This window comes from Spermophilus citellus, assembly GCF_964194105.1.
Source record: "Spermophilus citellus genome assembly, chromosome: 2".
NCBI classification, from domain to species: domain Eukaryota; kingdom Metazoa; phylum Chordata; class Mammalia; order Rodentia; family Sciuridae; genus Spermophilus; species Spermophilus citellus.
The window spans coordinates 257,355,281-257,410,887 of record NC_138183.1 but is presented as its reverse complement, the minus strand read 5'-3'; the positions used below and the strand labels follow the sequence as shown (position 1 = coordinate 257,410,887).

Genomic DNA, 55,607 nt, shown 5'->3' with positions numbered 1-55,607 from the left:
CTGGAGTGAGATGGTATCTTAGGGTGGTTTTGATTTGCATTTCTCTGACTGCTAGAGATGGAGAGCATTTTTTCATGTACTTGTTGATTGATTGTATATCCTCCTCTGAGAAGTGTCTGTTCAGGTCCTTGGCCCATTTGTTGATTGGGTTATTTGTTATCTTATTGTCTAATTTTTTGAGTTCTTTGTATACTCTGGATATTAGGGCTCTATCTGAAGTGTGAGGAGTAAAAATTTGTTCCCAGGATGTAGGCTCCCTATTTATCTCTCTTATTGTTTCTCTTGCTGAGAAAAAACTTTTTAGTTTAAGTAAGTCCCATTTGTTGATTCTTATTAACTCTTGTGCTATGGGTGTCCTATTAAGGAATTTGGAGCCCGACCCCACAATATGTAGATCGGAGCCAACTTTTTCTTCTATCAAACGCAGAGTCTCTGATTTGATATCAAGCTCCTTGATCCATTTTGAGTTAAGTTTTGTGCATGGCGAGAGAAAGAGATTCAGTTTCATTTTGTTGCATATGGATTTCCAGTTTTCCCAACACCATTTGTTGAAGATGCTATCCTTCCTCCATTGCATGCTTTTAGCCCCTTTATCAAATATAAGATAGTTGTAACTTTGTGGATTAGTCTCTGTGTCCTCTATTCTATACCATTGGTCCACCCTGTTTGGTACCAGTACCATGCTGGTTTTGTCACTATTGCTCTGTAATATAGTTTGAAATCTGGTATCGCTATACTGCCTGATTCACACTTCCTGCTTAGAATTGCTTTTGCTATTCTGGGTCTTTTATTTTTCCATATGAATTTCATGATTGCTTTATCAATTTCTACAAGATATGCCGTTGGGATTTTGATTGGCATTGCATTAAACCTATAGAGAACTTTTGGTAATATCGCCATTTTGATAATGTTAGTTCTGCCTATCCATGAACAGGGTATATTTTTCCATCTTCTAAGATCTTCTTCTACTTCTCTCTTTAGGGTTCTGTAGTTTTCATTGTATAAATCTTTCACCTCTTTTGTTAGGTTGATTCCCAAGTATTTTATTTTTTTTGAGGATATTGTGAATGGAGTGTTTTTCCTCATTTCCGTTTCAGAAGTTTTGTCGCTGATATACAGAAATGCCTTTGATTTATGTGTGTTGATTTTATATCCTGCCACTTTGCTGAATTTATTTATTAGTTCTAGTAGTTTCTTTGTAGACCCCTTTGGGTCTTCTAGGAATAGAATCATGTCGTCCGCAAATAGTGATAATTTAAGTTCTTCTTTTCCTATTTTTATGCCTTTAATTTCTTTCGTCTGTCTAATTGCTCTGGCCAGTGTTTCGAGAACTATATTGAATAGAAGTGGAGATAGAGGGCATCCCTGTCTTGTTCCAGATTTTAGAGGGAATGCCTTCAACTTTTGTCCATTCAGAATGATGCTAACCTGAGGCTTAGCATAGATAGCTTTTACAATGTCAAGGTAAGTTCCTGTTATCCCTAGTTTTTCTAATGTTTTGAACATAAAGGGATGCTGTACTTTGTCGAATGCTTTCTCTGCGTCTATCGAGATGATCATATGGTTCTTATCTTTAAGTCTATTGATGTGGTGAATAGCATTTATTGATTTCCGTATATTGAACCATCCTTGCATCCCAGGGATGAATCCTACTTGATCATGGTGCACAATTTTTTTGATGTGTTTTTGTATTCGATTCGCCAGAATTTTATTGAGGATTTTTGCATCTAGGTTCATTAGAGATATTGGTCTGTAGTTTTCTTTCTTTGAGGTGTCTTTGTCTGGTTTCGAATCAGGGTGATGTTGGCCTCATAGAATGAATTTGGAAGAGCTCCATCTTTTTCTATTTCCTGAAATAACTTGAAAAGTATTGGTATTAATTCTTCTTTAAAGGTTTTGTAAAACTCCGCTGTATACCCATCCGGTCCTGGGCTTTTCTTGGTTGGTAGTCTGTGGAGAGCCATTCTGACACGTGATTGGGTGACTCCCGTTAAGGGCCTGAGGCGCTCTGGCTGTGTCGGAGCTTTCCCGACCCTTTCCTGATGAGAGAGCCCATCCGTGTGGGGGTGTGCGTGACCACTGACCCCGGAGACCCAATCACTGACCCTGACCTTGGAGTGCAGCCCCCCCTCAACCTTCATTGGATGGAATTCTCCCCTGAATCTCTTGTTCCCCAAATAAAAGGCTACTTCCAGGCGTGTTCTCTCTCTCTCTCCTGCTAGCCCAGAGTAATCCTCGCTGCCCTGCTGGGCGGCTAGAGGCGGGATCCAGGGAGGCGAGCCGTCTCGGACCTAGCAATATAAATAAGGTAGCTGGTCTGTGTGTTTTATTTCGATCTCTTCTAACTAACTTAATGCCTAGAACCTCATTAATGAAACCACTGCACAGGCCGCGTGGTAGAATTGGCGCCCAACGTGGGGCATTCTGAATTAGTTAGATTGAGTGGGAGCACGCGCTAAAAAGATAAGGAAAAGAATAAAGATAAAGGAAAATAAGGAATAAAGATAAAAATAGAGGAAGAGGTAACATTTGGGTCACAAAAGTACCTGGAGATATTGAAGGAAAGAGATGTTAAATTACTTAAAATGGGAAATTCTACTTCTTCGGATAAGGAAATGTATCTGACTATTTTAGACAGTATAATTAATCAGAAAGGAAAACAGATAAAGAAAACTCAGTTATTACAATTCTTAAAGATTGTAGGTGAATATTGTCCTTGGTTTTGTGACCAAGAGTCTCCAAATTTACTTACTTGGGAGAAATTAGGAAGGAAAAAAGTTTGTCTTTTTAAATACATGGGCCAGAGTTCACGGCCCCCTGAAGACCTTTTAAAAGGCATTCAAGGAGCTATTAGGTCTATTCAAATGGAAAGTCAGCCTGAGGCTAAGTTAATTTCCTTTCCCTTGAGCCGTTTAAGAACAAAAGCACTAGGGACCAAAGTTAGAAATGTGAACTTAGACTCGCAGCCCCATGCGGATCAGCCTGCCTTCTCGCCGCCGCCGGCATTCCCTCCTAGTGGGAGCCCGGGAATTCCAGGAACTGTCACACAGTGTGACGTCACTGGCAGCGCCGACCAAGACAGTCCGCGATTTTTACCGGGACAGGGACAGGGATCACAGACAGTTTTCTTAGGACCTTCAAAGACAGTTGAATTAGATCCTGAAACGGGGCCAAAACAAATTCCTACTGGGATTTTCGGGCCACTTCCTGAAAATACTGTAGGTTTGATTTTGGGGCGTGATAATTTGAAGGGAGCCATTGAGGTCATACCTGGTGTGATAGATTCAGAATTTAAAGGGCAGTTATATGTTACTGTAAGATCCAATTATGCCCTAAGGCTCACCCCAAAGGATATTTTTGCTCAATTAATATTATTGCCTTGTGTCTCAGAAAGGCACCTGCCGGTAGATTCAGTTTCTAAACCGCTGGACAGACTATATTGGTCCCAGTTGGTACAGCAAGAACGCCCTTTATTAAAACTTAGAATTAATAATAAAAATTTCCTAGGCATCATAGACACAGGAGCTGATAGCTCGGTATTGTCCAGTCGGTTTTGGCCTAGGAACTGGCCTTTACATGTAGCACCAGCTAACCTAGAAGGAATAGGACAGGTTTCACAGCCTGCTCAAAGTGCCAACTATCTCCGTTGGGAAGATTCTGATGGGAACAGTGGAGTATTTAAGCCTTATGTGTTAGAGTCTTTACCAGCTAACCTGTGGGGAAGAGATATATTAGCCAAAATGGGATTGTTATTAGTTACTCCAAATTCTATAAGGTCAGTTGAGGAAGTTAATCAGAGGTATTTTCCTGGAGATGATAAGGAGACCCTTCACAAAGAGTATCTGTTTATAAGCCAGTCTCCACGACAAAGATTAGTAAATACTCCAAACCAAAATTTTTACTAGGGGCCCTAAGTACTTCCCCGATCCCTAAGACAGCTGAAAAAATCACGTGGCTCACAGAGGAGCCTATATGGATTTCTCAGTGGCCCATCTCCGGGGAAAAACTTAAAATAATTCATAGATTAGTTGAGGAACAACTTCAGGCTGGTCATATTGAACCAACACTTAGTCCTTGGAATACAACTATTTTTGTTATTAAGAAAAAGTCAGGAAATTAGAGATTACTACCGGATTTAAAGGCAATAAATCAGGCAATTCAGCCTATGGGATCATTGCAGCCAGGGCTTCCCTCCCCCACAGCTATTCCTTTAGATTATAGCTTGATGGTAATAGATTTAAAAGACTGTTTTTTCTCTATAAGGTTACATCCTGAAGATTGTGAAAGATTTGCTTTCACTGTCCCAGCAATTAATTTTAAGGAACCTGTTAAAAGATATTGTTGGAAGGTACTTCCTCAGGGGATGCGTAATAGTCCTACACTGTGCCAAAAATATGTTGACCAGGCAATAGATCCCATTAGAAATAGCTTCCCTGATGCATATATTATTCATTTTATGGATGATATATTATTGGCTCATGCTAATCCAGAAGTACTTTCAGAAATTTTTACTCAGTTAGAGACTTCGCTTACAGCAATGGGTTTATGTACAGCTCCTCAAAAAATTCAAAAGGTATCTCCTTTTCAATATCTAGGTCAAATAATTCAGGGACGTACAATCCGTCCTCAAAATCTTCAGATAAGAGTTAAGGAGTTACATACCCTTAATGATTTTCAAAAACTATTAGGAGATATTAACTGGCTAAGACCATCCTTAAAGTTAACTACTTCTGAGTTAAGTCCTTTATTTCAGATATTACAAGGAAATCCTTCTCCAACCTCTCCACGTCAACTAACTTTAGAAGCCAAGGCAACCTTAAGGAAAGTGGAAATTACAATTAAAAATGCACAGCTTACTAGAATAGATCCTAAAGAAATAGTGTATTTATTAATATTTCCAACTGAGCATACCCCAACAGGAGCCATATGGCAAAGATTAGGAGTTATTAAATGGATTTATTTAGCCCATTCCCCTCAAAAAACATTAATTCCTTTTCATGATTCTATAGCTCAATTAGTAATTAAAGGTAGGACTAGGATTTTACAATTAATTGGATCTGAGCCTGATATCATAATTATTCCATTTTCTGTTCAACAGACTAATTGGCTTTTTCAAACTTCTAGCTCCTAGCAAATAGCTTTTGCAGATTTCCCTGGCCAGATAAATAGCCATTATCCTCGTGATAAGATTGTACAATTTGCATCATTAACATCACTTATTTTTCCAAAGATTGTACGTTCTCATCCAATAGAGGAAGCTTTATCGGTGTTCATGGATAGTTCCAACTCTGGTAAGGCAGGTTTCTTCAGCCATGTTCACACAGAGGTAATACAAACTTCTTATACTTCTGCCCAAAGAGCAGAACTTCAAGCTCTGATTTGTGCCTTAGATTATTTTTCGAATGAGCCTATTAATATCTATTCTGACAGCTTATATGCAGTCAGAGTTACCAAAAATATTGAAACCTCAGTTATTGGATTTACTTCATCACAGGAGTTATTTGAATTATTTCATAATTTACAAAAGACAGTGCTAATGCGAAAGTACCCATGTTTCATAGGACACATCCGTGCCCATACTAACCTTCCTGGACCTCTAGTTGCAGGTAATGACAAAATTGATAAATTAGTAGCTTTTTGTCAACAGATGTCTTCGTATGATTGTGCACTAGCTTCCCATTCCTTGCATCATCAAAATGCTTCTAGCTTACGTAAAAAATTTAGTATTACCAGAGAACAAGCTCATCAGATTGTAAGCCAATGCCCTAAGTGTGTTATTCACACTCCATCTCTGCCATCAGAGGTAAATCCCTGTGGATTAAAACCAAATCAAATATGGCAAATGGATGTAACTCATATTCCTCAATTTGGTAAACAATGTTATGTGCATGTCATAATGGACACTTATTCTAGATTTATTTTTGCCACAGCACGTACTAAGGAAAATACTCAACATGTAATTTCTCATTGCTTAGCAGCTTTTTCCGTTTTAGGGTGCCCTATACAGATTAAAACAGATAATGCTCCAGCTTATGTAAGCTCTTCTTTTCAACAATTTTGCCAAGAGTTTCAAATTAATCATAAAACAGGAATTCCTTATAACCCCCAAGATCAAGCCATTGTAGAACGAGCTCATTTATCTATTAAGCTTCAATTACAAAAATTAAAAGGGGAGAATAAGATAGTGACTCCCCAAAATAGCCTTAATCATGCCTTATTTGTTTTAAATTTTTTAAACTGTGACACACGTCACACTGCTGCTGAGAGGCAAATGTCTCACTCAGTGACAGGCCCCTTAGGCAGAGTTCTATGGAAAGATTTACAGACTGGTCAGTGGAAGGGTCCGGACCCCGTAATAACATGGGGCCAAAATCATGCCTGTATCTTCCCAGAAGGTGCTTTCCGTCCCATTTGGGTGCCTGAACTTGCTATCAGACATGGAGGAAATAGAACCCAGACTCAAGCGACTGAGGATCGACCCAGAGGAGCCACAACCCAGAAGGAGGAGATATCGGAAAAAGATGAAGAAAGACCAGATTGAACCAGGCGAGAAGCTGATTTCGTGGAAAGATGTGAAGAAATTGACAACCCAGGCCTCCCAAATACTTTGACGCCTAGGAAAGAACAGGACCCCAGTCTTGATGGTAGCAACAGTAATTGCCCTACTGGGCTGTCAGGTAAAAGGGAATCAAGTAGACACTTATTGGACTTATTTCCCAGATCCACCCCTGGTACACCCAGCTGTGTGGACTGGAGAATCTATTCCAGTATTTACTAATGACTCATTCATGATGGGAGGATTTACAGTTACTCATATTACTCCCAATCATGTGGCTAGATTTAATTATTCTGGCTACAGTGCCCAATTACCTTTATGTTGGTCACATGATAAACATGCTGGCTGTCTGAGAGTATCATTTGAAGAAAAGACAGTGATTGGTAAACCTAGACTGACAAATAATTCTATTTATGGGGACTTAAAACCTAATACTAGATCAGTAATTAAGATGGGACTTTCCCATAACAAGCCAGTCATTTCTGCAAAACCTCCACCGGTACCCCACTGTCCAAATAGTTCTACAATTGAAATTGGCACCTTTCCTAAATGGATGGATTATGTAAATACCTTTCCTGTACAACATAAGGTGTCTAAAGCTAGTGGGTATATTTTAGACTGGTCTCCAAAAATTGATAAGAGACAATTACGAAGAAATTCTGCTATGACACCTGCAGGATTTGTTAGTAATATTTTGACTTATAGTGAAGGAGGTATTCAAAAAGATGTTTGGCGTTTAATTGCTGCCTCAGAATATTTACATTTTACAGATAAACCTTTACCAAAATTTGTCAGCAAGAACTGTAAAGAGGGATCTTGCTATGGCTTAAGAGCCTGTGTCCAATCTCCTTATGTTTTAATTATTGGAAATGTAAAAGTTAAATGGATAGAAGACAGAAATGTTGTTACTTGTAATAAGTGCAACCTAACTAATTGTATTTCTAGGTATAATGGAGGAAAAGGAGTGCTGATACTTCATCAGCCCTCTTTTGTTTTATTACCTGCTAATATTTCAGAGCCATGGTATGCTGATGCTGGTTTACAAGTCTTGCAGCAAATTCATGCCCAGCTAACAAGACCTAAGTGTGCTATTGGAGTCATAATTGTTGGTGTTTTAGCACTGGTCTCATTTATTGCCTCAACTGTCTCTGCATCTCTGACATTGTCTCAGAATATTCAGCATGCAAAATTTCTTAATAATTTAGCTCAAAACACTTCCAAGGCTCTGCGTAATCAAGTAAATATTGATGAAAGGATTGAGACTAAGTTAAACGCCTTAGAGGCGACTGTTATAAACATTGGTAATGAACTTTCAGCCTTAAAATTTAAGGAAAGGCTTAAATGCCATGCTAATTATAAGTATGTATGTGTTACAGCTGCCAAGTACAATGCTTCTCTCTGGGATTGGGAGAAAATTAAAAACCATTTATTAGGTATTTGGCAAAATAGTAATAATAACTTGGATATTCTGGAAATTCATCACCATATCCAAGACATTCAAAATAATAGAGCTGATTTTTCAGATCCTTCTTCTTTGGCTAACCAAATATTGAAGGAGTTAAATGGATTCAACCCTGGAAATATTCTTAAGCACTCCGCTTGGTACATTATTGGATTATTCTCTTTGCTGTTAATTCTCTTTTGTATTGTAACTATAGAATGGCGAGTCTTCCAATCAAGAATCCAGGGACTCCAGAGAGTGAACCGCCGCCTCATTGTTAAGAAAAGAAAGGGGAAATATGTGGAAAGCCATTCTGACACGTGATTGGGTGACTCCCGTTAAGGGCCTGAGGCACTCTGGCTGTGTCGGAGCTTTCCCGACCCTTTCCTGATGAGAGAGCCCATCCGTGTGGGGGTGTGCGTGACCACTGACCCCGGAGACGCAATCACTGACCCTGACCTTGGAGTGCAGCCCCCCTCAACCTTCATTGGATGGAATTCTCCCCTGAATCTCTTGTCCCCCAAATAAAAGGCTACTCCCCGGCGTGTTCACTCTCTCTCTCTCCTGCTAGCCCAGAGTAATCCTCGCTGCCCTGCTGGGCGGCTAGAGGCGGGAACCAGGGAGGCGAGCCGTCTCGGACCTATCAATATAAATAAAGTAACTGGTTTGTGTGTTTTATTTCGATCTCTTCTAACTAACTTAATGCCTAGAACCTCATTAATGAAACCACTGCACAGGCCGCGTGGTAGAGTAGTCTTTTGATGGCTTCTTCAATTTCATCCATTGATATTGGTCTGTTCAAATTGTGTGTATCCTCCTGACTCAGTCTGGGCAAATCATATGACTTAAGAAATTTATCGATGTCTTCACTATCTTCTATTTTATTGGAATATAGGTTTTCCAAATAATTTCTAATTGTCTTCTGTATTTCTGTAGCATCTGTTGTGATATTGCCTTTTTCATCCCGTATGTTAGTAATTTGAGTTCTCTCTCTTCTTCTCTTCATTAGCATGGCTAAAGGTCTGTCGATCTTATTTATTTTTTCGAAGAACCAACTTTTAGTTTTGTTAATTTTTTCAATAGTTTCTTTTGTTTCAATTTCGTTGATTTCTGCTCTGATTTTAATTATTTCTAGCCTTCTGCTACATTTGCTTTTGTTTTGCTCTTCCTTTTCTAGGGCTTTGAGATGAAGTGTGAGCTCATTTATTTGTTGGTTTTTTCTTTTTTTGAGGAATGACCACCAGGTGATGAATTTCCCTCTTAAAACTGCTTTCATTGTGTCCCATAGATTCCGATATGTTGTGTCTGTATTTTCATTTATCTCTAAGAATTTTTTGATTTCCTCCTTTATGTCTTCTGTAACCCATTGATCATTCAGTAACATATTGTTCATTTTCCATGTGATGTAGGATTTTTCCTTCCTTCTTTTATCATTTATTTCCAGTTTCATTCCATTATGATCAGATAAAATGCATGGTATTATCTCCACCCCTTTATATTTACTGAGGGTTGCCCTATGGCATAATATATGGTCTATTTTTGAGAAGGATCCATGTGCTGCTGAGAAAAAAGTATATCCATTTGATGATGGTTGATATATTCTATATATGTCAGTTAAGTCTAGGTTATTGATTGTGATATTGAGTTCTATAGTTTCTTTATTCAACTTTTGTTTGGAGGGTCTGTCCAATGTTGAGAGAGGTGTGTTGAAGTCACCCATAATTATTATGTTGTGGTCTATTTGATTCTTGAACTTGAGGAGAATTTGTTTTATGAATGTCGCAGCACCATTATTTGGTGCATAAATATTGATAATTGTTATGTCTTGTTGGTGAATGGTTCCTTTTAACAGTATATAATGCCCTTCTTTATCCCTTTTGATTAACTTAGTCTTGAAGTCGATTTTATTCGATATGAGGATGGCCACCCCTGCTTGCTTACGAGGACCGTGTGCGTGGTATATTTTTTCCCATCCTTTCACCTTCAGCCTGTGCATGTCTTTTCCAATCAGATGTGTCTCCTGGAGGCAGCATATTGTTGGATTTGTTTTTTTAATCCATGATACCAGCCTATGTCGCTTTATTGGAGAGTTTAAGCCATTAACATTCAGAGTTACTATTGATATATGGTTTATACTTCCAGCCATGTTTGATTATTTATCCTTTTTTAAAAAATATTAGTTTGTTTCTCCATGATTATCTTTCCCCTCGCCCTCTGTCTTTACCGAGGCACTTCCCACTGATGGTTTTGGTTATTGTTTTTCATTTCTTCCTCGTGTAGTGTTTTGCTCAAAATGCTTTGCAATGCTGGTTTTCTGGCTGCAAATTCTTTTAACTTTTGTTTATCATGAAAGATTTTTATTTCGTTGTCATACCTGAAGCTTAATTTTGCTGGATACAGAATTCTTGGTTGGCATCCATTGTCTTTCAGTGTTTGAAATACGTTGTTCCAGGATCTTCTCGCTTTCAGCGTCTGTGATTAAAAATCCGTTGTTAACCTTATTGGTTTACCCCTGAATGTAATCTGCCTCCTTTCTCTTGTAGCTTTTAATATTTTCTCTTTGTTCTGTATATTGGATATCTTCATAACAATGTGTCTTGGCGTTGGTCTACTGTGATTTTGTGTGCTCGGTGTCCTGTATGCATCTTTAATTTGTATATCTGTTTCCTTTTTTATTTCTGGAAAGTTTTCTGTAATTATTTCATTCAGTAGGTTACTCATTCCCTTGGTTTGAATCTCTGTACCTTCTTCTATCCCGATGACTCGTAAGTTTGGTTTTTTTATGTTATCCCATAACTCTTGGATGTTTTTCTCGTGATTTTTTACCAGCCTTTCTGAGTTGGCTAGACTCTTTTCAAGATGATATATTTTGTCTTCATTATCTGATGCTCTGGCTTCTACTTGCTCCACTCTGTTAATGATACTCTCAATTGAGTTTTTAATTTGGTTTATCATTTCCTTCATTTCTAGAATTATTGTTTGATTATTTTTATAGTCTCTATCTCCTGATAAAGATGCTTAACTTCTTCTTTTATCTGTTTATGTAATTCATTCTCAATGTGTTCTTTCGCTGCTTGAATTTGCTGTCTTGTATCCTCTTTAAGGTTCCATTCCATCTGTCTAAGGTGTTCCTTGAGTTCTTTATATGACCATTTTTCTGATGACTCTAGGTCCTCCTGAATATTTAGGCTGTCCTGCATTGTTTGTACTCCTTTTCTTCCTTGCTTTTTGAAGCTGCTCATGTTACTTCTTGTTCTGTTTGACTGCTGAGTTACTGTTTACTCCTATAAATTTATTTGATGCTTGGGAGGAAAGGTATTAGAAGGGAAGGGAAGAAGTCACTAAAGAGAATGAGAGTAAGCAGGTAGAATTCAAGGAAGGGGAATAAGAAAATTGAAAAGAAATGAAAAGACAAAAAAAGAAAAAAATAGGAAATAAAAAAAGAAAAAAAAAATTAAAAAAAATAATAATAAAAAAATTAACATTAAAATTAGAAGAAAAAAATTTAAAAAAATTGTAAAAAAATTTAAAAAACAACAAGAAAGAAAAATGAAAATGAAAGAAAAACCCAAATCAAAAAAAAGAGAAAAAAAAACTGATAAATGCCGTTTTAGAGTTTGATTAACTTCTCTTCCAGTAGGTGGCGCTGTGCCCACCAGGCCAAGTTTCTCCTGTCAATACGCGGGAACCAATCACTGTGCAGCAGCTCCTCCCAGACTGGGCGAGTCTCCAATCCTGAGTGCCTAGGGCCTCCTCTTGTGTCTAGTCACTTCCCACTTTTCCTCTAGCCAGGCCCCTCTCACGGGTGCCGCTCACCACAATACTGGCTACACGCCAGGTCTGTTGCTCCTGGGAGCCCTGTTTTCATGAACGACTGGGCACACTCTTCCAGTTTGCCATTCCCTCAAACCCTAAGTTTGTAGAGCTTGGGGCTGAGAATCCTCAGCGAATTTTACTTGCCCTCCGGTAGCCACTCCCCCGGTAGCTGGTGCAAGAGACCTCAGCTGTCAGCCCTGGTGGGAGCGGTAGCCGGGAGTTCTGCGCCACAGGTCCCGCGCCACTCCTGATTCCCTCGGTCTGGCTATCGTGCTCACGGGAGAGCTGGGAGGGGCCCTTACGGGAGAGCTGGGAGGGGCCCTTAAGGTTTCCCCAATGTGTGGAGAGGGAAGGCTAGGGGATTACACACCTGTAGCCGCAGGATTCAATGAAGTTATCTCCTCCGCCACAGTCTGGTGACGTCAGTTCTCTGCCATGGTGGTGTCTCTTGCAAATGGCGACAGTTTGTTTCCCTTTGCCGGACGACCAGTGCAACGGGTGGGTCCTTACTGTCTCTCCCAAGCCCCGTTTCAAACCTGTGGCCACTACCTATGAAGGCTCGGTGGGCATTTACCTCCGTAGGATGAGAAGGGCTGACCAGTTGTTTCAGCCGGATGGATTAGTGCTGAGTCATAGCTGTTTGTCTGCGGGAAGCAGGTGAACGGGAGCTTGAATTCAGCTGATCCGGGCTCAGTGTGTGTTCTGAGAGGCCCAGACTGATCGCCCCAGATCCACGTCAGCTCAGCATTGCCTAGTGATCCTGAGCAAACAGAATTTAGATTGTTTACGACTCCCTATGCCCACACAGCTGAAGAGGTCAGAGACTTGATCTCTCTGCGCCTGCCGCCATGTTGGAATCCTAAAAGGAAAATTCTTAATCTACATGGCTGAAGGCCTTGAACAGGTCTCTGGGATGGAACATCTTACAAAAATGAATAAGAAAAAACTGACATTTTCACAGACATTTGTTGCCGTCGAGTCGCTTCACGCACCCTCTGGTAATGAAAAGTATTCAGTAATAGCCTTTTGCTGCAACTTTCTTCCTGATAATCCTTTCTTCTGAACTTTCTTTTTCTTTCTGACTAGAGTTCCTGGGCTTCAATCAACACATGTCCTAACTGCTCTTGGTTCCACTGGGGTGCCTCCTTCCCTTAGTAATTTACATAACACCCCTTCCATATTTTCATCACAAAGACAATACAATACACCAAGACAAAACAAGACACAAACATACTGCATCAGTCTTCTCCATTTTCTCAAAATGGCCATATTTCCTCTCGCCCTATCTAGGGACGAGCAGATTTGCTCCCGTCCTATCTAGGGACGGGCAGCTTTTCCTCGTCACTTATCCCCAAGTGTCCCAAGGTTCCCCGGATGGGCCACCATCTGCTGCAGTCTGGCTGCAGCAAAATAGCCGGGGTGGGGTGGGTGTGGGGTGACGAGCAACTTGTGAAGATTGATACAGTGGGAGCCGCTTTATTGTAGGACAGGAGGGGTATATATATACATAACTGAATACACAGCTTAACTTAATTAACATAAACTAGATACAGCAGTCAACCAATAAGGAATCCTCATCATCTTAATGATTACACACAGTTTAACTTAATTGACATACTCTAGACACAGCAGTCATTCATTAAGGAATCTCTATCATCTTAATGGCTCGCTGGCGTTACTTCTGAAACCACTCCCTCCAGCAAAGTGCCAGGCGCCATCTTGACTTGTCTGTGGTCCTCATCAATTTGTTACACTTCAGGAGGGAGTAGGCAGACTCCTAGGAGAGCTGCTTCCATACCAATAGGTAGGGACCCATGGTTAACCAGGCTTCCTGGAAAAATCAGAGAGGGAGGGGAATCTGACTCTTTCCATAAGTCAAATATTAATGTACTGATGTATACCAAAGTTTGATCCTCTATATGTTAAAGTAATAAGAATTTCTGAAAATATTAATTTGCTCTTACTTATCAAGATAATTTCTTATGTCTGTTAAATTTTATTAATCAGAAAAAAATAGTCTTATTTTTTTCTAATTAATAAAATTTGTCCAACTCTGGTTAAACAACCACTGTTATTTTGGAGGATTATACCACATTGCTAAGCCAAAATTCTTCTTCAAAAGCTAAACCTAGTTAATATAAAAACATCAGTGTAATTGTGGTACTGTTACCAGCTTCTTTGTATTCTAAAAGTATTCCTATACAAGTTTTCAAAATATAAGGTTTAAGAGAACACTTTACCAAGCTGGTGCTCTCCAAACTGAAGTTCTCTGTAACAGTGGTCTCTTACAGACTTATATAAAAATATCAAATTTAGTCGGAAATTTATGTCATTTAACATTTTGAAATTAGATAAGAATAATGTAAGTTATAAAATTTTGTGTTACTCTCTACACTAAGATGGGAATTTGAGTGCATTTTTAAAAGGCAATAAGGAGAGCCTTATTGGTTCATTTAAAATTTTATTATTTATTTAAAAGTTAACAGTATGGGATGTAAAGATATTTTGCCACTTTCCAAAAAAAAAAAAAAGAGGTCAAAACCTCTCTTGTTTGATTCATGTAATGCTAAATTATGTTAAGTGATTCAGATAGACTCAAAAAATCATATTTAAAAAAAATTATAAAATGATATTTGAGAAAGAGATTAAGGTCAGTTTCATAAGTAAAACACCTAAGATGTATCAAGAGGTCACTTCACCTGAGTTAAGACTCTGCCTCTCACCTTGTTCCCTGTTAAGATAACCACTCAAGTTCACTTAAAGTCAAGTTCAGAAGAGAGTACAAAGATAACTGCGATCTTAAAATAAACAGAAATTATAATAAGTAGCTAAATAAGGGTTTTGATTACAAGTCCTCTTCTTCTTAATATTGGAGCAGCCTAATTATAAGACTGTGATTTGTCCACAAAACTTTAAAACTAAAACTGATGTTTTACATATTCTCAGTGAATTTCAAGTCATTGGGAGACATCACCTAGAGATTGAAGACCTTTATTCGCCACCGTGTGTGGCGTTCCCGCTCTGGCCTCTCCTGGACGGCTCACTACAGGAGCAAGGCTACATTCACAAAGGTTGAAACTGCCCTCAAGGCTGCAAGACTTACTAGAATCAATTCACAGGAGCCGATACGCCTGTTGATGCTTCCTACGTCTCCTCTCCTCCAGGGGCTGTACGGCCATCTTCAGGAGTTCTTGAATAGCCTTGCTCACGCTCCTCCAAAATCTTTAACCCCCTTTCAGAACTTGGTTGCTCAACTTACTATAAAAGACAGAAGCCGAGCCTTCCTTCATTGTGGTGCCCTTTTCTGTTGAACTACAACGTTGACTTTGACAATCCCTACAGGGAGGTGAATTTGCTAATTTTTCTGATCAGTAAAATGTACACATTAAGCCATTGCTCTCTTGGTTTTAAAGTGTGATGCCAAGGGTCGCAGTGCAGCTCAGCGACACACGGCTCTGACTTCAGTAGGCCCGCAGGTCTGGCCTGGGGAGAGACTCACAGGCACAATAGTGGGACAGGCCGGATCCAGCCATCGTGTGGGGTAGAAGTCAGAAACAGCAGCTGACCCTATTTGGGTACCTGAACATGCTGTTAGTCATCGTCATGAAGGTTCTTGAGCCACAGTTCAAATGACTGAAGCTCCTTCAGGACATGTTGATCCCAACATCCATGGGGAACACGAGGTTGAAGAAGAAGAAGTGGAAGAGGACTCACCAGACCCGGAATCCCACACTGCCAGCCTGGGAGTAGAGAAGAACCCGTGCATCAGGCTGAACAGTGGTCAACCAGCGGGGAGGCCCCAGTCCCCAGCTATGCTGGCTTTTCAAACTCTCAGGTAAGTAGGGTTCATGGGGAAACCTATTGGATTTATGTCCCAATCCATCTTTAGTACATCCAGCTGTGTGGCCCATATTTACTAATGATACACACACGATGGGAGGCCTTTTAGATAAACATATTACCCCTGTTCATTCAGCTGGATTTAATGATACTGGATGCCGTGGGAGTCTACCTATATGTTGGTCCCACAGTCACATACTGGATGTTTAAAAGTGGTCCCAAGGGCTGGGGCTGGGGCTCAGTGGTAGAGCGCTTGCCTAGTGTGTACAAGGCCCCGAGTTCAATCCTCAGCACCCCATAAAAATGAATAAATAAAACAAAGTATTTAAAAGAAGTGTCCACAAATGATGAGACAGTATATGGGGGAGCCAAGTAGCCAGTCACTGGCCCTTGGAATGTAACTAAATATTTCCAAAGTTATAAAAAATGGGACACCCCAATGACCATGTTTCCTACAGAGCACCCACCAATACCTTACTGTCCTAAACATACTACTACAGTGGTATGTTTCCTAAATGGGTGGAGTGTGCCAACATGTGGCCAGGATGACATAGTGTCTCTTGTTTTGTTGTATTTGGAATAGTCACTTTGATGTCTGTTTTAGTCTCTCTCATGACCTCTACTACAGCTTATCCAAAATGATTCAAGATGCTCACTTTCTTTATGATTTAGCTCAGAATACTTCCAAAGCTTTACAAAACCAGGCAGATATTGAAGACAAGTTAGGGATTAAATTAAATGCCTTGGAAGCTACAGTCATTAATATAGGTAATGAACTGGCTGCTCTAAAATTTAAACAGAAGCTTCACTGCAATGATAACTACAAATATGTCTGTGTCACAGCAGCAAAATATAACACTTCTTAATGGGATTGGGAGAAAGTTAAGAATCATCTTATGGGCATTTGGCAGAAGAATGAAAGTCTGGACCTTATGGAGTCACATCATCATATCCAAGATAGTCAAGAAAGTCAAATTGATTGTGTAAGTCCCACATGGCTTGCTGATCAAATACTTAACTACTTCAATGATTTTAATCCCTGAAATATGTTAAAAAGACATCTAAGAACTTCAAAAAATAGCCCATTGCTTACACTTAAATAATAAAAAGGGGAGAGATGTCGGGGGCAGTGAGTGACACCTTGAACTGATCCCTGGACAGAGCTGAGGCCACTCCTGGGAATTCCCCAGTGGAGCTCACCGACTGAAGACTGCCCACTTGATGGTGGGCTCTGTCAGGAGGGAGGGGTGTGTGCCTGCCGTGGAATTCTGTAGTTCATGGCTTTGAGTTCAACGCCAGCTCCCGGGACAGAGGCAGGGACGGAGGAGGCTGGCAGAGCAAGCTGACGGCAGGCTCCCCCAGTGCGATCCTGAAGCCTGCCCGCTCAGCAGATGCTCTTAGCAAGGGCTGCCTGGGTGCCACAGGAAGCCCCACACACCGCAGCTGTGAAGTGGCAGCACGTGTGTCTCTAGCCCTGAACTTTCTGGTGCAGAAAGAACCACGCCGCCATAGCCTTTGACCCTCTGATTATGAGCCCCTACATCAGTAGACTTGCTGGCCAGCTCCTGAGTCCCTGTGTCTCCACCAGCGTGCACGTTCCCCATCCCAGCTTCTCTCTGTACCTGTGTGTGGTTTTCTTATCTCCCGTCAACTCTCGCTGGTTTCTCAGGATCAGCTGTACAAGTTGCAGCAAAAAGGGACACGACTGCCACTCTACAGAGATAAAACTATCCCAAGAGGGCACCGTGAACAGCACAGGCCACGATGCCCACTCCCAGGACACCACCTGACAGTCAGTTCTGAGGAGTGACCAATAGCAAAAGCACAATCCTCAGGGGGCAGAGCCAGAACGTTCCAGGAGAGGTCCCAGGACCCCACAGTCTTCCCAGGAGTGCCTTCAAATATTTACGAAAGAGGGACACCAGTGCTTCTCAAATCCTTCCAAAATACTGGAGAGGAAGGGTGCTCATCTGTGAAGCCATCCTAGGGCACTGCAGGAAAGAAGGAGAGAGACCAACACCCCCTGCACATTTATGTAAAGACCCCAGAAAAATGCTAGTGGACTAATGCAATGGGATTTTAAAGCATTAACCCCCACCCCCGGCCAAGGGCGTTCTATCCCTGGGAGGCAAGGATGGCTTGAGATCTGGAGATCAACCCATGAAGTGCACCACATTAACATCCTCACATGGCAACCACACACAGAGAACGTGACCTGGGAGGGAAGCACTGAATATGACAGAGACTCTTCCCCCAGGGTCAAGTGAGATGCAGGTTCCCCATTGATCATTGTTCAAGGCAGAAGTGGGAGCTTTAGCCAGAGCAACAAGGCAGGAGGAAGGCATGAGCCACCCAAATTGGGAAGGGAGAAGTGAAACTACCGTCACAGGCGAGGTCAGCCTCAGGCAGAACACCCTGAAACCTCCACAGAGGATCGTGCTGCTAATAGAAGCCCTACAAGCCACCAGGCATTGGCAAGGGACACAGAAGGAAATGGCTCCACTCACAGAGCACCAACAAGGGAAGACTCGTGTGTCTAACCAAGCAGGCAAAAGGTCTGCACTCCAAAAACTACCGAATGTGGTTGGAGAAGCATTTTGAAGACAAAAAAAAGTGGGAAACAACCTGTATTCATGGATCTCGAGACTTGGTATGGATGAGATGGTGATGTTACCCAAAGAATCTACAGAGTCCAGGCATCTGGAAAGAAATTCCGGTGGTGCACTTAATAGGACCAGAAAAATCCATCCAAAAATTCATATGCAATCTCATAGGACTCTGAGTAGCCAAAATATTCTCAAGGAAGAAGAAGGAATTTGGAGGACTCCAACCTGCTGATTTCAAAGCTTAATTGATACAAAACTTCAACAAAGGAAACCGGTGCGGTGCTGGCATACAGCAGCTGGGAATGAACCCACATGGCCAACTGGGTCCAGACTTGTGTGCAAGAGGGCAGCTAGACCCTCGCCTCACACCCACGAGCTCAGGAGTGCACCAAACAGCCTAGAGGCAGACACAAGAGCTGAACCATGAAACTCCTAGTTAAGAACCGAGGGTGCTCGTGTCATTGAACCTGGCAGTGGCTCATCAGACATGACAACAGAACACAAGCCACACAAGACAATCGGTTAGTGGGACATCAGCACTAAAAACACAAAAAGGTGAGGACCAAAGAAAATGCCTTTAGATCACTTACCTGAGAAGGACCGGCACCGGAGACACAGAAAGAACTAAACAACTAATGCCCAAACAGCAGAAAACCCACTCATCAGTGGACAGAGGACCTGGCAGACACTATCCCAAAGAAGACATGTGGATGGGCAGTGGGCTCATGGAAAGAGCACCACATGGAGAGGCTTAGGGAATGCACACCCAAACCAGAGGTTGCCTCTCGCCCCAGACAGAAGACAGCCAGCTGGGGACTCGAACGGCATCCCTGTGGTGTGACTGTAAAATGGAGCAGCTGCCGTGGCAGAGGGACAGCTCTCAAAGCCACCACATGGCCCTGCCAGCCCACTCCTGGCACGGCCAGGGACGGAGAGCTGGGGACTCCTGCAGGTTGTCACCACAGCATTGGCCACAGCACAAGGGCCATGGGCCATGTGGACAATCCTATGTCGGGGCTGAGCCCTCAGGGCCGTCCACCAGGGCTGAGGGTGAGCAGGGCTGGGCAGTTGGTGACAGTGGGCGGTGGCTTGGGCTGGTGGCAGCTGTGGCAAGAGGTGGCTTATGTGGAGACGGCCTCTGGAGGGGACTGGGGAAGGTGTCATGGCCCACAGGGTCAAGGCAGGCCCTCACTCCTCATGGGATGAGTCCAGGGCGATGTGCCCTCCCGAGGCTCTGTGCAGTCCCCTTTGTCTGGGCTCAGAGGCTAGAATGATGGACAGGGACTTGCCCCAGGCTGGGCCAGGTTCCACCGTCAGAGCCACAGGGCAGGTTCCTGGCACAGCCCGGGGGGCCGCTGGCCAGCTCCCCCTTCCCAGCAGGAACAGCCGTGTCCCTTCCTCCTTATCCCTGCTCCCTGCTCCTTCAACTGTGAAGAGGTAAACTGGCCCCGGAGGCTGAGCAAACAGGCTGGGTGGCTGGCCACATCCGGGTGTCTCAATAGCCGTGACCCTGACCGGCCACTCTGGGCCTGTCCTGCCCTGTCCATGGGAGGGTGCCCAGGCAGTACGAGGGCAGGACCTGGGTTGGGGCTGCAGCTGCCCCCCTTACCACCAGGCTTTGTTGAGCGCTGAGTGAACACAGGGCTGAGCCCACCCCTGAGGAGCTCCGTCTAGGAGAAGGTGAGCAAGGACAGGCAGGACACCCTGACGCAACCAAGGGCTGGAGTACGCCGGACCCCAGGTCAGCAAGGACAGAGGCCTCAGGGCTGCTGGAGCAGAGGAGAGGTGGCCACCCAGGCAGTGGACCCACACCTAGCAACATCCAGGGTGGTGCCCAGGTGTTCTTGCCACCAGCTTTTTGCCCAACCTGTGGGAAGACCGAGGAGAATGGGGTCCAGCGAGTGAGCAGCCCATGAGCACAGAGGGTCCAGGCCAGGGTACCAGCCCACCCCACGCCAGGGTGGGGGTCCTTCCAGCCCTGCAGCCGTGGGCTGGATAGGAAAGAAAACTTTGGAGACCATGAAAACCTTATCCCTGGGAACCTGCAACTTGGGAATGACGGGGTGGGGACGAGCCAGTGGGAACACTAGCCTGGGATCCTGAGGTCAGAGCCCATGCTCACTAGGGACAGCCCAGGACCAGGCTGTCTGCCTTGTGGGATCCTGAGGCCTCCCCACAGCAGGCCTTCATTAAAGGAACAGTGGACAAAGGGGAAGACAGGTCCCGGCCTGGCCAGCAGCCCTCTTGAGCCCAGGGGCAGTCTGTGGGGCCACTGGTCAAGCAAGGGGTGATAGTCAGCAAAGTGTGTCAAAAACTTTTGAAATCATTATTATGGTACAATGTCCAAGACACAGAAGTCCCCATCCTGACCACATTTAGTGCCCGGGGCCTTAGGCACTCACGCTGCGCGGCTGTCGGCGCTTCCTCACCTCCCAGCTGGAGCGCTGCCCCGCTGAGCACCACTCCCTCTCCCAGTCCCTCTCCTCCTCCTCCGTGTCTGTGATGGACCACAGAAGGGACCTCATGTGAGTGTCCTTCTGTGATCCTCTTAGCTCACCCAGCTCGGCCCTCAGGTTTGTAGGATGCATCAGAGTGCCCTCTGGAACCTCGTACTCCCCTGTGCAGCTGGACCACATTTTGTTTGTCACTCATCCACCGTGGGCTGCTCCACCTCTCAGGAGCTGGGGAGGGTGCTGTGAGGACTACAGGGTGCCAGGATCTGAGTCCCTGCTTTTGATTCTTTTGGGCAAGTACCTAGGAGTGGAATACTGGATCACACAGAGATTTTAGTTTCATCTTTTTGAGGAACCCAGGGAGTACCCCTTTTTGAGGGCTGTTCTTCACGCGGCCACGCCCTTCTCCAGCCCACCCTCAGCATGCAGGATTCTGCTTTCTCCAAGTCATTGCCAGCCCTCGCTGTCCTCTCTCTCTCTCTCTCATCACAGCCAGCCTAGTGGGCATGGAGTGGTTCCGTTTTTAAGATGGGTTACCATTTTCCCAGTAATTCCACCTCTACAAATTCATCCTCAGAGATACACAGGGGAGCAGGGTGCGGCTACGGAGATGCTGATCTTGCAGCAAACAAAACAAGCAGACCTAGAAAACTCCCGAGTGCTCCAGCAGCTGGCTGAGCCACAGGCCCTGGTGCTCCCTAACCTGGGGTCCACTCCAGGGCAGATTCTCAGACTGCAAGACAGGGAACGGAAAGCCCAGTGTCTGTCAAACAGGGAAGAAGCGCTAAGCCAGGGCATCCGCGTATGCATCCTGTAGAGGGTGCTGGTAGAGGCTGTTCACGGTCCAGCAGTGGCCACCCTGTGCCTGGGAAGCTTGACCAGCACATTTAAAGGCTGGGGCCAGGAAACCCCAGCGGCCCTCATTGCCACCACTCCCCAGCCTGTGTGCAGCACCCTGGCATGTCCAGGATCCCGGGAGTGCACACTCCTTCACCCCCACACAGGTGTGACAAGCTGGCTCTGGAGGAGGTACGGGATGCAGGCACTTGTGGCCTGCCTTGGCCAGCCAGCCTTGAGCCTCTCTCCCCAGTAGAGTGAAGCCTCGTGCCTTCCCAGAGGGCTCTCCCAGCTGCACATGGATCCTCCACCCAGGAAGCCCGTGAGTCACAAAGATCAGGTACAGATGACCAAGGGGCATTCCTGAGCTGAGCAGGAGCCATGGGGCCAAGCCAGGCAATGACCCTAGAGAAGTCAGTCTGCCCACAGTGCCTTGTCACTCATCAGGGATCTTGAGCTGACGCAGGCTAGGCCCTCCACCCCTCCAGCCCACTCCTCCGTGGGCCAAGTTCCAGGAGGAGCTGACGTTGGGCAGGTCTGTGACTGCCCTCCCCACAGGTTCAGGAGCTCTGTATCCAGAGCAGCCCGGGCCAGTGGCCCTGCCCTCTCCCTCCCAATCATCAGAAGCTGCAGGGGGTGGAGAGGGTGACCCCTGTCTGGTGGCACAGAGCTGCAAATCCTTCCTCCTCCAGGCCTCTTTCCTGCCCCGGCCCCTCCCCAAGAACAAACACCCTGGCTGCCTGGAACAGACAGGGCCCTACCTGGCCTTGAAGCTGGGCCAATGTGCTCCACTACATAAGCCCAGGCCCCCAGAGACGGAGCACCTTGCCCCACTCCCTCCTCGACTGCGGCCCGCCGTGCCAGCCCCAGGATGGGCACCAGCAGCAGGAGCTGGGCACTGGTGTGGGCCCTCGAAGCCCTGCTCATGGTGTGGCCGGCAGGTAAGGCCAAAGCCCCTCGCTCTCTCGATGCTGTTTTCCCGTAGGGTAGCCTCTACCTGGGCATTTTCCTGACCAGCTGGACACAATGCCCTCTCCACATGTCTGACACCATGCCTCCTGGCCTCATGGGACTCCTGGGTCCTCAGCCCACGTCCCACTCGGGCCAACATAGTGCCAGGAACCAGAGACCAGCTGGGCTGAGGGTGTTGGGGAGAAGATCCTCAGCCTCGGGGCAGGGCCCTGGGAGGAACCCCTGAGGATCTTGGCTTCAGGTTGGAGCAGGAGAGGCCATGGGCAAGAGGCCTGGCTGGGGTCTCCCCGGGGCTCTGAGAGGCCCAGCTTCACAGTGAGGAGGGGCAGCCCCGACATGGTCCTCTGCCCAGGACCAGCCTGTCCCCCACAGCTGGGATAACAGCTGGCAGAGCACCCCCAGTGGGGCTGGGCCTCCTGGTAAGGGGGGAACTATGTCTGGGTAATAGGGCTAGAGCCAGGTGGACAAGGAAGGCCCAGAGCTGCCACCTGAGCCCAGGGCTGACCTGGGTTCCTAACATCCTGCCTGCCTGCCATGCATCTTAGGCCACACAGGCTGCATGGCCCTTGTCACCCAGCTGTTTCTCTTAGCTGTCTATTCTTGGGAAAGCCACGGTGCTAATACTTACTGTCATCAGGGAAAGACATGGCCCCAGTGAGCTGGGCATGGCTGCCTGGGGCCCAGCCTCCCCAGCTCTGCTCCCACTGGAGCTCAGGGCCTGGGCAGACACGAGATCACCTCCTGTGACCAGGAGGCATGGGGGTTCTTAGAGGACTGGGGCTGGGGTGATTCCTTCTCCAGGGCCGGGGAAAGCTGTGGAGGCCATGCCCGCTGCCAGGTTTGGATGCTAGCCTGCTCTGCTCAGACATGTGCCCTTCTATCCAGGCTCTTGGGGGCCTGAGCAGGGTGGGCCTGCCTCATGAGTGGCTTCCTCCTCTCTGGTTTGGTGGGGGCAAGTAAAGCCAGAAGTGGACTTGATTTTTGTCACAGCTGTGGCTGATGGGGTAAGCTGGACCCTGCAGAGGGATTCAGGTCTCTCCTAGACACGTCAGCTCATGGGAGTGTGTATCCAGACCAGGTGCTCCCAGTGGCTGACAGCTGGCATTTCTCTGCCAGTGACAGAGATGGAGACGCAGGCTGCCTGGCCTGAGGAGGGCCTGCACAGGGCAGATGCACACAGGTTGGGGGTGGTTTGATCCGGGTGTGACACCTGGCATTGTTGAGACTGAAACAGTAGGTGGCAGGGGCCAGGCTGGGCCATCTGTGCTGGGGAGGGGCTGTGGGTCTGGGGCTAGGGGTGCTGAGAGGGAGTGGCCGTGCTTCTGGGAAAAGCAGTCAAGCAGGGTCCTTGAATGGGATTCATGCACGGCCAGTCCCTGCGGTTTCCGGTCTCCAGCAGGACATGGCTGGGAAAATCAAACAGGAGGCTGAGCTGCTGTGGCATCGAGTGAGTGTGGCTGTGTCCAGGCCTGAGTGCCAGAGGGGGGACCTGGCCCCTTGTAGAGCAGCTGGCCTCACCTGAGCCACCAGGGCCCTGGGAGCCTGTGAGGTTGAAGCTGCCCCCTCCAGGCTCCCCAGAAGTCAGGCTGGTGGACGCAGCTTTGCCGAGAGGCAGCGGGCAGTTCAGGTCACCTTGGACAACCATCCCCATACCGGGAGCCGGATACCTGATCTGACTCATGGTTCCAACTGGGACCTGGTTCTGGTCTTGGGTTTCTGCTAGGTCACACCTGGAAATCTTCAACTGTGGTCCACCCTCACAAAGCTGGTCTTTGTCCCCTGGGACAGGAGGGATGGGGCAGAACCCCCTAGATGGTAGCCATGGTTCAGGGACCAGGACCATTTCCCGATTCCATTCTCTTCCTTGAGCTGGTGGGGGCACCTGCCCTGTCACTCGAGAGACGAGTGTCACTGGCAGGGCTCACTTTGCCTGGGGGCAGCACGGAGCTCCCAGGCAGCCAGCCAGCTTCTGTGTGTTGAGTGGCAGGGTTGGGGCACACAGTAGGCAGGGCTGCCGGTGCTGGGCCGAGTCCTGTCCAGTTCCCAGAGCTGCTGTGCAGAGATGGGCCTCAGGCCAGAGCCTGTCATGGTCAAGGCTGCTGATAGGTCTGGCTTCTCTTTGGTTTCCATCCCCTTTCCTGCAGAGACGCAGGGCCATGAGGAGCTGAGCTTGGGGAACCCAGAACCCACCCAGGACCATCACAGGACAAATAGTGGTATGTGTCCTAGGCTCTGGTATGAGGGCTCCTGACCAGGCAGAGGGTTCCAGCCAGGCAAGGTGACACCTTTTCACATAGCCATGTGTCCCACCAAGACCCTCCTGGATGGTGCCAGGCATAAGGAGTTCCAGAGAAGACAGAGTGTGGAGCACAGGATCAGATGCTCCCATGTGTGTGAGCGAGCACGTGTGCACACACATACACACACAACTCATGCAGACAGAGACACACAGGGTAGGAGTGCTTCCAGGGTCTGGGAGTGTCCAGAGGTGAGCAATGAAGAACAGGACAGCCCTGCCACCTGGACCAATGCATTAGTCCTGGGCTCCCCAATGTCCCCGGGGTGGGTATCACAGAGGGCAGGGGCCTGGGAAGGGCACTCCAAGTGACCTGGCCCTCCCTTGTAGTCTACCTCCCGTCTTCGTCTGCCTGGCCTGTGGTCGTTCCACCTACCACCATCATGCCCAGCACAAGCTGTAAGTAGGCGGCACCCCCACCAGCTGGGGTGGGGGTCACGGACCCGGGGGTCAGGGTGGTACAGTGTGGGGCAGCCAGGCAGCTCTGGGCAGGGCCCGAGGCTTCCCTGTGGACAGCTGCTGAGCACCCTGGGGCAGAGCGCCCTGTCGCAGGTGGGAGGACTGGTGTGTCAGCGCAGCTCCAAGAGCAGCGTGGCCGCCAGCTTTCCTGCTCCAACACAGGTGCCTGGTCTCTGTGGGGTTGGCACAGAGTGGGCAGAGGGCGTGGGGTGGGGACATGCAGAGGTGGCTCCATCACACGGCTCCCTGCAGCCCTGAACCGGGCCCACAACGGGCGGGTGTGCAGCACCTGGGGCGACTCCCACTACAAGACCTTCGACGGCGACATCTTCCGCTTCCCCGGCCTGTGCAACTACGTGTTCTCTGCCCACTGTGGAGCCGCCTACGAGGACTTCAACCTGCAGCTGCGCCGCAGCTTGGCAGGCTCCAGTTCCACCATCAGCCGCATTGTCCTCAAGACCCAGGGGCTGGTGCTAGAGCTGTCCCACAGCTCTGTGCTTGTCAATGGACAGCGGTGAGCAGGGCCCTGGGGAGCCACCACCAGTCTTCTGGGCCCCAATCCCTCGCCACTACCACGACTCCCAGGTGGGGCCAGGACCAGAGCTGGCAGGGCACTGGGACCCACTCATGCCCTGCTGAGGGAGGATTGGAACTTTCTTCCCAGGGAGGAGCTGCCCTACAGCCGTGCTGGCTTCCTGGTAGAGCAGAGTGGTGACTATGTGAAGGTCAGCGTCCAGCTGCTGCTGACCTTTCTGTGGAATGGGAGGGACAGTGCCCTGGTAAGCATCATCATCATAGGGACATACAGGGGGTTGGAGGGGACCTTTCTGACCCCCAGGGCAGGTGGAATGGGGGGACATACCAGGCAGGCCCTGGAGCCAGGGGCCATGTGACCAAATGGAGCTGCCCCTGTTCTGCCCTCAGCTGGAACTGGACCCTAAGTATGCCAACCAGACATGTGGGCTGTGCGGAGACTTCAACGGGTTCCCAGCCAGCAATGAATTCTTTGTCCACAGTGAGTGCTGCCTGGAGGCCAGGGACCAGGGACCAGTGTGCCCAGCCAGCCAAGGGCCAACAGTCCCAGGGAGCCCAGGAAGGCAGATTTGGGCAGGGGCACCGGCATGGAGGGAAGTGGGGCGGGTATGCCATTTTGGGGGTGTGGGATTCTGGGTGTGGGATTCTCCTGTTGGCTGACTGCAGAGGGTCTGTCTCCCGGCTCCTGAGCCTGCAGCTCTACCCACACACCATCTCCCCAGCTCCAGAGCCGGCAGTTCTACCCACACTGTGCTTTCTCTCTGGTAGACACCAGGCTGAGCCCTCTCCAGTTTGGGAACCTGCAGAAGCTGGATGGTCCTACGGAGACTTGCCAGGACCCCCTGCCCTCACTGGACAACAACTGCACATATGAAGTGAGTACTTTCTCCATGTGACCCCAGGGGGTAGGAACAGCAGGAGCCTTGGCAGCTGATGTGGGACCATGGCACAGTCAGGCCATGGTCTCAGGTCTGAGGAGCGTCCTGGCCTGACAGAGGAGAGTGGGTCTCTGGTTCCCACACAGTCAGGGGCTGGGCACTGGTGTTCGGACCCCAGGAAGGCAGTCAGCCCAGCGCCCACCAGCAGAACAGAATGGGCCAGGGAAGTTGGGTGAATCTAGGGCACACAGGCTCCAGGTGGGTGGGTGGCAGACACCAGAAGCCCAAGTGCCTGCCTCTATCAGGTTGGGCCCAGGAGGCACCCAGAGATCCCAGAACAAGAAGCCCTTACCAATATCACAGAGGACTCCTCCTTCGGATGTGGCCTGGAATGGGTAGGTGGGTGGGTGGGTGGGTGGAAGGAATCTCAAGGGGAAGGAGGGATTCCTTGGTCTGGTCTGTAAGGGGCAGTGTCCCCCGATAAGCACCGTGGCAATCCTACAGCCTCCCTGTCCCCCCCAGGAGGACATCTGCCACTGCACCCTGCTGGGCCCGGCCTTCGCTGAGTGCAATAAGCTGGTGGACCCCGATCCGTATGTGACCGCCTGTGTCCAGGATCTGTGCCACTGCCCCACATGCCCCTGTGCGACCATTGCCGAGTATTCCCGCCAGTGTGCCCAAGCAGGGGGCCAGCCACAGAACTGGAGGGGCCCCAAACTCTGCCGTGAGTGCCCCCCACAGGGCCCAGGGCATACACTGGGAGCCAGTGCCCGGCATCTGGCTGGAGAGACAACAGGGAAGAGATGGCTACTCAGGGGCCCCAAAAAGAGGAGCAAGTGAGGAGAGAGGCAGGTGCGGGATAGCTGTGGAGACAACACGGAAGTGAAACCTCGGGGGCTGGGGGCCCAGAGGGAGGACCTGGACCTCAGGCACAGTGAGCAGACATGTGTCAGGGCCTCAGGGCATGCTGGGAAGAAGGGCATGTGGGAGGCATGGGGCCCAGGCGTCCCTCACATCCTGCCTCTCCCAGGAGACACCTTTGGGGGACCTTGGTGGACATGGAGGCAGGGAATGGGTGCAGTCCCAGCTGACCTGAGTGGTTGGCTGGGACGCCTGGGCTAAGGGCCGCCTCCCTATTGCAGCACGGACGTGCCCCATGAACATGCAGCACCAGGAGTGTGGCTCGTCCTGCACAGACACCTGCTCCAATCCCCAGCGCTCCCAGCTCTGCGAGGACCACTGTGTGGCTGGCTGCTTCTGCCCTCCAGGCAGGCCTGTGCCCTTTGCCCCACCTTCAGGGTCACTGTCTCCAACATCTGACCCCTGCATCTGCTGAGGGTCCAGGACAGCCCTCCTCACCTTGGAGGGCTGGAGGGCCCTACCTGGGGTCCCACCCAAGGGTCAAGGTTGGGGTGGGCACTGTTAGGAAGCCAGAGACCTGATGTCCTGTGGGAGGAGGCAGCACAGGTGTCACAGAGCCCAGGAGCCAGGTGGAGAAGCAGGCCAGAGGACACAGTGCTCACCCCAAGCCACCAGGGTTCAGGCAGGGGTAGTGTCCCAGTCTAGGGGCTCTTCTTCTACTTCTGAGGCTGTGGTCTTAGAGGCAAGATGCCCCCACACCCTGGGAAGGTGACCTTTCTCTATGCCTCAGTGTCCCCATCTGTGCACAGGGGGGCCCTGTGCTCACTAGCCCCCTCATCCCTTCCCCAGGCATGGTGCTGGACGACATCACGCACTCTGGCTGCCTGCCTCTGGCACAGTGCCCCTGCACCCACAGCGGCCACACCTACATGCCCGGGACCTCCTTTACTACCACCTGCAGCTCCTGGTGGGCCCCTGGCCTTGACAGGGTGGGAGGGGTGGGCCCGCCTCTTCCCCACACCTCTCCTGCTTATGGTCTTTCCACCCAGCACCTGCTTTGGGGGTCTGTGGCAATGTCAGGACCAGCCGTGCCCTGGCACCTGCTCTGTGCAGGGAGGGTCCCACATCTCCACCTATGACAAGAAGACATACGATGTCCACGGAGACTGCAACTACCTTCTGTCCAAGGTGCGGCCCTGGCAGGCCCTCTGAGTCCCTCAGCCCTCCCACCCTAGTGAGGGTTCCTGGTGGCTGTCTGCTTGGGGGCACTCCCCTGCTGGGAGGGAAGCCCCAGGCCCCGAGACAAGCTGCCTGGAGGTGACCTGGTGCCAAGGCCACTTTTCCACGGGGTCACATCCAGCCCTCATCAGCATTGGGCATAGGGATGCTCCTGTCCCACACTCAGCTCACACACACGCGGTCTCCCAACAGAAGTGTGCCGACAGCAGCTTCACTGTGCTGGCTGAGCTGCGGAAATGCGGCCGGACAGACACAGAGAACTGTCTCAGAGGAGTGACACTCAGCCTCAACGGTGGGGACACGGTGAGAGACCAGTCCTGTGCACCACCATGCCCTGGGCTGGGAGTAGCAGAGGGGGAGGCCTGGGAGATGAGTCAGACCCCCTGCTTTGGCTCCCGGGGCAGCCACTTCCCAGGTGGACAGTTCTGGGGCCCACCACGCCTGTCACCCTGAGCTTCCCTCTGGCTCTGTCCCTGTGGGGTCCCCAGGCCAGAGCTCGCTCCCCTTTGGGTGGCCAGCTGGGGCTGGCTGCCACAACAGCTCCTCCAGCCACTGACCGTGACCCTGCCCCTCCAGACCATCCGGATCCAGGCCAGCGGTGGCGTGTTCATGAACTCCATTTACACCCAGCTGCCTGTGTCAGCAGGTGCGTAGCTTCCTGAGACACCGGGCTAGGTTCAGCACCTCCCAAGTAGGGTCAGCCCCTGAGCCCAGCAGGTCCAGCTCTTCCCCCGCAAGTCCTTCATGGCCTCTTACCTACAACTTGGGGGTGGCAAAGGTCCTGCCCCAGGATGCTGTGGGGACCTGCCCTCTTGGGAGGTTAGCAGTCCTTCAGGACCTGTGAATACTGTGGGCCACAGGCAGGAGAGCTCCTGCCTCTGCTGCAGGATCCAGCAGGGTGGCTGGGTCCAGTTGCTACCTGTCCCAGGCAGCACTGCCTGTCTGGCTAGCCAGGCTCCAAGTACCCCTGACAATCCACCCCTCCACCACAGCCAACATCACCATCTTCAGACCCACGTCCTTCTTCATCCTGGTGCAGACAGGCCTTGGCCTGCAGGTGCAGGTGCAGCTGGTGCCCCTCATGCAGGTGTATCTCAGGCTGGACCCCGCCTACCACGGCCAGATGTGTGGTGAGGCCCTGGTGGTTTGGGGGCTGGGCTGGGGTGGAGGTCTGTACACAGCTGGAGGCTGCAAGGCAGTGGGTAGACAGAGGCTGGCAGTGGACAGGAAGTGCTGGAGACCCCAGCATCAGCCCAGGATGCCTGAGAGCTGACTGGTGGCCAGGGAAGTGGCCAAAAAGCAGAGAGCAAGCTGTGCTGTCCCAGCTCAGGCCAGCCTCTACCCAGCTTATCTGCAGATGGTTCTGGAAGCAACCCCAGGGGAGTTCCCCCTTGATCTGCCTTGAGGACTGGGGAGGACAGGCTGAGTGGACAACTTGCTGTACCTGCTGCCTGGCTCCTGCCCCCAGGGCTGTGTGGGAACTTCAACCAGAACCAAGCTGATGACTTCATGGCCCTCAGTGGCGTGGTGGAGGGCACAGGTGCCGCCTTCTCCAACACCTGGAAGACCCAGGCTGCCTGCCCCAACGCCAAGAACATCTTCGAGGACCCCTGCTCACTCAGTGTGGAGAACGGTACCCTCTCCCCCACAATCCCACCAGGCAGCCCTGACTGACCCTGGGACCACAGGGACTCTGGCAGGGCTTGAGTGGCCTTATGTAGGCAGATAGCATGAGCGGGTTAGAGTTAAGGAGGGAGGCCCCCTGGGCATGATGGTGGAAGCCCCACATTGCAGCCCCATTCCCTGGCTGAGAGGCCAGTGAGGGGCAGTAGCCACTTCTCTCCCTCTCCAGAGAACTACGCCCAGCACTGGTGCTCACTGCTGACCAACCGCACAGGCCCCTTCTCCGCTTGCCACTCCACCATCAACCCCTCATCCTTCTACTCGGTCAGAGTCCATGAGCGGCTGGGGTGGGCTGTGGGGGGCGGCTGGAGAGGAGCCCTGGGAGCTCCCCTGCCTCATCAGGGCCTCATCCCCCCCCCACACCCTGCCTCCCGCGGACTGGGAGAGCCCTGAAGGGAGAACTGCCCATTTGGAGCTGACGGACAGCATTGGCATGTAGCCAGAAGCAAGAGTCCTGGAAGCTCCCGGAGAGGGTCCTTCTGGCCTTAGGCTCCATGTGGACGTCTGCTCTGTGTCAACACTTCACTCTCATGAGGACGCCAGTCACTGGAAGAGGGCCACGGCTTGGCCTTGACTTTACTCCGTTCTTTGCACACTTGGCCTGTCCATAGGAGCTGGGCAGAACTCTGGGGCACCTTTTTGCAGACACAATTTAACCCACAACAGGTGGCTTGGGGGTCACTTTTCTGGAAGTCCAAAGTTCTAAAAAGCATGTAACCCTAGCCCTGGGGGTGTTCTCTGATGACAGAGCCCAGCTCACCCCCATGCCCATCCTGTTGACACTGCCTCTCACCAGACCCTTCCTCAGTTTCCCCTTCCCACCTAGCCACACATCCCCCCACAGATCATCCTGAGTGAAGTATCTCCACGCAAGTTGGGCCTGTCCTAGTCCTGTGGACCCCAGATTTACCCAGTCCCGACCTGGCCTTCAGAGCAGACTCCACTCTGCTGGCCTGCCACCACTTCTCCAAGATGACCTCAAGCTCTGCTCCTAACATGAGGCCCTCCTGTCAAATCCCCCACATGGGCCATCTGTCTTTGAGTCCTGACCCTGGGTGGATGAAGGGGGGAAGAAATAATGGGGATGAGGGACCCTGGGGACCAGGTCCCTGAGCCTGATGTCTCTGGCCCCCAGAACTGCATGTTCGACACGTGCAACTGCGAGAAGAGCGAGGACTGCATGTGTGCGGCCCTGTCCTCCTACGTGCAGGCCTGTGCTGCTGAGGGTGTGCTGCTGCGTGGCTGGAGGGCCGGTGTCTGCAGTGAGTGCCAGCTGGGGTACCCCCTCAGAGGATGGGGTCCCCTCAACAGCTGTCTAGGCCTCATGGGTGGGAGTGGGGCTTGCGGGCCTTGGTGGGGGACAGTGATGGCTTACTGGATTCTTGGCCAAGAGCTTTGTGTGTCCCCACCCAACCTCATGAGGACGTTCACCGTTCCAGTCAGAGGAGGTGGGGGGGTTGGGCCAGGTGGCCAGCCACTGACTGTCCCTCACCCTGACCCACACAGCCAAGTACATGAGCAATTGCCCCAAGTCTCAGAGCTACCAGTATGTGGTGGACACCTGCCCGCCCACCTGCCATGCCCTGAGTGAGGCCGACACCACCTGCAGTGTCAGCTTTGTGCCTGTGGATGGCTGCACCTGCCCCGAGAACACCTTCCTGAATGACGCAGGCGTGTGTGTGCCCCCCCAGAAGTGCCCCTGCTACTTGCACGGCACCATGGTGGCCAATGGGGAGACCGTGCAGGAAAACAGCATGGTGTGGTAAGGAGGGCCATGGATGGGGCGGGCCTGAGCTCCCTGTACCCCTCGCCCCTCCAAGCCACCCTCACAACTCATTGCTGCCCTCAGCCCAGGCAGGCAGGGTCCGGCTGCAGGTCTGTCCATGCCAGATATTTCTGTGCCCCATCCCATCCCCGAAGGGGTCTGAGACACAAAGGGACCAGGCTGGGGGAGGACACCTGCCAGGCCCTCTACCAAGAGGTCTGGAGGTTGTGTGAGGGTCTTGGGGACCAGAGAGTGGTGGCGGTGTAGGCCTGGTGGGCCTCCTGCCAGGCAGTTCTCACTGGGGCCAGCAGGGTGTGCCCGACCCCACTCTTTCCCTGCCTTGAAGGCAGTTTCTTCACAAGCCCCGTCAGTCAGTTTCCATCACCGTGACATGAAACCTGAGGCCAACCTATGCCGGGGGTTACTCTAGCCACAGTTTTGGAGGTTGCAGGCTGGCTCTGCTGCTGTGTGAGGCAGGATGTTGTGGCAAACTTGCACACTGCATGGCGGGGAGCCAGAGAGTGAGAGAGGGGCCAGGGTCCCACATCCCCTCAACATCCCCTTTACCTGCCCCAGTGACCTCGCTCCTCCACTCCTCCCCATAGCTCCAAAGACTGGCTGCCAAGCCTTTGGCATGCAGGCCTTTGAGTGACATTCTGGGTCCAAACGGTAGGACAGGCTGAGGGCCATGTCCTCCTCCCTATGTCCAGCTGCCTTCCTGAACATGCACCTGCCTTTTCTGGGTGGGGACCTCCACAGAGGCCCCAGGAGCAGCTTCCCCGTCTCTTCAGGAGGTGGGGCGGCCTGGAGAGGGCCGGCCCTTGGGGGGTGCAGGAAGCCTGGGGTGGAGTCTGTGGGAGACGCTGGGTCCAGAGCAGGCTGGCCTGTCTCTTGCAGCTCATGTGCAGATGGGAAGCTGAGCTGCCTGGGAGCCCTGACGCAGACGGCCGCATTGGGTAAAGCACCCGCCCTGCCCAGCGCCCTGGGGCCATCAGTCCCTGCCTAGACCCTGCCTCAGGCCCAGCAGAGTTGCTCAAGTTGGAGAAAGGCCAGGAGTCTGTCCCACAGTGCGGAGGTTGCCCTTGAGGTTGGGGTCCTGGGCTACACCACCTGGGCAGCATTCAGAGTGACCTGGGCAGCATTCACAGCAGCAGGATGGAGTCAGCCGACTGGGGGTCCCTGGGCCTCTCCCACGTGCTTGATCTCCCCAGGGTGTGTGGCGCCCATGATGTATCTGGACTGCAGCAATGTCTCAGCGGGCACCCCAGGGGTCGAGTGCCTCAGGAGCTGCCACTCCTTGGACATGGACTGTGTGAGTCTTTCCGGGCACAGCCATGGCACAGCCCATGGCCCCAGCTGAGATCCTAAGCTAGGGGGATGCAGCCTGTGATGATCCTGGGTCCTGATGCCTCTGGGGGACCAATGGCTGTGAGCTTTGTGGACCCAGATACTCCACACCTGTGTGGCTTCTGTTTGGACACTCCTAGGATGGACAGTGTCCACTTGGTGTCCTAAAACCCTGAACTGGGGCAAACAGGCCTCTCCTAGTCCCTGACCCAGACTCCCTGTGCCCCATAGTTCAGCACACACTGTGTCTCAGGCTGCATGTGTCCCCCGGGGCTGGTGGCAGATGGGAGTGGGGGCTGCGTTGCCAAGGAGGACTGCCCCTGTGTCCACAATGAGGCATCCTACAAGCCGGGGGCCACCATCCGGGTCGACTGCAACACCTGGTAGGTCTTGATCCCCTTAGAGTCACCGGGCTTGGGGGTGTACATGGGGACAGTGACTTGAAATGGCCTGGGTGTAGCAGAGCCTTGGCAGGTGGCCATGCTTATAGGACCCCATTCTGTGGAGAAGGGGCCTGGGTTTCTGACCCAAGGTGACAGGATGCATGCCCACAGCAAGGTTGCCCTTGCCACAAGTATGCCCCTGAGCCTGGAGGGGGCAGAATGCAGGCACAGGCATGGCCAGCAGCCTCAGAGGGCAAGCTCTGTGAGCAACCCCCCACCCCACCGTCTAACAGCACCTGCAGGAACCGCCGGTGGGAGTGCAGCAGCCAGCCCTGCCTGGGCACCTGTGTGGCCTATGGGGATGGCCACTTTATCACCTTTGATGGCGAGCGCTACAGCTTCGAAGGCAGCTGCCAATACACCCTGGCCCAGGTGGGTGCTCCCACCTCTCTCCAAGGCTGGTGGCTGGGGCCCATGACCCTGGCCCAGGTGGGTGCCCCCACCTCTCCCAAAGTCTGATGGCTGGGGCCCATGACCAGCGTCATCTCTTCCTGCCCAGGACTACTGTGGGGGCAATGGCAGCTCCAGCGGGACTTTCCGCATCACCACTGAGAATGTCCCCTGTGGGACCACAGGAACCACCTGCTCCAAGGCCATCAGACTCTTCCTGGGGGTGAGAGCACATGAGCAACCCCTGCAACCCCCCAGCCTGAACTCCATCCTGGGCTCTCTGCCACAGTGCTGTTCCCGTGGTGCTTGTTCGTAGCGGACACGCCCAAGCCCAGGACTCAGGACAGCAGATGCTTGCTGCCTCTCCATCCTGGGGCCAGAGGTCCCAGATCAGAAATGCAGGGCCAGGCTCCTGAGAGGCCTGGGAGGGCCCTTCATGGCTTGTCAGGTCTAGGGACCTCAGTGTCCTTGTCCTGTGGCCATTCCACTGCAGTCTCTGCCTGTGTCCCCTCATGGCCTTCACTGTGTGTGCTCTCCTCTCTCTCATAAGTACATTGCCATGTAATGCAGGTTGATCCCATTTGAAGATCCTTCTCTGAATCACCTGCAAAGACCCCCTTCCCCATAAGGTCACAGGAACATAGCCTGGGGATTCAACTGTGGACCAATTTTTTTTTGGGGGGGGGGCATAATTCACCCTACCATGCCTGGGGCATTCCTTTCAGAAAAAGCATTCACGAGGCAGAAAGAAGAGCTCTGGATCAGGGCGCTTCCCCCTCGAAGGATGGGGAGGAGCTGAGAAGGCAACAATAGGTTGGACGAGGGGAGTGAGAGGTGGCATGGGGCACAGGGCTGGACAGAGTGGGCCTTTGGGGGCTCCTCAGCTAGTACACAGCCTGACATTCCCACAGCCTCCCCTAGCTACCAGCACTTCCTGCCATCCTCCGGCCAAACTCCCTCCACCAGGGTTCCTTACACCTCAGTCCCCTGTGCGCGTGAACTCCCTGGCTGGAGAGGGTCCTCAGGGTTGGCAGGCTGGCTTCTGGCCCCTAGTAACCTGCAGCTGTTGTCCCTGTGTGCCTCCATCTGCAGAGCTATGAGATGATCCTCCACGAGGGGGGCTTCAAGGTGTTGGAAAGGGGGCAGGGTGGGGATCTGCCCTACAAGATCCGCTACATGGGCATCTTCCTGGTCATCGAGACCCGCAGTGGGCTGGTGGTGTCCTGGGACCGGAAGACCAGCGTGTTCATTGGTCTGCATCAGCATTACAAGGTGAGTGCAGGCCAGCAAGGGCTTCCTCCTCACCTGGCCTGGAAGGAGAGATCACCTACACAGCCAGGTTCCAGAGTGAAGAGTTGAGCCACACTCACCGACAGGTGCTTTGGAGCCTGGGATGGATGCTGGTTCTGTCCACTGGCCTTTGCTATGGCAGAGGGCTCTCTGGGGTACCCCAGGACCTGCTTCACACCTTGTGCCCATGCAAGTTCCCTTGGTGCTGCCCAGGGGAGCTGGGGGCCCTCCCTCTTCTGCTCCTGGCCAGGTTCTGTGCCCAGCCTCCCTTCTCTGTGTGCTTCTGCAGGGCAGGGTCTGCGGCCTGTGTGGGAACTTCGACGGCAATGCCCTCAATGACTTCACCACGCGGAGCCAGGCCGTGGTGAGTGATGTGCTAGAGTTTGGAAACAGCTGGAAGTTCTCCCTGTCCTGCCCAGATGCCCCGGTGCCCAAGGACCCCTGCACCACCAACCCTTACCGCAAGGCCTGGGCCCAGAAGCAGTGCAGCATCATCCACAGTGCCACCTTCGCCACCTGCCACTCTCAGGTAGGGCTCAGAAAGACCCACAGCTCTGGGCCTGGTGGGCAGGGGCAGCAGATCGTAGCCTCTGGGTAGGGGTGTGGATGCGGCGGGCCTCGGAGGATAGTCTTGACCTGACTGCATCCCACAGCACAGGGTCCTACATTCCGGGTTCCAGTCTGGCTCTCCCACTAGGCAGGCTGTGTGATCTTTGGGCCAAGCATGGAAGTGTCTTCATTGTTTTGGGACCCATCCTTGAGCACAGCTCTCTTCAAAGCTTCCCAGGGAGGGATCCCTGACATATCCTGTGACAATCTCCAGAACTGCCCAGGCCGCAACACTAACAGAAAGCTAGCAGGGGTCTCCTAGAGGAAGTGGGGGTAGTTTTCAGTAGAGACTTCCAAATATCATTTCCCGTGGCTTTAACAAATACTGAAGTATCCACTCAGGGGCATGGCTTCCTCATTCAGGATCCTAAGTGGTAGTGAGAGGAGGGTAGCCCATGTAGGAGCAGCTGCTAGCTAACACACAAAGTGGCCTTTGCTGAGGTCACTCCCCACGGCCCATCCTTAGATGCAGGTAGCTGCATGCGGGTAACTTCCACTGACTTGCAAGATGCCTAGTGGCTGACAAAATTGACCTCAGCTTTCAAGGCTACCATGTTGAGGGAAGGGAGAATCGGATCCACCTATGGGTCTACTGTCCAGAAGAGTGTGAGTTGGGGGCTGCCCCTCCTCGACCTAGACAGTGGGCAGCTCCTTGTCCAGACAGGTTAACCATGTGGCCCAAAGTGCAGTTTGGAGTTAAGCAATACCTGTAATCTGGCATGAGCTGTCCAACCCAGTACTTCCTCAGGGCACATCCTGGGTGCCAGGCTCAGCCCAGCGAATGGGAGCAGAACCTGCTAGCATGGAGCTCACCTTTGGGAGTGAGACAGCCGGGCAGTCAGGGTGGGCTCTGCATAGGAGCCTGGCAGGGAGTCACCAAGGCCATGGGAGCAGCAGTCCAGGGAATGAGTCAGCTAGCAGGATGGTGGAGGGGGCCAGGAGGCTTGTGGGCTGGAGCAGAGCAAACCAAAGGCTCGAGAGCAGAGAGGCAACCAGGGATGGCTCGTGTCCCTGGCAGGTCTGGAAACTGCACCACATGAGCAGGTTCCTATAAGAAGTTCTGAGGAGCATGAGTATGGGTGCCCAAGTGGGCAGGTGCCCAGGTGGGCTGCAGAGGTGGTGCTGGGCAGCTCCCATTTGGGATACTCTAAAGATACTTGAAGCCCAGGATCCAGGATCTTGGACCACTGGTGTGGGATTGACCTACCACTGGCTGCAGAAACTTGCCCAGGGCCAGCTGGCTCCTGACCACGGCACACATTGCCCTCTCCCTTTGCTCCAGGTCGACTCCACCAAGTACTACGAGGCCTGTGTGCATGATGCGTGTGCCTGCGACTCGGGAGGAGATTGTGAGTGCTTCTGCACCGCTGTGGCTGCCTATGCCCAGGCCTGCCACGAAGCTGGCGTGTGTGTGTCCTGGAGGACACCGGACGTCTGCCGTGAGTAGGGGCTCTGCCCATGTGCTGAAGGGCATGGAGGTGGGAGGTGGGGCTGTAGCCTCTGTACCCACATGCAGGCTCTGGGACTGCCTGGGAAGCAGACACACAGACACCCAGTGTGTGTGAGACTGTACACACATGCGCGTCCACCTGCACAGCTGTAAACATAGGCAGATCAGACAGACTCTCCACAACAATGTGGTTCCCAATAAAAAAGGAGCTACAAAGGCAGGGCCAGGGATGGCACCTCAAGCCCTACATACCTGGGCTCAACCCAGGATGGGCCCTGGGGACATGCCAAGGGAGGTAGCCTGGCAGGCACACGCTTAGCCTCCTCTTTGTGCCCAGCGCTATTCTGTGACTACTACAACCCCCGTGGGGAGTGCGAGTGGCACTACCAGCCCTGTGGGGCCCCCTGCCTGAGAACCTGCCGGAACCCCAGTGCACACTGCCTGTTTGACATGCCTGGCCTGGAAGGTAAGAGCAGTGTCCTGGGGGGACCTCCAGGGCCCACTGCCAGGGCGGGCCCACAACTCTTGAGATGTCTGCTGCCAGGGTTGGGGATGCTAGGCTGCCCATAGCTGACCCGAGAGGGCTTGAGACTCAGTGAGAACCCATACCCATCCTAGGCTGCTACCCAAAGTGTCCACCCAGCAAGCCCTTCTTCAACGAGGACCAGATGAAGTGTGTGGCCCAGTGTGGCTGCTATGATGAGGATGGAAACTACTATGACATTGGCATGCAGGTCCCCACAACCCAGAACTGCCAGAGCTGGTGAGGCAGGGGATGGCGGGGGTACAGGGAAGGGGTGGCCCCTGCAGGCACTCAGCCTCCCCTCCCTCCTGCAGTCACTGCACCCCTGGCGGCCTCCAGTGCTCTCACAGTCCCTCGGGTAAGGAAGGGCTGCTGGGTTGGGTTGGGGCTGGGTTAGAACCTGGGAGTGAGCCCATACCTGCCGGCCCCCAGCCTGCACATGTTTCTACGAGGGCCGGACTTACGGCTACCAAGACATCATCTACAACACCACCGACGGCCTCGGTGCCTGCTTAATGGCCATCTGCGGAAACAATGGGACTATCATCAGGAGGGCTGAGGAATGTCCTGGAATCCCATCCACAACACCCTTCACCTTCACACCCTTCACCACAAGTAAGCCCTACCTGGCTCGACAGAAGCCCCTGGCCTGGGCCATCATGTCGCCTGTGGCCAAAGTGATGTTTGGCTGTATCTGGGACAAGGGAAGACCCCGGGGACACAGGCTGCAGGAGACCCTCTTGCAGAGGACCCCTGGGTCCTGAGCCATGACCTGCTGGAGAGACTCTAGCAGGGGTCCATGTTCTCATGCCAGGAAGTCTAGGCACAAAGCTGGCAGGGCTTCCACAGGCACCATAAAGATCTCCCAGGTCCCAGCTGATCCTCAGCAACTGTGTTTCCTTGCCTGGACACGGGCAGCCAAGCCCAATGCCCCAGTAGGCAACAACCCTGAACAAGGTGTGGGCCGGCCCTTGTATGAGGGGCTCACTATCACCAGCTCCTACTGGGCATGGTGAGGACCAGGCTCATGGACCTCTCACTCCATGCAGGCACAGTGCCCACAGCATCCACGGTGTGTGTTCGCGAGGTTTGCCACTGGTCCAGCTGGTACGACAGCAGCCGTCCAGAGCCTGGTGTGGGAGGTGGTGACATGGAGACACTTGGGAACCTGAGGCAGAAGGGGTACCAAGTGTGCCAGGCCCCGGCAGCCATCGAATGCCGTGCAGAGAAGTTCCCCAGCACGCCACTGCAACAGCTGGGCCAGAAGGTGAACTGCGACCCAGACAGAGGTCTGACATGCTTCAACAGTGAGCAAAGCCCCCCGCTCTGCCACAATTATGAGCTGCGGGTGTTGTGCTGCACCCATGTGCCCTGTGGTCACACCCCGTCCCCGGGTACCAGCACCATCGAACCTCAGTCAACAACAATAGGAACCTGCCAGCCTCAATGTGAGTGGACAGAGTGGTTCGACACAGATTATCCCAAATCTGAGGAAGACGGGGGAGACAGAGAGAGCTACGACAGGATTAGGGCTATGGGGGGCAGCATCTGTGAACACCCACAGGACATAGAGTGTGAGACAGACCTCTACCCTGGAAAGAGCCCAGAAACGTTGGGACAGCAAGTAAAGTGTGACATCCACTACGGCCTGGAGTGCCACAACAAGGACCAGACAGGGCTGTTCCCCATGTGCTACAACTACAGACTGCGAGTCCTCTGCTGCGGCACAAGCCACTGCACAGAAACAGCTAGCAAACACCCACTGGCCACAGTGCCACGCAACACGACAAAGAACACACACACACTAGGGTCAGGGTCAACAAAACCTACCAACCACATCCCCCAGCCTCCAACGGCACACACGACCACCCACTGCCAACCCAGGTGTGAGTGGACAGAGTGGTTTGACATAGACTTCCCCACCTCTGGGGTCGAGGGCGGGGACATGGAGACCTATGAGAACATCAGGGCTGCCGGGGGCAAGATGTGCCAGGAGCCCCAGAAGATACAGTGCAGGGCAGAGAACTACCCTGAGGTCAGCATCGACCAGATCGGGCAGGTGGTGACCTGCCACCCCCAGGTCGGGCTGGTCTGCAAGAACAAGGACCAGAAGGATGAGTTCACCATGTGCTTCAACTACAACGTGCGAGTACTCTGCTGCGACTCCAGCCACTGCCCCACCACGGCCACCCCACTGCCACCCTCTCCTTTGTCCACCACGCTGGCGCCCACCACCGCACTGCCCACTACCACTGCTCTGCCCACCACCACCGCCCTGCCCACCACAACCAAGACCACCACCCACTGCCAACCCAGGTGTGAGTGGACAGAGTGGTTTGACACAGACTTCCCCACCTCTGGGGTCGAGGGCGGGGACATGGAGACCTATGAGAACATCAGGGCTGCCGGGGGCAAGATGTGCCAGGAGCCCCAGAAGATACAGTGCAGGGCAGAGAACTACCCCGAGGTCAGCATCGACGAGATCGGGCAGGTGGTGACCTGCAATCCCCAGCTCGGGCTGATCTGCAAGAACAAGGACCAGAAGGATGAGTTCACCATGTGCTTCAACTACAACGTGCGAGTGCTCTGCTGCGACTCCAGCCACTGCCCCACCACGGCCACCCCACTGCCACCCTCTCCTTTGTCCACCACGCTGGCGCCCACCACCGCACTGCCCACTACCACTGCTCTGCCCACCACCACCGCCCTGCCCACCACAACCAAGACCACCACCCACTGCCAACCCAGGTGTGAGTGGACAGAGTGGTTTGACACAGACTTCCCCACCTCTGAGGTCGAGGATGGGGATATGGAGACCTATGAGAACATCAGGGCTGCCGGGGGCAAGATGTGCCAGGAGCCCCAGAAGATACAGTGCAGGGCAGAGAACTACCCCGAGGTCAGCATCGACGAGATCGGGCAGGTGGTGACCTGCCACCCCCAGGTCGGGCTGGTCTGCAAGAACAAGGACCAGAAGGACGAGTTCACCATGTGCTTCAACTACAACGTGCGAGTGCTCTGCTGTGACTCCAGCCACTGCCCCACCACGGCCACCCCACTGCCACCCTCTCCTTTGTCCACCACGCTGGTGCCCACCACCGCACTGCCCACTACCACCGCTCTGCCCACCACCACCGCTCTGCCCACTACCACCCTCCTACCCACCACCACCCAGACCACCACCTACTGTCAACCCAGGTGTGAGTGGACAGAGTGGTTTGACACGGACTTCCCCACCTCTGGGGTCGAGGGCGGGGACATGGAGACCTATGAGAACATCAGGGCCACTGGGGGCAAGATGTGCCAGGAGCCCCAGAAGATACAGTGCCGGGCAGAGAACTACCCTGAGGTCAGCATCGACCAGATCGGGCAGGTGGTGACCTGCCACCCCCAGGTCGGGCTGGTCTGCAAAAACAAGGACCAGAAGGACGAGTTCACCATGTGCTTCAACTACAAGGTGCGAGTGCTCTGCTGCGACTCCAGCCACTGCCCCACCACGGCCACCCCACTGGCACCCTCTCCTTTGTCCACCACGCTGGCGCCCACCACCGCACTCCCCACTACCACCGCTCTGCCCACCACCACCGCTCTGCCCACTACCACCCTCCTACCCACCACCACCCAGACCACCACCTACTGTCAACCCAGGTGTGAGTGGACAGAGTGGTTTGACACGGACTTCCCCACCTCTGGGGTCGAGGGCGGGGACATGGAGACCTATGAGAACATCAGGGCCACTGGGGGCAAGATGTGCCAGGAGCCCCAGAAGATACAGTGCAGGGCAGAGAACTACCCTGAGGTCAGCATCGACGAGATCGGGCAGGTGGTGACCTGCCACCCCCAGGTCGGGCTGGTCTGCAAAAACAAGGACCAGAAGGACGAGTTCACCATGTGCTTCAACTACAACGTGCGAGTGCTCTGCTGTGACTCCAGCCACTGCCCCACCACGGCCACCCCACTGGCACCCTCTCCTTTGTCCACCACGCTGGCGCCCACCACCGCACTGCCCACTACCACCGCTCTGCCCACCACCACCGCTCTGCCCACTACCACCCAGACCACCACCCACTGCCAACCCAGGTGTGAGTGGACAGAGTGGTTTGACACAGACTTCCCCACCTCTGGGGTCGAGGGGGGGGACATGGAGACCTATGAGAACATCAGGGCTGCCGGGGGCAAGATGTGCCAGGAGCCCCAGAAGATACAGTGCAGGGCAGAGAACTACCCTGAGGTCAGCATCGACCAGATCGGGCAGGTGGTGACCTGCCACCCCCAGGTCGGGCTGGTCTGCAAGAACAAGGACCAGAAGGACGAGTTCACCATGTGCTTCAACTACAAGGTGCGAGTGCTCTGCTGCGACTCCAGCCACTGCCCCACTACGGCCACCCTACTGCCACCCTCTCATTTGTCCACCAGTCTGGTGCCCACCACCGCCCTGCCCACAACCACTGCTCTGCCCACCACCACCCCCTTGCCCACCACAACCAAGACCACCACCCACTGCCGACCCAGGTGTGAGTGGACAGAGTGGTTTGACACGGACTTCCCCACCTCTGGGGTCGAGGATGGGGATATGGAGACCTATGAGAACATCAGGGCCGCCGGGAGCAAGATGTGCCAGGAGCCCCAGAAGATACAGTGCCAGGCAGAGAACTACCCCGAGGTCAGCATCGACGAGATCGGGCAGGTGGTGACCTGCCACCACCAGGTCGGGCTGGTCTGCAAGAACAAGGACCAGAAGGATGAGTTCACCATGTGCTTCAACTACAAGGTGCGAGTGCTCTGCTGCGACTCCAGCCACTGCTCCACCACGGCCACCCCAGTGCCACCCTCTCCTTTGTCCACCACGCTGGCGCCCACCACCGCACTTCCCACTACCACCACTCTGCTCACCACCACTGCTCTGCCCACTACCACCCTCCTACCCACCACCACCCAGACCACCACCTACTGTCAACCCAGGTGTGAGTGGACAGAGTGGTTTGACACGGACTTCCCCACCTCTGGGGTCGAGGGGGGGGACATGGAGACCTATGAGAACATCAGGGCTGCCGGGGGCAAGATGTGCCAGGAGCCCCAGAAGATACAGTGCAGGGCAGAGAACTACCCCGAGGTCAGCATCGACCAGATCGGGCAGGTGGTGACCTGCCACCCCCAGGTCGGGCTGGTCTGCAAGAACAAGGACCAGAAGGACGAGTTCACCATGTGCTTCAACTACAAGGTGCGAGTGCTCTGCTGCGACTCCAGCCACTGCCCCACCACGGCTTCCCCACTACCACCCTCTTCTTTGTCCACCAGTCTGGCGTCCACCACCGCCCTGCCCACCACCACCGCTCTGCCCACCACCACCGCTCTGCCCACCACCGCCCAGACCACCACCCACTGCCGACCCAGGTGTGAGTGGACAGAGTGGTTTGACATAGACTTCCCCACCTCTGGGGTCGAGGGGGGGGACATGGAGACCTATGAGAACATCAGGGCTGCCGGGGGCAAGATGTGCCAGGAGCCCCAGAAGATACAGTGCAGGGCAGAGAACTACCCTGAGGTCAGCATCGACCAGATCGGGCAGGTGGTGACCTGCCACCCCCAGGTCGGGCTGGTCTGCAAGAACAAGGACCAGAAGGATGAGTTCACCATGTGCTTCAACTACAAGGTGCGAGTGCTCTGCTGTGACTCCAGCCACTGCCCCACCACGGCCACCCCACTGGCACCCTCTCCTTTGTCCACCAGTCTGGTGCCCACCACAGCCCTGCCCACAACCACTGCTCTGCCCACCACCACCCCCTTGCCCACCACAACCCAGACCACCACCCACTGCCAACCCAGGTGTGAGTGGACAGAGTGGTTTGACATAGACTTCCCCACCTCTGGGGTCGAGGATGGGGATATGGAGACCTATGAGAACATCAGGGCTGCCGGGGGCAAGATGTGCCAGGAGCCCCAGAAGATACAGTGCAGGGCAGAGAACTACCCTGAGGTCAGCATCGACCAGATCGGGCAGGTGGTGACCTGCCACCCCCAGGTCGGGCTGGTCTGCAAGAACAAGGACCAGACCGGCAAGTTCACCATGTGCTTCAACTACAACGTGCGAGTACTCTGCTGCGACTCCAGCCACTGCCCCACTACGGCCACCCTACTGCCACCCTCTCCTTTGTCCACCACGCTGGCGCCCACCACCGCACTGCCCACTACCACTGCTCTGCCCACCACCACTGCTCTGCCCACTACCACCCTCCTACCCACCACCACCCAGACCACCACCCACTGCCAACCCAGGTGTGAGTGGACAGAGTGGTTTGACACAGACTTCCCCACCTCTGGGTTCGAGGGGGGGGACATGGAGACCTATGAGAACATCAGGGCCACTGGGGGCAAGATGTGCCAGGAGCCCCAGAAGATACAGTGCCGGGCAGAGAACTACCCTGAGGTCAGCATCGACCAGATCGGGCAGGTGGTGACCTGCCACCCCCAGGTCGGGCTGGTCTGCAAGAACAAGGACCAGACCGGCAAGTTCAACATGTGCTTCAACTACAATGTGCGAGTGCTCTGCTGCGAATCCAGCCACTGCCCCACCACGGCTTCCCCACTACCACCCTCTTCTTTGTCCACCAGTCTGGCGTCCACCACCGCCCTGCCCACCACCACCACTCTTCCCACCACCACCGCTCTGCCCACCACCGCCCAGACCACCACCCACTGCCGACCCAGGTGTGAGTGGACAGAGTGGTTTGACATAGACTTCCCCACCTCTGGGGTCGAGGGGGGGGACATGGAGACCTATGAGAACATCAGGGCTGCCGGGGGCAAGATGTGCCAGGAGCCCCAGAGGATACAGTGCAGGGCAGAGAACTACCCTGAGGTCAGCATCGACCAGATCGGGCAGGTGGTGACCTGCCACCCCCAGGTCGGGCTGGTCTGCAAGAATAAGGACCAGACCGGCAAGTTCACCATGTGCTTCAACTACAACGTGCGAGTACTCTGCTGCGACTCCAGCCACTGCCCCACTACGGCCACCCTACTGCCACCCTCTCCTTTGTCCACCAGTCTGGTGCCCACCACAGCCCTGCCCACAACCACTGCTCTGCCCACCACCACCCCCTTGCCCACCACAACCCAGAACACCACCCACTGCCAACCCAGGTGTGAGTGGACAGAGTGGTTTGACACAGACTTCCCCACCTCTGGGGTCGAGGGGGGGGACATGGAGACCTATGAGAACATCAGGGCCACTGGGGGCAAGATGTGCCAGGAGCCCCAGAAGATACAGTGCCGGGCAGAGAACTACCCTGAGGTCAGCATCGACCAGATCGGGCAGGTGGTGACCTGCCACCCCCAGGTCGGGCTGGTCTGCAAAAACAAGGACCAGAAGGACGAGTTCACCATGTGCTTCAACTACAAGGTGCGAGTGCTCTGCTGTGACTCCAGCCACTGCTCCACCACGGCCACCCCACTGGCACCCTCTTCTTTATCCACCACGCTGGCGCCCACCACCGCACTCCCCACTACCACCGCTCTGCCCACCACCACTGCTCTGCCCACCACCACCCTCCTACCCACCACCACCCAGACCACCACCCACTGCCAACCCAGGTGTGAGTGGACAGAGTGGTTTGACACAGACTTCCCCACCTCTGGGGTCGAGGGGGGGGACATGGAGACCTATGAGAACATCAGGGCTGCCGGGGGCAAGATGTGCCAGGAGCCCCAGAAGATACAGTGCAGGGCAGAGAACTACCCTGAGGTCAGCATTGACCAGATCGGGCAGGTGGTGACCTGCCACCCCCAGGTCGGGCTGGTCTGCAAGAACAAGGACCAGACAGGCAAGTTCAACATGTGCTTCAACTACAAGGTGCGAGTGCTCTGCTGCGACTCCAGCCACTGCCCCACTACGGCCACCCTACTGCCACCCTCTCCTTTGTCCACCAGTCTGGTGCCCACCACAGCCCTGCCCACAACCACTGCTCTGCCCACCACCACCCCCTTGCCCACCACAACCAAGACCACCACCCACTGCCGACCCAGGTGTGAGTGGACAGAGTGGTTTGACACAGACTTCCCCACCTCTGGGGTCGAGGATGGGGATATGGAGACCTATGAGAACATCAGGGCTGCCGGGGGCAAGATGTGCCAGGAGCCCCAGAAGATACAGTGCAGGGCAGAGAACTACCCTGAGGTCAGCATCGACCAGATCGGGCAGGTGGTGACCTGCCACCCCCAGGTCGGGCTGGTCTGCAAGAACAAGGACCAGACCGGCAAGTTCACCATGTGCTTCAACTACAACGTGCGAGTACTCTGCTGCGACTCCAGCCACTGCCCCACTACGGCCACCCTACTGCCACCCTCTCCTTTGTCCACCACGCTGGCGCCCACCACCGCACTGCCCACTACCACTGCTCTGCCCACCACCACTGCTCTGCCCACTACCACCCTCCTACCCACCACCACCCAGACCACCACCCACTGCCAACCCAGGTGTGAGTGGACAGAGTGGTTTGACACAGACTTCCCCACCTCTGGGGTCGAGGGGGGGGACATGGAGACCTATGAGAACATCAGGGCTGCCGGGGGCAAGATGTGCCAGGAGCCCCAGAAGATACAGTGCAGGGCAGAGAACTACCCTGAGGTCAGCATCGACGAGATCGGGCAGGTGGTGACCTGCCACCCCCAGGTCGGGCTGGTCTGCAAGAACAAGGACCAGAAGGACGAGTTCACCATGTGCTTCAACTACAAGGTGCGAGTGCTCTGCTGTGACTCCAGCCACTGCCCCACCACGGCCACCCCACTGGCACCCTCTTCTTTGTCCACCACGCTGGCGCCCACCACCGCACTTCCCACTACCACCGCTCTGCCCACCACCAGTGCTCTGCCCACTACCACCCTCCTACCCACCACCACCCAGACCACCACCTACTGTCAACCCAGGTGTGAGTGGACAGAGTGGTTTGACACGGACTTCCCCACCTCTGGGGTCGAGGGCGGGGACATGGAGACGTATGAGAACATCAGGGCCACTGGGGGCAAGATGTGCCTGGAGCCCCAGAAGATACAGTGCCGGGCAGAGAACTACCCCGAGGTCAGCATCGACCAGATCGGGCAGGTGGTGACCTGCCACCCCCAGGTCGGGCTGGTCTGCAAGAACAAGGACCAGAAGGACGAGTTCACCATGTGCTTCAACTACAAGGTGCGAGTGCTCTGCTGTGACTCCAGCCACTGCCCCACCACGGCCACCCCACTGCCACCCTCTCCTTTGTCCACCACGCTGGCGCCCACCACCGCCCTGCCCACCACCACCGCTCTGCCCACCACCACCGCTCTGCCCACTACCACCCTCCTACCCACCACCACCCAGACCACCACCCACTGCCAACCCAGGTGTGAGTGGACAGAGTGGTTTGACATAGACTTCCCCACCTCTGGGGTCGAGGGCGGGGACATGGAGACCTATGAGAACATCAGGGCCACTGGGGGCAAGATGTGCCAGGAGCCCCAGAAGATACAGTGCCGGGCAGAGAACTACCCTGAGGTCAGCATTGACCAGATCGGGCAAGTGGTGACCTGCCACCCCCAGGTCGGGCTGGTCTGCAGGAACAAGGACCAGAAGGACGAGTTCACCATGTGCTTCAACTACAAGGTGCGAGTGCTCTGCTGTGACTCCAGCCACTGCCATGTCACAGCATCCATTTCTTCCTCTAGTGTGCCCTCCACATCTGGCCCCACCAGTGGCCTGGGCCCCACTGTTCTCGTCAGCACAGGCACCTTCCCTGAGCCCTGTTTCTGCGAAGCCTTTGGAGGGCTCTTCTCACCTGGTGAGTTGGATCACAGGCCTCCCTTTCTTTCCCTGGTGTGTTCAATCTTCTCTTATGGTCCCCCTACCTTTGGTGTAGTCTCCCCATGTCCTTGTCTGGCCTTCCTTCTCCTCATGTGGCTGCCCCCGTGCCCCTAGCCTTGGCAGTTGGCTTCAGGTAGTTAGCTTCCTTTGGGTGAGTGCTCTTGATTTTGTTTTCTGTCTCGTAGGCGATGTCATCTACAACAAGACCGACAGAGCTGGATGCAACTTCTATGCCATCTGCACCCAGGAGTGTGGCATTGAGCGCTTCCATGGCACTTGCCCCACCTCCTCACCCACCATGTCCTCCATCCCTGTGCCCCCACCCTCACCGCCTCTTGGCTGTGATAATGCTGTTCCTCCCCGACAGGTAGGCTTTTCTTACCCTGTTTTGTAGGGATTTTGTCTGAGACCTCAGGTTTCAGAATAGGGCCAGTACTTGCAATTGTTCTCCTGCCCTTAGCGGTGGCCCAGGACCAGCAGCACCACCACCGGCATCCCCTCAGGCTTCGTTAGTGACCCATAACCTGGTATCTTTTTGGGTGCAGGCGCTGAAAATCCAGGGTGTTGGTCATCACAGTCTTTTTTCCCTCTGGTGGCTCATGTGCATGTGACCTCAATCTTCGGTGTGCTGGGTGATAGGACCCCATGAGCCGCCCCAGGTTGGCACCCTGCTTGTCCTCTGCTCCAGGTGAATGAGTCCTGGACCCTGGAGAACTGCACTGTAGCCAGGTGTGAGGGAAACAATCGTGTCGTCCTGCTAGAGCCATCGCCTGTGGCCAGCATCACCTGTGTGAACCAGCACATGCCCATCAAAGTGTGGAGCCAGAGCCAGCCTTGCCTCTTCCACTACGAGTGCGAGTGTGAGCAGGCAGTGGGTGGGGAACAAGCTGAGGCAGAGGAGCAGGCCCTGCGTGCAGCAGGCTGGGAGGTGGCCAGCCATCACTGACTGTAGACTGACTGCACAGCGAACACGCTTGCTCTGTTAACCTGCAGGCGCATGTCCTCTGGGAAGGGCTAAGGATGCAAACCACGACCAGAGGGGATTTTTCTGGGGGTCTTGATGATCTGCTTCTGTTACCAAGGGCACAGGGCATCACAGTCCTGCTGGCTTTAGGACAGCAGACACCCACAAGCCTCTCCGTCCTGAGGCCAGAGGTCCCAGATCAGGATGCAGGCCAGGCACCCTGAGAGGCCTGGGAGGGCCCTTCCTGCCTGTTAGTTCTAGGGGAGCCAGGCGTCCTTATCTTGAGGCCACACCACTCCAGTCTCTGGCTGTGACTTGTCATGGCCTTCTCTGTGTGTCCTCTCCTCTCTCACTGGATTCAGGCCCACCAAGGTAATGCAGGTTGATCCCATTTGGACCCCTTTCCCCATAAGGTCACAGACACAGGTCCAAAGGTACATATGGCTTATGGGGACAAAATTCAAGTCATGACACACCTTTTGTATATGAGGCAACTGAGGCCTAGAGACTTGTGTGGCTGCCCTGAGTCACAGTGGGGCTGAGGAAGAGGACCTCCAGCCTGTGTGTCCCACAGGTTTCTGCAGTGGATGGGGCCACTGGAACTTCATGACATTCGACGGTACCTCCTACTCCTTCCGGGGCAACTGTAGCTACACCCTCATGAGGGAGATCCACCCTCGCCACGGGAACCTGAGCATCCTCATTGACAACCACCACTGCAGGGCCCACGACATGGCCAGCTGCCCCCAAGCCCTCCGAGTGCACTACGAGTCCACAGAGATCATCCTCACTACCACCAACACCAGCGCAGGAGAGGAGAGCCTGGTGGGTCCCTGGGCAGTTGGAGCAGGCCCTCCCCATGCAGAGGCCAGGAGTGTGCCTTCCTCCCTGCGGTGGCAGTCCCCAGGGGTGCAGGAGGACCCATGGGGCAGGCTGCCTGAGGCAGAGCATATCTGTAGGCCCCATGTCCCTGAAGGAAAATCCAGTCTCTAGGATGGAGGTGTACATGCTGGCCTCCAGTGCTTAGGGATCAGAACCCCTAAAAGCTGCCCGGACCTGCCCCTGGCTAGGGTTTCCTGCACTTCCCCAGATCCTTTTCAACCAAATGCGGGTGAGCCGGGGCTTCAGCAAGAACGGCATTAGCGTGTCGGTGACGGGGGCCACCACGATGGGCGTCCACATTCCTGCTGTTGGCGTGAGCATCACTTTCAATGGGCACACCTTCCAGATCCAGTTGTCCTATGGCTACTTTGGCCACAACACGGAGGGCCAGTGCGGTGAGTGGGTGCAGCCTGGCTCCCAGCTGTCTGCTCTCCCCCAACCACCTCCCCAGGCCAGAGCCAGCTCTGGGCCTCTCAGTCGGTAGAAGGACTTGGGTCAGAGGATACAGCCAGAGGCTTCCTGGGCTCCAGCCTGCAGTGACCTCTGCCCCACTCCCCAGGCACCTGCACCAACAGCCAGAGTGATGACTGCCGCCGGCCTGATGGCACCATCGCCCCCACCTGCCAGGACATGGCCAAGACCTGGGTGGTGCCTGACAGTAGCCGAGAGGACTGCCAGGCAGTACCCAACCTTCCTGTCACCACCAGCCCCCCACCCCCAGTGTACAGCACAACTAGCTCCACCCCCTGCCCCATCTCACCCCTCTGCAAACTGATGCTGAGCGGGTGAGTCCTTGGCTTTGATATGGTGGTCGTGGGCAACAAGCCCTGCCCAGCTGGATTCTGCTGGGCACAGAGCACTTAGCCCTGCAACCTCTTGTCTGTAGGGTCTTTGCTGAGTGCCACAGCCTCATCCCACCTGGTCCCTTCTTCCATACCTGCGTGAGTGACAGCTGCCAGGCTGACACCCTCATGCTTTGCCAGAACCTGGAGGCCTATGCGGCACTGTGCCGCTCCCGGGGCGTGTGTGTGGACTGGCGCAACGCTACCAGTGGGCTGTGTGGTGAGTGGAGCAGACCCAGGCTTCCAGCCTCCTGAGCCTGCCTGATGCCCATCTAACACCTGTCTCTGCCCACAGACCACCCCTGCCCACCCACCAAGATGTACAGGCCATGTGGCCCCATGCAGCCTGCAGCCTGTGACTCCAGGTGAGCTCAGGCTAGGCAGTGGCTTCCTGGGCTCCAGCAGTCTTCCAGGGGCAGCAGTCTCCTTGGTCTGTGTAGGCCAGCCGGAGGTCCAGAGGAACCAGAAGACCAGAGCACATTGGGGCTCTGACCCTGAGCTCTGTGGCCCCCAACTCCAGGACTCCCTGGAACTCCTCCAGAGCTTCCAATCCCTTGGGCAGGGCAAGACACCAGGGAGGATGCCCATCTACATTCTGACTCTGGCCACTGTGGCCATCCCCACCCTTCCTTGGCTGCTTGTAAGGGGCTCAGAATCCTGCTCTTCTTCCCTGTAGGACCCACAGTCCCCTGAGCTCACGACTGGCTGAGGGCTGCTTCTGCCCTGAGCACCAGCTCCTCTTCAGCTTGAGCGCAGACATCTGTGTGCCCGAATGCTGTAAGCATGTTCCCCGCTACAGAACGTGGAGCCCATCTTCACCTGCACAGACAGGGTCCCCTGTGTCACAGGTCCCATTCTGCCAGGCCAGAGCATAAGGTGGCCACAGCAAGGCCTACAGTCTTGCAGAGCCCCAGTGGCCCCCTGGAGCCAGCTGTACAGGACATAGAGCTCTTGTGCTTGTTACTGCTCCTGTCCTGGGCCACTCAGGACTGGAGTAGCAAGGACCCCTGGAAAACTCCCCACCCCAAACCCTGTCCCAGCAACACCACACCCATGAGTTCTCCCAGGGCTTCTGCTCCATCCTGGTGGGAAGACAAAGGCCTAAAGTGGGCGGGCGACCAGTCCCAAGAGCACACACAGTCCGTGGCCTGGGTCCCATCTACCCAGCACCCTGAGTGACTCTTCCCTTCTTCCAGCCTGCGTGGGACCAGATGGGTCTCCTAAATTTGTGAGTGGTTCTGCCCCCACCTGCCCCTACCCCAACCTGAGATGAGGGAGGGAGGGAGCGAGCACCCTACCTTGAGTGGCCAGCTCTGCCACAGTCCTGGGGCTGACATCCTTCCTGCCCTGTCACTCAGTCTGCGAAAGGCCAACCCTGCTGATGGGGACCTGGCTTGCTCTTGCGCAGCTGGGAAAGCTGAGACCTCATCTGGAGCCAGCCCTGTAGCCTGTAGTGACCCTGGCATGGTCTTTTGCAGCTGGGAGAGCAGTGGATCAGCAACTGCCAGTCCTGTGTGTGTGATGAGGGCTCAGCATCCGTGAGGTGCAAGCCGGTGCAGTGTGAGGTCCAGGACCTGCCCCTGCAGTGTGGGCAGCCTGGTTTCATGGCCCTAACCAGGCCCCAGGCCGACAACCCCTGCTGCTCTGAGACACTGTGTGGTGAGCACCCAATAGCAGGAGTCGGGGTTGGGGAGCAGAGGGGATGTGTGTCCTGGCCTGACCTTAGCTGGACCACTTGGTGGGGCAGCCTCCAGGCGCTTCGGTTTTCCACCTGAAGATGAGGCTAGTACCTCTGGCTTGACCCCTAGATGGTCCCGGGCTTGGGAAGGGTTGGGGGTGAGAAGCATAGCAGCCCCTGAGAACCAGAAGCCTACACATCCAGGAAGGGACAGAAGCATGCCACTGGGCGGCTCCCCTGACAGGCCCCCTTCTCCACAGTCTGCAATGTGACCACCTGCCCCCAGGACCCACCTGAGTGTGGGCCTGGGCAGGAGCTGACCTACACCCAGGAACAGAGCAGCTGCTGCCCCAACTTCAGCTGCCGTGAGTGGAGTGGGCAGGGTGGGGCAAAGCTGCACCCCAACCCCCTCTGGGACCTTGTTGCTTAGGGGAGTGGGCAGGGCAGGGAGGGACCCAGGTGCACTCAGCCCTCCTTTTCCTTTCAGGACCTAAACTGTGCAACTACAATGGCACTGTCTATGGGGTAAGGGCTTGGCCTGGGCACGGTGCTGGCAGGTCTGGGGGGGCAGGTGGGGTGCCCATCTTCCTCAGTCCCCTGCCTCACCTCCACATTCCTGCCTCGAGGGTACATCTCTGCACCCTGTTCTCAAGAGCACTGGAAGGCTGGCCTCCATACCTGTTCATGCATTTCAGCTTTAGGGACCTTGCAGAAGGCAGTCAAGATGAACTCTGGGGTCCCTGCCCATGGCAGCCCCTGCCCACCAAGTCCTGTGCTCTGCTAGGGACACATTTACATTCCAGTTGAGGAAGAAACAGTTCCTCTGTGCCCCACCTGGCCACAGGGAGGGTCCTGGCCCTGAGTCCCACCCAGGACCCTTGGTGCACCCCCTGATCTACTCTAGGTTGGAGCCAACTTTCCAGGGGTCATTCCCTGCCACACATGCATCTGCGTCTCCATGGGAGCCCAGGCCCCAACTGTGCAGTGTAAGGAGGTTGCCTGTACCACATCCTGCCCCCAGGTGAGCCCGAGACTCGGAGACCCAGCTCCAAATGCCTACCTGGTGACAGCCACCAGGAGGATATTCCAGCTCAGCCTTCACTGGGGCCTTATTTTTCGCCACAGACAGGATATGAAGTAGGAAGAGTGGAAGGGGGATTGAAGGGACAAGACCTGTGGGCTACTGGGACAGGGGTTAGGCTAAGCAGGGACCAGTAGGAAGGGGGATATAGCACTGGGAAGGGACATGGCCTCACAGCAGGTGGCTACCAAGGAGGTATGCAGGCCCCCTGGCGTGTGGTAGGAAGGCAGGCTGGGCTGGAGGAGAGAGACCTGACCATCCCTTCTGCCCTTCAGGGCTTTGAGTATTCAAGATCAGACAGACAGTGTGTTCCGATCAGCTGCTTCACACCGGAGGGCCAGTCAGTCCAGGTAATTTAAGAAGGCTTTAGAGGTGGGACTCTCCTGGGAAATCGTCACCTCAGTGGGGCTCAGCTCCAGGCATTAACCCCCGCAGTGCCTTCCTTCCCTGCATTTCAGCCCAATGAAACCTGGGTCAGCAGCCATGTGGACAACTGCACCGAGTACCGCTGTGAGACCAAGAGTGGGATCCCCGTGCTGACCCCACGGCCCAAGCCTTGTCCTGACGTGTCCAACTGCAGTGTGAGCATCTGGGAAACCCCGCCCCAAGAGGCCCTACCCATGGGGAATTACCACCCCAAAAGACCCCAGTCCCGCCATGCCCAGGGAAGGTCTCCTGGAGTCCATCCCACTCCAGGAATGTTCCCTATCCTTGGCCCTGCAGGGGACCCTCAGGAAAGCTGGCTGCTGCTACTCCTGTGAGGAAAGGGGTGAGTCGAGGCTCCTTCCTACCACCTTCCAGTTCTGCCCAACGACTCCTGCCAGAGCTGACAGTCTTCTCACATGAGGCGGCAGTGGGACCCCAGGTCCCAGATCCATCCCTAGGAACGGAAGGGGTGGTTATGCATGGAGGGGAGGCTCCCCTGGTCCAGGGCCTTGCAGTGAGGATCTGGACTGTCTTTTTCCAAGCCTCGTGCCAAGTTCGTGGCACCCTGACCATCCTGCGGTACCAGGGCTGTGAGACGGAGACTGTGGTCAATGTCAGCTTCTGCGAGGGCTCCTGTCCTGGAGTGTCCAAGTGAGTGGACAACGTGGTCTGTCAAGAGGATGGCAGAGCTAATAGGCCACCCACAGTCACCCAGGGCCTGTCTGTTGGCCTGCTGACCAGCTCTGAGTCAGGAGGCCACACCTGCTACAGGAAGGAGGGAACAGGCTTCCAGCAGGGTGCCCTCTCCATGTCCATCTGCGCATAGCTCCATCCCTAAGGAATGGAAGGGGTGGTTATGCATGGAGGGGAGGCTCCCCTAGTCCAGGGGAGCTGAAGAGGCCAGGGGTAAACTCCAGGGCCTAGGGAGGATCCAGAAATATCTGCCCAGAGTTAGTGAGATGGAAGAGCCAGTTCATGGTCAGGGATCTTTGGGGTCCACAGAAGGCAAAACAGGGTGCAAAGTGACCCTGAACAACCAGAGAGCCCAGGAAGGGAAAGCCTGTGTGCTTGGGGAGATGACCAGGGGCCACTTGTGGACAGATGGGGCAGCTATCAAGAGCATAGAGGCCCATAAACACTGTAGTTGCTAAGAGAAACCTCAGGGATAGGGGGCCATCCTGAGGGTAGCACCATGTCCACAGGTACTCAATGGAGGCCCAGGCCATGCAGCAAAAGTGCACCTGCTGCCAGGAGAGGAGGACCCACCAGGAGGCTGTGATCATGCGGTGTCCCAACGGCACAGACATTCAGCACACCTACACCCAAGTGGACGAGTGCAGCTGCTCCCTGTCCTGCCTCTCCTTAACCCAGGCTCCCATGGACACACACATCTAGGGGACACTGGTGGGGAACATCCTGGTCCCCATCCCTGTGCCCCTCCTCCTGGAGCCAGAACACGCATCACTGACTACGAAAACCTTGGGTGGGCCTGCTCTGAGGGGCCTGTGAGCCTTTGTGGCTCCCAATGCCTCTGTCCTACTTCTCCCTGCCAGTGCCCTGGAACATTATGGACAGTGAGGATCCACTTGAGGAGGGCACAGGCAGGTGTCCTGTCCT

General features: G+C 53.9%; 1 protein-coding gene across 1 annotated transcript; it reads left to right on the top strand.

Annotated features, from left to right (window-relative positions):
• Positions 1-19,246: 19,246 nt before the first annotated feature.
• MUC5B (mucin 5B, oligomeric mucus/gel-forming) lies at positions 19,247-55,385 on the top strand (the record flags this gene model as incomplete). The annotated part of the gene is made up of 51 exons (XM_081280505.1): positions 19,247-19,309; positions 20,654-20,784; positions 21,717-21,741; positions 22,414-22,490; positions 25,148-25,216; positions 25,272-25,790; positions 25,941-26,055; positions 26,201-26,291; positions 26,579-26,685; positions 27,211-27,412; positions 27,831-27,956; positions 28,399-28,516; positions 28,599-28,737; positions 28,981-29,091; positions 29,365-29,434; positions 29,781-29,918; positions 30,257-30,421; positions 30,641-30,735; positions 31,607-31,733; positions 31,978-32,233; positions 33,134-33,192; positions 33,448-33,548; positions 33,815-33,966; positions 34,260-34,398; positions 34,526-34,639; positions 35,509-35,688; positions 35,996-36,235; positions 37,598-37,754; positions 38,103-38,231; positions 38,384-38,528; positions 38,603-38,646; positions 38,721-38,903; positions 39,338-48,094; positions 48,303-48,484; positions 48,806-48,992; positions 49,656-49,906; positions 50,172-50,358; positions 50,523-50,748; positions 50,850-51,025; positions 51,101-51,170; positions 51,482-51,582; positions 52,002-52,033; positions 52,284-52,464; positions 52,744-52,848; positions 52,971-53,008; positions 53,388-53,504; positions 53,840-53,914; positions 54,023-54,145; positions 54,288-54,333; positions 54,533-54,641; positions 55,193-55,385. The coding sequence occupies 51 exons, from the start codon at positions 19,247-19,249 to the stop codon at positions 55,383-55,385; spliced, it is 15,543 nt and encodes a 5,180-aa protein (XP_081136631.1).
• Between the last annotated feature and the right edge of the window lie 222 nt (positions 55,386-55,607).